This window comes from Rattus norvegicus, chromosome 19 (assembly GCF_036323735.1).
Source record: "Rattus norvegicus strain BN/NHsdMcwi chromosome 19, GRCr8, whole genome shotgun sequence".
NCBI classification, from domain to species: domain Eukaryota; kingdom Metazoa; phylum Chordata; class Mammalia; order Rodentia; family Muridae; genus Rattus; species Rattus norvegicus.
In genome coordinates, this window is record NC_086037.1 from 21,791,222 (window position 1) to 21,863,310 (window position 72,089).

The 72,089-nt window shown below is 42.9% G+C and overlaps 1 protein-coding gene across 2 annotated transcripts; it reads left to right on the top strand.

The window, feature by feature from the left end:
• The first annotated feature begins 33,811 nt into the window (after positions 1-33,811).
• On the top strand, positions 33,812-42,277 carry LOC134483240 (uncharacterized). Of its 2 annotated transcripts, XR_010060083.1 has the most exons (5): positions 33,812-36,517; positions 37,552-37,711; positions 40,113-40,256; positions 40,890-41,876; positions 42,000-42,277. XR_010060083.1 is itself a non-coding variant. In XM_063278529.1 (4 exons), the coding sequence occupies exons 1-4, from the start codon at positions 36,391-36,393 to the stop codon at positions 41,080-41,082; spliced, it is 624 nt and encodes a 207-aa protein (XP_063134599.1). In that variant the 5' UTR covers positions 33,812-36,390; the 3' UTR covers positions 41,083-42,277. The 2 variants fall into 2 exon arrangements, 1 of the variants encoding a protein (XP_063134599.1); XM_063278529.1 differs by having other exon boundaries at positions 40,890-42,277.
• The last annotated feature ends 29,812 nt before the right edge of the window (positions 42,278-72,089 follow it).

Here is a 72,089-nt window from a genome sequence, read left to right on the forward strand (position 1 = left end):
ACTGAGGGGACCCTGATACTCATTTGCTTTGAGCTGTGGATTCTTCACCTGTAAAATGGGGGTGTTTCTGCTGAATTGGGTTGTTGTGGAGATTAACAGAACATACAACCTGCTCAGTGTCTGCCTGGCATGGACCCTGTTGGTTAAATGGAAGCTCTCGATGGTGATGCATTTAAAAGTAGAATCTCGAGCCCGATAGTGTTAGATGTCAGGCGCCATACAGGTGTAAGCATTTTGTGATTCTAAGACAGCCTCACATTAAAACAGAAGACTCTTTTTTAATTTTTTTTAAAAAAGAATCAAGTATAAATTACAACATGAAATGATCACAGTGAGAATTGAGCTACTTCCTGTGACGTCATTTAGTTTTTCATTCTCGGCTTCTATTTTCAAGGCATCTAGAGTAGCTCAGTACGCGATCCTAAGGCCTTCTATTATGGTGCTGCCCATTCATTCCTCTCTCCGTGAGGACTTCTCAGGTGACTTAAGAAAACCTGATTTCCTTTCAGATTGTCCCCAGCTGGTGTGATCTCTCTGTCCATGGCCCTTGCCAAAAGCTGCAGAGCCAATGTGTTGTTTTACAACACAAAATTCCAGACATTAATTTTTACCAATGAAGTTTCAGGAGCCAGATACAGAAGTGAACTCCCAACTGTCCTTCCTAATTCACTGACCTCCCAGAAGAGCATTCTTCTTCCCTCTGCACACTTTCTAAAAATCCTTCAACTCAAAGATTTTCCATTGGTTTAGTCATCTTCATTTCCTTTCAAGTTGTGCCTTGACCATCTCTGAACCTAAATGCAGTTTTAGCTTTGCAATAAAGGTGTGTGGTAGGTTAGCCTTACCAAAGTAAAGTCCATGTTTACATCAAACAAACAACCCTTGTGTTAAATGCCTGTGCCATGGCGATGCTATACCACACAATAGTTTATCAGTAAATAATACATTCTTGGAGATCACAGTGTGATCAAATATTTTGTAACATAATTAGTAATTTTCGGTCTATTATATAAATTAAGTTCTTTGACGAGGATTCTGTTGATATTTGTCATATCTGAGTGCATCATCATAGGAAACCCAAGGAACATCAAACCTGGGCTTTTGAAACTGTTGCACATGGCCAACTGGGAACCAAAACCACCCAGGAGACTACTGATACTTAACACACATAAAATTTTAACCTACCTATTTTCATATAGTTTATGTCAAGAAGTCACCATTCCTGACCATGTCTCATTATCCAACGTTCTACTAAATGTAAGAGTTGGCATCAAGGAGGTCACCAACAAAGCACAAAACACCCATCTCAGATAAACATGTATGGTTTATTGAATCCAAAACATCCATGAATTTCAGGACACAATTAAAAGTCCAAATCTAAGGATAATAAATATAGAACAGAATTAAGATTTCCAGTTCATAGGTCCAGTAAACATCTTCAACAAATCATAGCAGAAAACTTCCATAAGGTAAGGAAGAAAATGCCATAACTGTACAAGAGGCCTACAGAAGGCTAAATGAATTGTACCAGAAAAAACTCTGCCATTCACATAATAATTAAAACACTAAATACGCAGATCAAAGAAAGAACTATAAAAGGGGTTAGGTATAAATAACCAGTAATAAATAATTCAGACCTATCTGAATTACACCAGACTTCTCAACAGAGACACCAAAACCCAGAAAAATTTGGGCAGATGGAATGCAGACCCAGGCTCCTATACCCAGCATAATTCTCAATCACCATAAATGGAGAAACCAAGATATTTCACAACAAAACCAAATTTAAACAATATTTTTCTTTAAGAGAGCACAACAGAGGAAAATACGAGGAAAACCCCAAGAAAATGAGCTAAACTATACAAAAGAAAAACCAAGAAATTAATCAACTCAATAATTTCAAAAAAGGGAAGCAAACAAACATGATTTCACCTATAACCAGAAAAAGAGGAGAAAGCAGCAACCATTTGTCTTTAATATCTAACCAGATCCTCTGTCACCAGTCCCGCAGCACCTAGGAACCAAACTGCCAGCCAAAGTATATGCAAGGATGGCTCTATGGTTCTAGGTAACTGTGTAGAAGAGGACTGACTTAAGTGGCATCATGTGGTGGGAGGCCATTGACTACCCTGAGGCCTGTTGCCCACCGAAAGGAGGTCCAAGAGGTGTGAGGTGGGAATGGATATGTGTGGGTGGGGGAGCACTGTCACATAGGCAAAGCTGAGCAGAAATGGGATATAAGATATGATGAGGAGAGTGTGGAAAGTGGGACAAGGTTTGAAATATACATAAATAAAATAACAAATGATTAAAAATAGCCAAAAATAAAATAAAGTAAAGGGTAAAAGAAAAATTAAAACAAAACAAAGCAAAAGAAATCGATGTGGTGGATTGGCCTAATTCTGCTTGTATTTTAATGCTAATTTGTGGAACTCAGGACTGGTTAACCCCAAATAACTGACCCTGCTCCCAGTTAACTGTGATTATAAAGAAGCCAACAGCCAACAGCTGCACCCCAGAGAGATGGGGGAGGTGAGCTTTGAGGGCTTTGCTAGAGAGGATCATGAGGAGGGAAGAAGGAGGAAGAAGCTGCCAGAGAATAAAGGAAGAACATGTGTGATGGAGAGGAGAGAGGAAGAGGACAGCAGCCATGGTTAAGGGAGAGGAGAGCCTGGTCCTGAGGGCTGTACAAGTGGAACAAAGAGCAGCCAAGATGCTACACAGTCAGTAAGAGCAGCTCTCAGGCGAGCAGAGATCAGCAGAGACCCCAGACCAACAAGCTACGCAAGCATAACTCCATCCAAACTCCCTCTCAATATCCCGTGTCCTCCATGGGTCTGGCCTCAGCGTGTGTCCTGCGTCAGCACATGTGTCTGTCTCAGCTGACATCACTCTGCCCATCAGCCCGAGGCCAAGGAAACAGCGAGAAACCACAGCAGCCCACCAGAAGGGTTTTTGCTGTGGTTCTATGAAGTCCCAACAAATGCAGCTCAACTACAGAATGCAAGGCAGACCAATGCATGTGTGTCCTTAGTGCAGAACCCTTCATCACGTGTCCTTTCACATGCGTGCTCTAGCAGAACATCCTTTTACCTGTGTCTGCCTCAGTGAAACATTCCTTCACACATCTGCCTTAGCCTTTCACCTGTGTCCACTTCAGGGAACTACTCCTTCAGGCGTAGAATTTCTCTAGATTAGCAAACCACATACAGAACATTCAGAACAAAACAAGGTGTGTGGTCAGCATGTCCTTGAGCCAACTCCCTTCTCCTCCTCAGTGACGGCAGGCATGTTACAGCAACAATATGAAATGGCTGGCAGACATGGAACAAAATGGCAAAGCTATTCTGGGGGATGTCAGACCGTACCAGCCAGCAGCTCAACTGAATTTTTAAGTTTTGATGTTACAAGTGAATATACTTGACCGTCAAATGCTGAGAGAGCCCATTATAATATGAACTATATAAACTAGGCCAAGACCACCTCTAGGGCAAAGGCCCTCAGCCTGTGGGTCGTGACCCACACAGGGTCTCCCATCAGATAGTTAACACTACAATAAAGATTCATTACAGTAGCAAATTTACAGTTGTGAAGTAGCGACAAAATAATTTTGTAGTTGGGGTCACCACAGCTTGAGGAACTGTTCTAAAGGGTTGAGGCCATAGGAAGGTTGAGAAACACTGCTCTAGGAAATTATGTTTTCTTTCTCTTTCATATTTTTCAGACAGAATCTCAAACTGTAGCTGAGATTGGCTTGGCTTGGAACACGTGTGTAGTTCATGCTGGCATCAGACTTATGGCAATTCTCCTGCTTCAGCCTCCTACTCAGGAGCCTACCAGGGTGAGATCACAACCACGGGTAATGGGATTGCTGTTCTTGGTTGTCAACTTGAGTGTACCTGGAATTAACTAATGCCAAATGGCTTGATGCCCTGTGAGGGGGATTGATCTCTCTCTCTCTCTCTCTCTCTCTCTCTCTCTCTCTCTCTCTCTCTCCCTCTCTCTCTCCCTCTCTATCTCTCTCCTTCCTTCTTTCTGTTTTCCTCTCTTCAACCCCCTCCTCTTGGTCCTCCTCCTCTTCTTTGTTTTTTTTGAGACAGGGTTTCCCTGTGTAGCTCTGGCTGTCCTGAATTCATTTTGTAGACCAGGCTGGCCTTGAACTCAGAGATCCACCTGCCTCTACCTCCTGGATGCTGAGGCTAAAGGCATAAGCACCATTGGATTTTTTTTCTTCATTAAATTTTCTGAAGCAAGAAGACCTACTTGTAATCCAAATCTTGGAGATCAGAAGATAAATCTTTAATTCAGATCTTTTGAGGTGGAAAGTCCCATCTCTAATCTGGACCACACCTTCTTTTTTCTTTTTTATTTTTTTCATCTTTATTAACTTGAGTATTTCTTATTTACATTTCGATTGTTATTCCCCTTCCCTATTTCCAGGCCAACATCCCTCAACCCTTTCCCCTCCCCTTCTATTTGTGTGTTCCCCTCCCCATCCTTCCCCCATTAGCGCCCTCCCCCCAACAATCATGTTCACTGGGGGTTCAGTCTTGGCAGGACCAAGGGTTTCCCCTTCTGCTGGTGATCTTACTAGGCTATGCATTGCTACGTATGCAGTTGGAGTCCAGGGTCAGTCCATGTATAGTCTTTGGGTAGTGGCTTAGTCCCTGGAAGCTCTGGTTGGTTGGAATTGTTGTTCATATGGGGTCTTAACCCCCTTCAAGCTCTTCCAGTCCTTTCTCTGATTACTTCAACGGAGGCCCCGTTCTCAGTTCAGTGGTTTAATGATGGCAATCGGCTACGTATTTGCCGTATTCTGGCTGTGTCTCTCAGGAGAGATCTACATCCAGTTCCTGTCGGCTTGCACTTCTTTGCTTCATCCATCTTATCTAATATCTGTATAGGTATGGGCCACATGTGGGGCAGGCTCTGAATCAGTGTTCCTTCTGCCTCTGTTCTAAACTTTGCCTCTCTATTCCCTGCCAAGGGTATTCTTGTTCCCCTTTTAAAGAAGGAGTGAAGCATCTGCATTTTGGTCATCCTTCTTGAGTTTCATGTGTTCTGTGCATCTAGGGTAATTCGAGCATTTGGGCTAATATCCACTTATCAATGAGTGCATACCATGTGTGTTTTTCTGTGATTGGGTTAGCTCACTCAGGATGATATTTTCCAGTTCCATCCATTTGCCTATGAATTTCATAAAGTCATTGGTTTTGATAGCTGAGTAATATTCCATTGTGTAGATGTACCACATTTTCTGTATCCATTCCTCTGTTGAAGGGCATCTGGGTTCTTTCCAGCTTCTGGCTATTATAAATAAGGGTGCTATGAACATAGTGGAGCATGTGTCTTTGTTATATGTTGGGGCATCTTTTGGGTATATGCCCAAGAGAGGTATAGCTGGATCCTCAGGTAGTTCAATGTCCAATTTTCTGAGGAATCTCCAGACTGATTTCCAGAATGGTTGTACCAGTCTGCAATCCCACCAACAATGGAGGAGTTTTCCTCTTTCTCTACATCCTTGCCAGGATCTGCTGTCACCTGAGTTTTTGACTTAGCCATTCTGACTGGTGTGAGGTGAAATCTCAGGGTTGTTTTGATTTGCATTTCCCTTGTGACTAAAGATGTTGAGCATTTCTTTCAGTGTTTCTCAGCCATTCGGCATTCCTCAGCTGTGAATTCTTTGTTTAGCTCTTAGCCCCATTTTTTAAATAGTGTTATTTGTCTCCCTGAGGTCTAACTTCTTGAGTTCTTTGTATATTTTGGATATAAGCCCTCTATCTGTTGTAGGATTGGTAAAGATCTTTACCCAATCCGTTGGTTTTGTTTGGACCACACCTTCTGCTGGCTCATATCAAGGACATGGAAAAAGGAAGTTTGCTTTATTAATTTTCCTTCTTCTTCAGGATTCCTGCATGTACTGAAGACCAGCTGAAATATCCAGCCTTATGGACAAAACCGTTGAGGTCCTGGAGTTGCCCCATAAACCACACAAACTCTGACCTCACTTAGACAGGGATGGTTTATTGAATGCCCACCCTAAGACTGATCATCAGAGACGTAGCTGAGAATTTGTCAAGCTAGGACCCTGGATATTTTTCTATGTCAGTTTATAAAGACTAAAATGTGAGCTCATAGGCAGGTGCTGGAAGGGCTCTCTGGTTGTCAGCCCTGACTCAAGCCATTTTAGACAACAAAGGTTCATACTGACTTTTTATCTGTTTAAAGATTTATTTATTTATATATAAGTATACTGTAGCTGTCTGCAGACACACCAGAAGAGGGCATCAGGTCTCATTACAGATGGTTGTGAGCCACCACGTGGTTGCTGGGATTTGAACTTAGGACCTCCGGAAGAGCAGTCAGTGCTCTTAACCATGGAGCCATCTCTGCAGCCCTCATATTGACCTTTAATTTTATTGGTCCTACATGAAGCTTATAATTATGAAATTTAAGATTAAGAAACCTCACAACATAAAGAACTTCCTTCCAGTTGTTCTGGAATGGGTGGGTGGGGGAGCACCCTCGAGGAGGCTGGGGAAGGGGGTGGAATGCAGGGTTATTGTAGGGGAAACTGGAAAGGGGGTTAACATTTGAAATCCAAATAAACAAAATAACCAATAAAAAAAACATCACAAGTTATGTGATCATTCCTGACCCTGCTCTGAGTTAAATTATTTTCAGACAACCATGACAGGCAGACATATTACAGCAAGAATATGAACTATCTGGCAGGCATGGAACAAAATGGCTACAGCTATGCTAGGGGGATTGGCTTCAACAGGGGCAACTACTGCGTTTTAGACCTTCCATTCCTTGTTGAATTAGCTGTACCACAGCCTATAAACCAGTCTAATAAATTTTCTTTCTCTATATACAGTCATTCTAGGAGGGATGATTGGTTATGCATTGTTAAATGCAATACTGATCACGAAACCCCATCACTTCCACAGCAATATGCAAGTGTAAGTAAGTTACTGAACAATTGAACAGAAATTAAAATTTACTGCATTTATTGCATGTGTCAGAAGGCATAGGGAACACCTGGCTGCGTACATCTCTTGGTCTCTATAGAGTAGTGGGTGAACTGAGACCCACTGAGGAGGTCTCTTAAGCGAAGACCAAACTCCTTGCAGTGACACTGGATTCCAGGCTTGTTGTTTAGGCCTCACTGTGGTCTATGTACACTCTATGCATTCTCCCCATGCAGGTTCACATGGACTGAACTCAGAAAGCTGGGGTTGGCAGAAAGATGCATGTTTAAATAGCCCACCAGGTTCACATTGTTCCAATGTGATTTAATCTAAGGACAAAGAAGTGGAGTTTCTCTGATGGCTTTCTTCTAACCCCTTGAAAGGATCACTGGGGTTTGACCTCAGTACTTCATACTTCTTGCTGGGTCAGCAACACTCAGGGAAGTTTGAGATTGCCATAGGCACTGTATTAGGCTAGATATACTGAGTAGATGATACTAAGATGTTCAGATGGTCATACCCATTTGCATGAGTTCTTAATGTGCACCTAAGGAAAGAGAGATCAAGGTCTTCAGAATAGGAAGATCATTTCCAGTTCTTTTCTACAATTCCAGTCTGAAAGACTGGTAGGGAGAGAATGGTAGATAATCAAGAATTCATAGATGATGCTTTGAAGGAAGTGTGAGTTTCTGTGCTGGTTTAGACAGGGTCTCAAGTATCCCATGTTGCCCTCTTCCTACCTGGCCAGGTTCACTTTGAGCTCAGATAAACCTGCTTCTACTTTCCAGTAGACAGTCTTACAAGAGTGGCCTCCAGGGACTGTGAGAACAGCATTAGCCTTTGACAGTTGAGGTGTTTAACCCACAACTATAGTTTTAGCCACTTTGTTCCATGTCTACCAGCTATTTCAGATTGTTGCTGTCTATGCCTGACAATCACGGACACAGAAAAATAACCTGATAGAGAGCAAGGACATGGTGATCACATCCTTTCCTGTTCTGTATGTTCTGGATGAGGCTTGTTAAAATTCCAATATTGCAGAAAGCTTTATATAGGACCCATCACCTTAAGCATCACTGTGCACTGTTCTATCTAAAATGGCCTAATCAGAACTGACCACCAGATCAAAATTCCTGCAATCCTCATATGAGAAGCTTGAGCTTTTTGTTTTGACTTTTTTCTTTCTTTCTTATTTTTTGCTATATAAGTTGAGAGGAAGATATTTGGGGCCATGGATCTGCTCCCAAAATCTGGGGTATGGATCTGATCAATCAGTGTTAGTGTGTGCACTCAATACAGTATCCATTTTTTACTGTGACAGATGCTTTTGTGTTTGTGGGGAAGCCCATGACCCAGAGCACAAGTACTGGGTCCTTGCTCTATCCACGTAGTGATGTGTATAGCCTCGTCCTACACCTTTATGTGCACCCCCTATATCTCTTGACTATTTTATTTTTCTGATAGAAGCTCAGCTTCTGATAGAAGGCCTGTCAGCAGTGCTCCTTTGGCGACATTGGCGCAGAAAGGAGAACCCCACAAGCAGCATGAGGTTCCCTTCATTGGTGGCTCCAATATTGCACTTTTGTCTGCCAACTGGTCTCCACACTGTTCCTAGCACCATAAAGACTTCAAATCTTTCAACTAAGGAATTTTCTGGCAATTGTCAATTGCTAAGCACATGACTTCATGAGTGTTCCCCTAACACACGCCCATGTTGTAACCTACCATGCAGACTATTTCTTGATGTGATATAAAGCACCTGTACAGAATGAGACAAGAGAACTTTTGACTGCATATTCAACCTGGTGTGAAATATCAGGAAGTTTTAATGGCTAACATTGGTGAATGAGGACAATTTGAGTTAGGATGAGACATTTTGGGGCAAGATATGGAAGGAAACATTCATTTAGATGCATAGGAATTACTAAGGTTTTTATAATCAAGCCTTGAGGAAAATTTGGCTTTGGAAGCAGGAGATGCTCAGTGGCTCTGCCCCAGGAAAGTCTCCTGGAAAGGGCACCTCTGCTTATGCTCAGTACAGGGAGAACATTAGCAGGGAGGCAAAGTCTGCTCCCCATGACATCAGCTGTCCCTTCTTGGACATTCTATTGTCTCCTAGAGAGTTCTGGCATCCTCTGTGATGTCACCAGTGTTGTAGTGACAACCAGTGCCCTAGTTTCTCTCAGTCTGAGTCTGGCGGTTACAAGCTAAGACATGTTTTCCCGTCTTCGCAAGCGTTTTGGGAGGGGGAACGTCGATTCTGGAGAGACTAGAGTGAAGGAATCTGGCCTTTCGTCTCAAAGTAATGATGGACAAAGACAGCACTTCTGGGGAATGTTGAGTAAGTTCTGGGCAGTGTATTTTGAGCTTCCTACCGGGGGGCTGCAGGCTTAAGCTGACCAATCTAGCAATGGGCCACAACAACTGGAGCATCTGAAAAGGAATTGAATTTCCATGAATATCACAATTCCTTAAAGTCAAGGATTTCAGAACTTTAGTTTCCCCATCCCCACTGGGAGGATATGGTAAGGCCAATGCTATTATACTGTGAACTTCTGGTCTTTACTTTTCAGTTCATTTGTTCTGTTACATTGATATAATAACACCATCAGTAGTCATGGAGGGTCCACCTTTTCTGAGTTTAGACAGGGCAGCAATGTATTTCACTATCATTGCTTCTTTAAATACAGTGGATATCTGACAGTAGTAACAGGGAGAGATTGTGCTCCAGGCAATAACCTTATGTTCTTAGACCTTCTCTGATTTCTTCTAACTGGCAGGGTCATCGTTTGCTTTATATATTGGAGGTTGTATGTTACAAAAATTTTTTTTCAATACCAAAACTATTTGGAACGTGTAGACCAAGATTCAGCCTGTAACCTATTCACACTTCTGGGGCATTTGGTATTTCACATAGGGACACTGATAAGTCTGTTGAACATATCCTCCCTGGAAATGCGTTTTAAATCCATGTTTCTAAAATACCAAAAGTATTTGGAACATGTGGACCAAGATTCATCCTGTAACCTATTGGAAATTCTCGGGCATTTGGTATTTCAAATAGGGGAACTGATAAGTCTGTTGACCTTGTCCTCCATGGAAATGTGTTTTTAATCCAAAGTTGTTGGCCTAGAGTATCAGGGTAGGACATCTGAGTGTCTCCAATCACTCAAGTCTTGTGGATGGTGAATTTATCATCTGAGTTCGAACCCACAGGGGTGAGGGTCCTGAAACCAAGCTGTACCCTGTTCAGCTGATGATAATCCTGGAGAAGCCATCTCCGTGGTCCATGTAAGCACGTGATATCCGGCATAGGGAACACCTGGATGCTTACATCTCTTGGTCTCTATAGAGTAGTGGGAGAACTGAGATCCACTGAGGAGGCCTCTTAAGCATAGACCAATCGCCTAGCAGTGACACTGGGTTCCAGGCTTGTTTTCCTGTTTAGGCCTAACTGTGGTCTATGTACACTCTATGCATTCTCCCCATGCAGGTTCACTTGTGTTCTTCTACCTACAGACGCTGGGAGAGAAACATCATCCCCTGGCACTGAACTAAGCGAGAATCAGGCCATGAAGGAAAAGGAGAGGCTGATTAAAGAGCTGCAGCTCATTACCGAGGAGAGAAATGACCTGAGAGATCGCCTGAGGTTTCTGACAGAGAGATCCATGAACAACAGGTATGAATCACTCCAAATGTTCTTGTTTCATTCCTGGGTCTGCAAGGTCACCTTCATCTTATCCTATTAAGGTTTTGGGTTCTAGAAAGCTGTGCCTCCCTAACCACCCTGTGCTAAACCTCACCTCCCATATAGAGGAGATTCAGAACCTTGACCCTTCCTGAGGAGCGAGATGGAAAATGGACTCATCTGCTTCCATTTATTGAAAAGCAGATCTTGTGGTCTGAATGAAGAATTCGGGGATAAAGTCAGGGAGAGTGAGTGTCTAGTGTGCATTTGCAAAGCCCTTGACAGATGGTGGCTTTGCAAGATTGTAATTGCAGTGAGTTTATGGTGAGTCTCTGTACTTGCTAGGCAGGGGACTGAGTGCTGGAAGATCCAGGCAGCAGCCTGAGGGTCCTGGTCCCAAACTGTTCATCTCAATGCTTGACTAGAAGTTGTCAGGCTCAGGCCTGTTTGTTATTGTCTGTGTGTCTTGCCCTCTGAGACAGCAATGGTGGATGCATTTCTCCTGGTTTTCACAGTACTCTCTGTTTCCATATTTCTCTTTCTCTTTCTCTGACTCTGTTTTTACATTTCTTTTTTTTTTTTGTAGGTATTTCTCAGTCTGTGAGTCTGTATGTGCATACATCCAAATGCATATGGACAACTTTTATATGTTTATATTTCCCTCCACATTGGAATCTGGGGGTCTATGTCTTGGCCTGAGTATTTACCTGTAACACATGCATGGTGATGTGAATGCTTTGTTCTGGGAGCCCCACTGTCAACAGCACAGTTCTTTGCCTATGTGACCACGATTGTCTGTTTATTTGTATTCCTTGTGCAGATTATAATTTTGTGTTGATATAAGGTCTGTTATCAAAACAGGAGAAAAGAAATCACAGGTTTCTGGCTGTGTTGGGTGGGGGAGCATGGAGAGGTGTGGCCTAGGCTCTTGATAGCTTAACTGGCTTGACTGCAGATTTCCTCTTGATTGAACAAAGGGAGCCAGGGAAGCCTCCATCTGGATGCCGAGATTCTGGTGTCCTGGACACAGAAAAACACGTTTCTGAAGCTGAAGAAGGTCCAATATGTAGAATTCAGAAGGTGTCCTTCCAGGACTGGGGTAGTACAGGACCCACCCTGAGCTCATATATTCCTAAATGCTGATGTTCATTGTATTCTATCATTTGGGGCCAGGCCACACTTCAGGCCAAATCCATATTATGAAGACCTGGAGAGAATGGAGGAGGCGGTCATGTCAATTCTGCACAACTTAGAGATGGAGAACACTGAGATCCATGAGAACAACCATAAGCTGAAGAAGGAGATTACCTTCTCTAGGTAAGTCCTGGTCAGAAATGCTATCACCTGTGGAATGGCCATTTCTGACTTTCTTTGTTCTGGATTGGACGGTCTTCAGCTCTGGTTCTATCTCTTGTGCTGTTTACACATCAGTGTGCCAGGGTCATTAGGACTCAGTTTTCAGTTCCATAAAAGACTGTTCCTCATCCCAGGATTGTCTAGGCATCTTCAGAAGGCTCTAGATAGAACAGCACTGATTGAAGTCAGCAGAAGGTTATTAGGCTGACCTGGACCTATGGTGTCACACCAGGTTTTACAAAATTCAGTGTGTGGACCACATGGTTAGCATGACCTTGTCTTGGTTCTACTGACCTCCTTTGAGGGTGTTGGCCCACTACTAATTGATGTTGCCCCCATGCATTGGGCTTTCATGGATAGTTGTAGATCCATGTTCTTTTTGAGAGATGTGGACACTAATTGGTGCTCGGGCCAAACAAATAATTTATTCTTCCCGGAATTTACTCTTTGTGGTTTGTGCAGCAGCCTTATATGTATCGAAATGAATTCTATTAAGTCTTCATGGGTATCTGGGTCCTGGTGGAGTTAGTGGCACTCGGGAGTGGGAATGGGAGAAAGGGGCAGCATGGTCTTACTATGCAGACTGTATTTCCAGAAACCTGCTAAGCCAGCTCCTGATGGAGAACACATGTAGGAAGAAGTTGTTCCCACTGAAGCAGGAGAGCAAGGAGGTACATCTTGATTGTGCACTGAACCAGAAATATTTGGTTGACTTCAACAAGAAAGATAAAGACCAGCAACGTCCAGACCCAGCATCATCTGGTAGGGTTGAGCAGCTGTGTTAGCTTAAAAATATCTGCTAAAGTTTGCCAATTTGATACATCTTTGCTCTCTCCTACCACCTTTCTAATTTACACTCACAACCACCTAACCACCTCATGTAATGGAATTGTTCATTGCTCTGCCTATGCACAAGTATTCTGGGAAGCCAACCACTTTTCAGAAACTGAATTATTTTGCAAGTATATTTGTCTGCTCTTTTTGAAGCTGCAGTATAGAAATGGTGACAGATTAATAACATACCTCATTATTGCATATCCACGTGATAGATTGGATGCTCTGTAGAGTTTTGAACAAGTTCTTGGTTCTTTGACAAATGACACTCTGTGGTCATGTGACTTCTTGTGTAGGAAGAACCTTTGCGGGATAAGAACAAAGTGCAAATGTCAAATTAGAACTTGTCATTGGTTTTAACCTTGGTGACATATGGACATCTACTTTCTTCCTGCAACCCAATGAGGTTCCTTCCATTGCCCTGTTCTTGGTTTGCACTGGTATAAGTCTGGGTCCCATATTGGCAGCCCACATTACTTTGAGGCTCTCTGGAGATTTTGCCCTTCCCAAAGAGTTAGCAACAATGATATCAGTTAAAAGGTCCATGTTGACTGTCCAATAGAACTGAGGTGGTAGAAGGCAGCCTTCCGACAGCTGCCTTGCATTTCACCACCAAATCAGTGTCTGAAAAACTGCCTTCCTCTCCCAGGTCTCAGAAAGTGCAAGAGAGCTGGAATTGGACACACACCAGTAAGAGAGCTTCCTGAAGAATAAGTTGCTTTCTCAGGAGTCAATACCACAGTGTCAATACCTAAATTATCAAATCAGAAATGAAAAGGGGGATGAAGCAATAGACATGTGAGTGAATTCAACAATCATTAGGGCTTCTTCAGAGTCCTTTACTACAGAAAAGTGAAAAATCTATTTGATATTGGTAATTTTTCTACACAGATAACAAATACCAAGTTAAATCCAAATGTGGGATTTAACTCATAAGATTATTCTCATAAGAAAATAGATAGTATTTAAACGATGCCACTACAAAAATTAAAAAATATATATGAGGGCCACTAGGCTTTAATGCAGCCTTTCTACCAGAAGTTTAATGACAACCTAATAACAATAGTGCTTCAATTATTCCTCTGATTTGAAGGAGAAGGAACATTGTCAAACCCCTTCTCTGAGTTTCTCTTTTTACCTAGAATTCCTGAGTCTGTTGCTTCTTCCATTGTCACCCCATCAATAGAGCTGCAGGGCGAGTCTGTCCCGCCCCAGAGGGTATCTGCCAGCTGACAGGGCTGGGTTTTGCTCTGCTTGCCCCTGCTCCTGCCCCTGCCTCACACCCGCACTCAACAACGCCTCCGACCCATCCCCCCTCCCAGTCCCACCACCGCCCTCGACTCAGACCCGTCCCAACCCCCGCCCCCAGCCTGCCCTCGCCCCTACCCTGCCCCCGCCCCGACCCCCGCACACCGTCCTCTCCTTCACCCCCCCCCCCGGCCTCCGCCCTCGCCGTCCCTGCTTGCGTTGCTACAGTTCCGTCTTCAACTCCCCTGTCGACCCCACCGCCACTGCTGCTACCTTCTCCCACTTCTTCAGCCCAAGACTTTTGAGATCCCGGCTTGCTGCGCTCTGCACTAGGAGGCTAACGGAGGTGAGGAGAGCCTAAGGGACAGACCCCAGGCCTGGCCCCAGAGACTTGTGTCTCCCCCCTCTCCTGAAGTGCTTTCCCGCAGTTCTCCATTCTGGGTTCAGTTTATGGGGACCCCAGCAGGTGCCAGGCTTTGCTGATCCTCAGGTGTGAGTCTGGGACAGTGGTGGGACTTATGGTTGAGGGAAGTCTTTCAGGCAAATGCAGGCTTTTCTCAAACTCTTGGACCATCTGGTGCCCTCCCTGGGGTCACAGGACCTGTGGAAGTTGGGAAGCCACTTTTCACTGTCCTGTGTGACTTTCCCTGCAGAGTGAGCTCTCCTGCAGGAGGTACTCTCACATGCTTCTTTAAAAGCACCTGCTCCTCAGATCCAGATCAGTTGTGAAAACAGGCTTCTTCATGTCAGTGTGCCAGCTCCCCCTCCCAGCTCAGAGCTGCCACACCTAAGGATCCTCCAGCCCCAGTACTGGTTGGGTCTCATGGAGGAGTTAGAGCAAAGCGCCCCTTCTGAGAAGTGACTCAGAACAGAAGGTTCCTACAACCCAATGAGGTCTCTTCCAGTTGCCCTGTTCTTGGTTTGCACTGGTGTAATTCTGAGTCCCAGATTGGCAGCCCACATTGCTGTGAGGGTTGCTGGAGATTTTGCCCTGCCCACAGAACAGAAGGTTCAGAAGAAAGGCCAGTTTGGCATAATGAATTCTTTTGATAGATGGCAACAAAATTATCTTAATCTAAGCAGTTTAGGGAGGAACCTCAAGAGCATCCATAGTGAATGCAGCCTGCAGCTGTGAACACACTTTCTTTTGGAGAGCAGGCCTGTGCAAGCCCAGGACCTAGGTGGGACAGTTCAAGCTGCCCTTTTTCCATGGCCAATCTGTGTTTGTATTGAGAAAGTATTTTTTTTTTCCAGTTGACTGATTTCCAACTTATGGAATGGAACTGACTTACTCAGAGTGGGGTTGACTTAGAGAGTTAAAGTACAGAAGGAATAATCCAGATGTCCACAAAAGCTTGCTGTCACACCAGGGCTTTTAAAAGCTCAGCAGCTAGAGAAGCAATGTAGTATTTGGTTATTCTCATGCTTAGGTCTAGTCATTCATTATAAGCTGACCATGACACAAAAAGAGTCATCTGTGTCACAATAGAAACTAGTTGTAACTAGACTTATACCATATTATCACATTATTACTATATTTGAGGTTCTCAGGTATGATCTTAGAAACTAGAAGAGGCCTGGTTCTTGCTACATATAGTCATATTCTATATCTTCACAACACTGTGTGATTTGTTCTGTTAATGCTACCATTGGCATACAATACCTAGGATATTTTGTGCTGACATCTGTGACATGAGACAATAGTTCATGTCATCCCTTACCTGAATAAGCTGTCCTTAGAGTACAGTGTAGTGGGAGGTGCCTTCTTTTCCTGTGAGATAGCAAAACATTTCCAGTCTTCATACAAGTCTGTCAGCCATTGTCCAGTGCCTGTCTTGAGATGTCCACATTGTCAGCTGAGAGTCTTCATCCAGCCTGCCCTGTAATTCTGTAGAACATTAATAGGGTTCCAGCCCTAGGAATTAATTCAGTGTGACTGTACTTGCCAAATATGCTCAAAACCTAGTTTCCACCCTAGCTCTGTGTGCTATACAGAAAGAAAATAAAGAACCCCATTGCACTTGAAGTTTAGCCTCCAACAGAAGAAGAGCCTGCACAGGGCCTTTAAGTAACTCTAAGCCCCAGCTTCCCCACAACCCCGTCCATCGATTCCTTTATTGGTGTGTTTTCATTAATACTCACTTTCTTCTTTGTGTGGAAAGAATGTGCACCATGTCAGTAAAGTGTGTGTGTGCGTTTGTGTTTGTGCATGTTCATGCATGAACTCACTATAAATTTTCATAAAATCACTCAGAAGTCCCTAGTGAAAACTGTCGAGGTGCAGGCAGACTCATGTTACTACTGTCTCATGGCACCTTGCAGGGAGCACTGAAATCGTGGGCTACTTTAATACAGTCTAAAACGAGGCTGTGCATGGTTTTCAGTGAAATTGTGACGTCATCCCCACTACAGAGAGCAGCAAAAGCTTCATGTATCACATGCTGCTGTTACCAAGGTGAGGCAAAGCCTCATCCCATAGAGAGTCTGGTAGGATTTGATGGCAGGAAATAAACTCAGAACTAAAATCAATCAATTACAAACAAAGAGAATGATACAAAGAGCCAAGCAAAGCAAGAGCTGGCTTTTTTTTTTTTTTTTTTGAGAAGATCCACAAGACAGACAAACCACAGAGCCTTTATCTAAAGTACCAAATCAGAAATGAAAAGGGGGATATAACAAAGGACACTGAGTGAATTCAACAATCATTAGGGCTTACTTCAGAGGCCTTTACTAGAGAAAAGTGAAAAATCTATTTGATACTGGTGATTTTTCTAACAGATAACAAATACCAAGTTAAATACAGATCTGGGAAGGTAATGAATAATTCCCATAAGAAAATAGATACAGTCATTAAAGGCTGCCACTCCAAAAATTAAAAATAATAATAATCAGGGCCACATGGCTTTAATGCATCCTTTCTACCAGACTTTTAATGAAGACCCAATAACAATAGTGCTTCAATTATTCCACTGAATTGAAAGAGAAGGAACATTGCCAAACTCCTTCCCTGAGTTTCTCCTTTTACCTAGAATTCCTGAGTCTGTTGCTTCTTCCATTGTCACCCCATCAATAGAACCATTTAAAATGGGATGTAATCGATGTCTGGAGCCTCATTCTTTCCCTTGACCTCCATGCGGTGTCCAGAAGGCATGCCTGTTCTCATGGACATGGATTCATCTCTTTTTGCTGCAGCAAGAAGAAAGCCAGCAGAGGAGGCAGGAGCTTACAAAGAATCAGTAGGATTTCTAGAAAAGAAGCATCCAGATCTCCATTCTCAGAAAACCCCTGGCTTGCTCTCATGTGACTGGGTCCTCAGACACCAGCAGCCTTAGATGAGACCAAGGAAAGCTGTGCAGAGTCCTGGGTCCCCAGGTTCTTGACCTCCTGAGTGACAGCTGTAGACAAGTCCTCCAGGGAATCCTTACAGCTGGTGACATCTGGACAAGGTGAACCAGATGCCAAAATGAGACATGGGAGAGAAATCCTAGGCTGTTTGGAAGGAATCAGTCTCTGCTTTTGCTTCTTTCTCTGTGTGCCCTGCTGCTATGATGTTCATGGGGAGCTCTCATGCCAGTGGGTCTCCTCCTAATGTGTTTGTTGTTGCAGATGTCCTGGATGTTCTGGACCACATCAGAACTCAGCCCGTGCTCAGTCACAGAGGTCAGCACCTTCCTGTCCATCAGGTCATGAGACCTGAGACAGTTGAGGTAACGGCAGTTGGCCTGGGTGAAGTGCTCACAGACTTGGACTCTCTTGCATGGCTGTGGCTTCAAGCAGATCTGTTTGTGGCTGTCTCCTTTGTAGTAACTTTTGCAGGAGAAAAGCATTCCCCTGTACCAGGAAGAAGGCCGGCTCCTCTTGGTTATGCCCAGAAAGCTCATGATTCTTCAGGACCTGGAAGCTCTGTTCCTAAAAACTTGGTGTGGATATTTGCAGAGGTTTCTCTGGGATTTTGCATAATGACTCTGTCCTAGAAGTTTGAGCTTGCAGAGGCTTGGGCAATCTGTAGCATGGTCCCTGGATGCACTTGAGATTGAAGCCACAGGCTTCAGTAGTAGCCGCCACCTACAGTGTGATCCCTGCCTGATCTCCAGTCTCCAATAGGAATAAGCAGTCTTGCCCAGCAGCTCATAGAGCTCTGCCTCTGGAGCCTGATCCTACTCTGCAGTTCCTTTAAGGTCATGCAGCCCCTGTGGGTCCACAGGATCTTGGTGATGAAACAGTCTGCCCCAGGATCCCCCATGGTGCACTATGGCTGCAGCTGCTCAGGCTTGTGAGCTGGACTCTGCTTCGTGGAGAAAGGAAACTGGAAAAGGGGATAACACATAAAATGGAAATGAAGAAAATAACCAGTAAAAATTAAAAGAATTAAAGTCATCATCTCAGGAGAATGAGTGGGAAGCCAGGTCCTTAAGCAGGCAGGTTCTCCACAACAATGCATGCTGGGTTCAAGACTGGACATGAGGTGCCCTGAGCTTGGGACTGCCAGGCTCCTACTGGGAAGAGAGCTTTCTTCTTCATTTCCGTAAGTCTCTCTAGTTTTCTTTTAAGGCTTTCATCTCATCATTGACTTTCCCAATGACCTTTTATGACAAGCCATTATGGTTAACAAGAATTAAGTAAGGGCTCATTGAGCTGTTGGTAGTTGGAGGTCTGGGGGAAGCCCTGGACAGAGAGATCTTGCCTGCCAGGGGTGGGATGTGCATGGTGGGAGGGACTAGTGGAGTGTCATTGGCCTCAGTATGCACAGGCTTGGGGCTGGTGCCTGGCTGCCTGGTGCACCTCTGTGGCTACTTGGCCTGGGTCCCACCGCAGATGCCCATGGTGGTTGCTGGCCAGTTGTGCTTGCTCTACCTGTCCTCGGGGCTTCTGGCGGGGCTGACCACAGCCTTGAACATGGACAACCGTGGACAAAGTGGGCCGGAAATCAGAGGATCATGGGAGCATCTTCAACTTCCCCCTCCCCAAGCACTGGCAGTTGCAGCTGGAGGACAAGCCACTGTGAGTTTCCCCACATCCAGGCAGGTGTTCTGCACCACCAGGAGAGCAAGGGCAAGCACTGCTGCCACCAGTCCCACATGGGCAAGGCCTATTTGCTGACTGGCAGGGCTTCACTTTGCTCTGCCTGGCTCTGCTTTGCCTTGCTCTGCCTGTGGGCTCTCACTTCTTTGCCCAAAGACTGTTGAGATCCCAGCTTGCCTCACCTTTCAATAGGCACCTCTGTGAAGTGAGGAGAACCAAAGGGACAGAAGGCTGACCTGGCCCTGGAGACTTGTGTCTCCCCCTCCACCAAAGTGCTTTCCTCAGTTCTCCACTCTGGTTTTAGTTTGCAGGGATCACAACAGGTGGCAGGCTTTGCTGAGCCTCCCCTGTGAGAAGGGGACAGTGGTGGGACTTATGGTTGTGGGAAGTCTTTCAGGGAGATGCAGGCTTTCTCAAACTCTCCAACCATCCATCCAGTGCCCTCCCTGGTTCCCATTCCCTGTGTTTGTTGCGAAGTCACTTTTCGCTGTCCTGTGTGACTTTCCCTGCAGACTGGGCTCTCCTGCAGGAGAAGCTCTCACATGCTTCTTTAAAAGCCCCTGTTCCTCAGATCTAGATCAGCTGTGAAAACAGGCTTCTCCATGCCAGGGTGAGAGCTACCCCTCCCAGCTCAGAGCTGCAACACCATAGGATCCTCAGGCCCCAGTGCTGGGTGGGTCCCATGGAAGAGTTAGAGGAAAGCTTCCCTTCTGAGAAGTGACTTAACACAGAAGGTTCACAAGTGACAGTCAACCCCCAAGTATTTCTTCCAGGAGAAAGCACTCAGCTCTCCCCTTTAAACAGTTTAGGCTCCCACATGGCCCAGTTTTGTGATTGGGGAAGATTTTCTGGAGCTTAGTTGGCCAGTCAGAGTGGGGCTACATTCTTTTTTTTTTTTTCTTTATTAACTTGAGTATTTCTTATTTACATTTTGATTGTATTCTCTTTCCCGGTTTCCGGGCCAACATCCTCCTAACCCCCCCTCTTCTATATGGCTGTTCCCCTCCCCATCCTCCCTCCATTACCACCCTCCCCCCAACAATCACGTTCACTGGGGGTTCAGTCTTGGCAGGACCAAGGGCTTCCCCTTCCACTGGTGCTCTTACTAGGATATTCATTGCTACCTATGAGGTCAGAGTCGAGGGTCAGTCTTTGGGTAGTGGCTTAGTCCCTGGAAGCTCTGGTTGGTTGGAATTGTTGTTCATATGCGGTCTTAACCCCCTTGTGCTCTTTCAGTCCTTTCTAAGATTCCTTCAACGGGGGTACCGTTCTCAGTTCAGTGGTTTAATGATGGCATTCGCCTCTGTATTTGCTGTATTCTGGCTGTGTCTCTCAGGAGAGATCTACATCCAGTTCCTGTCAGCCTGCACTTCTTTGCTTCATCCATCTTATCTAATTGGGTGGCTGTATATGTATGGGCCACATGTGTGGCAGGCTCTGAATGGGTGTTCCTTCTGCCTCTGTTTTAATCTTTGCCTCTCTATTCCCTGCCAAGGGTATTCTTGTTCCTCTTTTAAAGAAGGGGTGAAGCATTTGCTTTTTGGTCATCCTTCTTGATTTTCATGTGTTCTGTGCATCTAGGGTAATTCAAGCATTTGGGCTAATAGCCACTTATCAATGAATGCATACCATGTGTGTTTTTCTGTGATTGGGTTACCTCACTCTGGATGATATTTTCCAGTTCTATGCATTTGCCTATGAATTTCATAAACTCATTGTTTTTGATAGCCGAGTAATATTCCATTGTGTAGATGTACCACATTTTCTGTATCCATTCCTCTGTTGGGTTTTTTTCCACCTTCTGGCTATTATAAATAAGGCTGCTATGAACATAGTGGAGCACGTGTCTTTTTTATATGTTGGGGCATCTTTTGGGTATATGCCCAAGAGAGGTATAGCTCAGTCCTCAGGTAGTTCAATGTCCAATTTTCTGAGAAACCTCCAACTGATTTCCAGAATGGTTGTACCAGTCTGCAATCCCACCAACAAAAGAGGAGTGTTCCTCTTTCTCTACATCCTCGCCAGCATTTGCTGTCACCTGAGTTTTTGATCTTAGCCATTCTCACTGGTGTGAGGTGAAATCTCAGGGTTGTTTTGATTTGCATTTCCCTTGTGACTAAAGATGTTGAGCATTTCTTTCGGTGTTTCTCAGCCATTCGGGTGGGATCATCCCAGGCAGGGAGGGGATCTGACTCTGCAGGCCTGGCCACCCTCTGCATTCTCCCAAAAATAATTTTTAGTCAGTTGTAAATCTGAAGTGAAACTTGTTTTTTGTCAACTCAAACGGTTGACATTTCAAGTCTCACACACCGTGTGAGAGACACACATTTATCCACAGGGGATTTGAACTTACTTCTATAGAAATGACTGTGGGCCAACAGAGGGAAAGAATTCTTGCCTTTAGCATTCTGTCTGTATCAGAGACTACATGGACTGGCTTCCTGGACAGACATGTCCAAGCAGACAGACATTGTAATGAGGGAAAACTTAGGCAAGAAATGACCTGGGGACAGTGATTTCAGATTGTGCCTTTAGCCAGGAATCTCTGTTGTCATTAAGGCAAGCAGTCTTGGGCCTGCCAAAACTTGCCAGTATTTCAGGGCTCTTACAACTGCTCCAGGCACTTCTGAGGTGAAAGCCTTTCATTAAAAAAAAAAAGTTTATAGAGCAATATTTCTCAACCTGTGGGTGGCAACTGCTTCACAGAGATTGCATATCAGATACCTTGTACATTATGACTCATAAGAGTAGCAATATTATTTATGAAGTAGCAATGAAATAATTTTATGGAGGGGATCATCACAGTATGAAGAGCTGTATTAAAGGGTTGCAGCAGTAGGACTGTTGAGAACCACTGCCATAGAAGCTGACACATGGGAGCTGACTCCTCAGCTGAGTAGAGAACCACGACAAGGGATACTGTGTCCCACCCTAGAACCCAGAGATAGAATCTATCCCAGGAGTCTGTGCGTCACCTTGTCTTAAATTCTCCCAGGGTCAAGAATAGCATTGATCATCTCAGCAGAATCAGCTTGCACAGCCCACATCAGGCCCATGGCTTCCCTTTACAGAGAAGGATGTGGGTCTGAGTGACAGCCAGTGAGACTGAGGGGACCCTGATACTCATTTGCTTTGAGCTGAGGTTTCTTCACCTGTAAAATGGACGTGTTTCTGCTGAATTGGGTTGTTGTGGAGATTAACAGAACATACAACCTGCTCAGTGTCTGCCTGGCATGGACCCTGCTGGTTAAATGGAAGCTGTCGATGATGACGAGATTAAAAGCAGAATTTCTAGCCAGATAGTGTTAGTTGTGGGGCGCCATACAAGTGTTCTAAGCATTTTCTGATTCTAAGACCGCCTCACCTTACAACCTAAGGCTCTTGCTTTAAATTTTAAAAAAAGAATAAATATAAAATACCAATATGAAAAAATCATAATCAGAAATGAGCTAATTCCTGTGAAGTCATTTAGCTTTACATTTTCTGCTTCTATTTCCAAGGCATCTAGAGTAGCACTATCCGAGATCCTAAAGCCTTCATTTATGGTGCTACCCATTCATTCCTCTCTCCTTGAGGACTTCTCAGGTGACTTACCAGAATCAGATGGCTTTTAAGATTGTTCCCATCAGGTGCGATCTCTTTGTCCATGGGCCTTGCCCAAAGCTGCAGGGCCAACCTGTTGTTTTACAATCCAAAATTCCAGACATTAATTTTACCAATGAAGTTTCAGGAGTCAGATGCTGAAGTCAAGTAAAGCTCCCAACTGTCTTTCCTGATTCACTGACCTCCCAGAAGAAGAGCAGTCCTGTTCCCTCTGAACACTTTCTTAAAAATCCTTTAACTCAAAAACTTTCCATTGGGTTAGTTATCTAGATTTCCTTTCACGTTGTGTCTTGATCTGCTGGACCTAAGTGCACTTTTTACCTTTGCCATAAATGTGTGTGGTAGGTGAGCCATACCGTAATTAAGTCCATGTTTACATGAATAAACAACTCTTGCTTTAAATGTCTGTGCCATGGCCCTGCTATACCACACACTAGTTTTTCAGTAAATAATACATTCTTGGAGATCACAGTGTGATCAAATATTTTGTAACATGACTTAGTAACGTTCCCTCGATTTTATAAATCAATTTCTTTGACGAGGATTCTGGGTGTTGTCTGTCAGGTCTGAGTGCATCATCTTGGGAATCCCAAGGAACATCAAACTTGGGCTTTTGAAACTGTTGCATATGGCCAACCCGGAGCAAAAACCACCCAGGAATCTACTGATACTTGATACACATTAATTCACCTGCCTTTTTCATATAGTTTATGGCAAGAGGTCACCATTCTTGACCTTGTTTCATTATAAAACGTGGTACTAGATGTAAGAGTTGGGGTCAAGGAGATCACCCCACAAATCACAAAATACCCATCTCAGATAACCATGTATGGTTTATTGAATACAAAACATCCATGAATTTCAGGACAGAATTAAAAGTCCAAACCTAAGGATAATAGAATAGAAGAGAATTTAGATTTCCAGTTTACAGGTCCAGTAAGCATATTCAGTAAATCATAGCAGAAAACATCCATAAGGTAAAGAAAGAAAAGACCATGAGGGTACAACAAGCCTACAATATGCCAATTTAATCATACCAGAAACAATTCCTCCATTAACATAATAATTAAAACACTGAATGCACAGATCAAAGAAAGATCATTAGAAGGGGTAAGGTATAAATAACCAGTAACAAATAAGTTCAGACCTATCTGAATTACACCAGACTTCTCAACAGAGACTCCAAAAGCCAGAAAATCTTGGGCAGATGTAATGCGGACCAAGGATCCTATACCCAGCATAATTCTCAATCACCATAAATGGAGAAACCAAAATATTTCATGACAAAACCAAATTTAAACAATATTTTTCTCTAAGAAAGCACAACAGAGGATTGTAGTAGGGAAACTCCAAGACAATGAGCTAAACTATACCCAAGAAAAACCAAGAAATAAATCATCTCTCAATAATTTCAAAAAATGAAGCACACAATCACCATTTCACCCATAACCAGAAAAAGAAGAGAAAGCAGCAACTATTGGTCTTTAATATCTAACCAGACCCTCTGTCACCAATCCCCCAGCTCCTAGGGAATAAACTGCCAGCCAAAGTATATACAGGGTCTATGGTTCTAGGTAACTGTGTAGAAGGGGACTGATTTAAGTGGCACCTATGTGGTGGGAGGCCATTGACTACGCTGAGGCCTGTTGCCCACCAAAAGTAGATGCTGGAGTTGTGAGGTGGGAATGGATATATGTAGGTGGGGGAACACTGTCATATAGGCAAAGCTGAGCAGAAATAGGATGTAAGATATGATGAGGGGAGTGTGGAAAGCAGGACAACAGTTGAAATGTAAATAAATAAAATAACCAATTAATAAAAAAATAGCCAAAAATAAAATAAAAAGTGAAAAGGTAAAAGAAAACTTACACCAAAACAAAACAAAAGAAATCCTTGTAGTGGATTGGCCTAATTCTGCTTGTATTTTAATGCTAATATGTAGAACTCAAGACTGGTTAACCTCCAAAAACTGACCCTGCTCCCAGTTAACTGTGATTATAAAGAAGCCAACAGCCAACAGCTGCACAGCAGAGAGATGTGGGGGGTGGGGGGAGCTTTGAGGGCTTTGCTAGAGAGGATCATGAGGAGGGAAGAAGGAGGAAGAAGCTGACAGAGAATAAAGGAAGAACATGTGTGATGGAGAGGAGAGAGGAAGAGGACAGCAGCCATGGTTAAGGGAGAGGAGAGCCTGGTCCTGAGGGCTGTCCAAGTGCAACAAAGAGCAGCCAAGATGCTACACAGTCAGTAAGAGTTGAGCGTTATTGTTTGGAAAGTAGATCTGATACCATGGAGGGCAGGCAGCTGCCCAGCTACTGTGCTGATTAAGGCATATGATGAATAAATTTACAAAATATGTATAACCAGTAAGGAGCTCTATAGAGGATCCTAAAAGGAATACTTTAGTTTGAAGAGAAGGATAAAATACCAGAGGAAACAGGAAATAATTTAACAAAACTAGAACAGTCAATCAAAAGAAGCCAATAAAACCCACAAAAATTAACAAAATTAAATACATAGGTTTAAATAATATTTGCACGTCACTAAACTCAATTCCCCAGTAAACAGACATACATTTAGCCAGAAACAGGATCACCATCATGAGAGATGTAGAGGATATACTAGGGAAACAGACCTAAGACACAGGTCCCTATAGCAATTCTATGCAGTTTCTCTATCCGGCTGACAGAATAGATTTCAAACCAATCCTGTCCTGAAGATGTAAGGACATTCATTTCATACTTTGCAATTACCAAAAGATACTACAATTCTAAATATATACATATTAAACACAGCAGTCACAAATTTAAATATATAATTATCAGATAGATGTGAAATTACCCATTAGCTATAATAGTGGTTGTGATTGTTTTTAATAGTCTATTCTGACCACTTGGCAGATCACATGCAAATAAACAAAAGAGGAGGAGCAGAATTCAGTGACATCATCAGTCAAATGGACCTAACAAACTACACTGAACTATACATATATTTTCTATCAGCCTGTGGATCTGTCTCCAAAATTGACCACGGATTAGGACACAGAAGAGCCCTCAGGAAAGATAAGAAAGCTGAAGTAGTGTCATGCATTCTATCTGAGCACAAAGGAATCAAACTGGTATCACACAATAGAAAGTGCAGTCAGTACACACTCTCGTGGAAGGTCAGCAGCACAAACAACACACTACTGAAAGGGCCAAGGGAGAAGCACATAAGGAAAAATTAAAATTCCTAGAAATGAGTGACAATGAAAACACAACCACCACAGATCTATGCGATACAACATAGTTTTAGGAATTATGTTGCAGTCAGCAAAGCCAGAGCAGTGGACCCATCTAATCCCTTTGTCATGCATCAGAAGTAGAGAATGTGGAGTGTGCCCTGTTGGGTTAATGCCTTGAACTGGCTCACCACATTCCCAATTTCCCTTTGAAATGACAACATATTTTTGGCATTACACATTGGATGTATGCAATTTGCCTTTTGATTTCATAGGGGAATAATTAAGGGACTTCCTGGAGGGTCGAAAAGCACTGTGGATAAACTGTGTAGAGACTGAAAGACTACAGGGGTTTTGGAAGCTGAGCTAATGTATTTTTATTATGATATGTTTAAGAACCTATGGGGAATTGGGAGTGGAATATGGTGATCTGAATGATAATGGCCCCCATAAACTCACATATATGAATGTTTGTTGCTGGTTAGTGGAAATATTCGGGAAGAATTATAAGATACGGATTTGTTGGAGGAGTGTATGGGATTGGGCTTTGAGGTTTCCAAATTCAACACCATCTATAGTTAACACTAGCTTTCTCTGTCTCTGACTTGCACATATGATGTAAGCTCTCAGCCAGTTCTCTAGAAACATGGTGTCCTACCTCCTGCCGTGTACCCCAGCATAATATTCATAGACTCATGATCCTTGAAACTGTAAGCTGAAATAAACTCTTTCTTCTACAAGTTCCCTTGCTCATGGTGTCTCTTCACAGCATAGAAAAGAAACTAAGATTGGAAGGAACAGTTAAGTGAAAAATTTCTCAATAATATCCTGGAAAATAAAATTCAGACATTTACCAAAAGTGTCAGGTACCGTGATCAAGCTGGCTTGACTGCAGAGGTGCAAGAATGTTTCAACAAATACAAATGAATAAACAATTCACCACAGAAAACCAAGAACAGGAAACACATGATCACTGCAGTAGAGGCAGACAATCTCTTTGGCAAAATCCCACAGTGATTAATGCAAAAGTCCTGGAGAATCCGGGATATGGAGAAGACATACCTTAACATTATAAAGGTGACATGCAAGGCCAACAGCATCCTAACTGGAGGAAATCATAATGGATTTCCACTAAAATCAGGAATAAGTCACAGATGTTCATTCTTTTCATCTAATTCAACTAGTATGTGAAGTCTTATCCAAACAATATGACAATAGAGAGATGGAAAGGCATGTTAATACGAAAGAAAGCAGTCAGAGTATTCTCATTTGACGGCGATATGATCCATATATAAAGACCACGAAACCACTAGCAAACTCCTATGGCTCATGGACACATTCACTAAAATCACAGTAAAATCAATAGAACTCCTGTATACCAACAATAAATATGACGAAAGAAGCCAAGAAAACAAACCCATTCAGAATAAAAATCTTGTAATATCTAAGGAAGTAAAGACTTGTTAAAATGAAATCATTAGGAAAAATAAAAAAAACTGAAGAAACCAGAAAATGAAGAGGCCTCTCATTTTCATGTATCAGTATGATTTATATTATTATATTGTATCCTACCAGAGTCATCTACAGGTTTAAATCCATCCCATTATAATCCCATTACAGATCTTCATGGGAATGAAAAAAAATCTCAGAACTCACATGAAAGCACAACTGAGCAGGGCAGTCAGACACTGCTAACTAATAAGACAGTAAAGCACTGCGGGAGGCATCACCTTTAATGATTTCACCTTCATTTTGGGGAATAGTAAAAAAGAAAAACCAGCATGTTAATATCATGAGAGCAGACACAGTGCCTAATGGAATAAAATTGAAGAGCCTGATATTGGCCTATGTTCTTATCAGCATTTGGGTTTTGAGAAAAAGGAAAACAAACAAACAAAACAAAAAACTCACAACCCCCCCTCCCACCACCACACACAAGTGCAGTTTTCAACCTGTGGGTTGCAAGCCCTTCAGGGAACAACCACATATGAGACATACTTTATACATGCTATTTACATTACAATTCAAAACAGTAGCCACCTTACATTTATGACTTAGCAATGAAATAATTTGGTAGTTGGGGTTGGTTACCACAATGTGAAGAACTGTATTCCTTGAGTTGTTCTTGGTCATAGTATTTTTCTGCAGTAACAGAAATGTGACTGATATATAAACTGGTACCGAAGTGAGTGGAGATGTTTGTGAGGAATCTCTTGATTTTTTGGAGGAGGGTGGGAGACTTTGGATTGGGAAAACTGTTGAATTATTTAAGGAGATCTTAACAGTTCTTTTAGTTTGCCACATGGGAGACATAAGTATTGTGAGTCTGTGCAAAATAGAGCCTCTCTGATGAAACTTCAAAGGATGGCAGGAACTCAATTGGTGACTGGCTTAGAAGCAATTGATATAATTTTGGCAAACAATCTGTCTCTTTACTGCCTGTTTACTAAGAAGTGACCTGAAGATAAATAAAAAGCTAATTGACTAATTGTTTTGAGCAAACTTCAAGGGGTAGATATCCGGTGACCTTCCTCATATGGTAAGAATGTATGTTTGTATTTTTCATTGTTAATGTAGCCAGGACTTCAGTTAATCCCGCCACATTCAGGGTCTGGACGCATAGGAAACTGCAAGATCTCCCAGGATTTGGAAAATGTCCCAATTGTTGTAAGGTCCCCAAAACATGTTGTCACCCCACATACATTGGGAAGCAACTTAAAGGAACATGACCCCCTCATTCTCAAGAGGAAGGGTGGGTGGGTGGTTATTTGTCTGCCGTGGGCTGTAGATGATTATTGTCAGTTAGGGGGTTGGTTGCAAGTTCTTACTGGCCATGGTCAGGGAGGAAACAGTAAAGCAGATTCGAATCAGGAATGTCTTTCTTCCTTTCTCTTTCTCTCCTCAATTCTCTGTCTAATGTTGTGGGAAATCAGGAGAAGGGACTAAAATGACAAAATCATAGATCACTGTATCTCTATTTATACTAGAAAGCAATACCAAGTCTCAAATATTTTAGGATGGCATGGATTCTTGAATGATGATAGAATTTAAAATTGTACTTGCATAAATGATTCAATTCATTTTTAAGATATAAGTATATGCAACTTATTCACAATGTGGTGTAAAATTCTAATTTTATAAAATTACTACTGCACACTGCCGTGGATAATTAAGGAATTCAAGCTAGTACTTTCCAACTATAAATAATCAGTCTTCCAGTCATGTTAGGTACTGCTTTAGTTAGGTACAGAAATAAGCTTTATTTAACTTCCTGTGTATGTTTTTAAAGTTAAGTAGGAAGTAAATCCCTTGGGAAAAAAAGCCACATTTGTCCACTGAGATAGACATTACATACAAAGGTGGTTCTCAAATCCTTTAGAGATCTGAAGAATCTGCCATTTCAGATGTTAAAGGCTTTTCACAGTGGGAGAGACCTCAACTCCTGGTAGTGTCCCCAATCTATTCTGAAAAAGATGATGGGCTCTAAAGAACCATTGGGTGAAATACTACCTACTTACCTCTACTGCTGCCAGAAAGCTGTCCAGACTGTGCAGAAGTTGATCATGGGGAAGTCTGTGTCCCACTTTTTGGAAAAAAAAATAGGATAGTCCTTCAAGTGACCTGCTTCAAAGGATTGTTGTCAGAGCTCCTGGCCCAGTGAGTTGAAGGTGGATGCCACAGTGACACAGGAATATTTGCTGACTGACTCCCAGGGTAGCCAACCATTTCTGTTATTTCTTAGGTTTGGAAGCTGTTTGCTCTGAATTTCCTTTTATTCAGGCAACATTTCTCCTCCTCAGATCTGGGATGGGGTTGAAGATTAGATAGTTTAGTCTTAACCTTTTCTTGTTATGAGAATCAGAAAAACAAACTTGTTCACCATCGTGCAGAAATGTGACAGCCAGGAACCTGGACAGGAACAGGGTGGACATGGGAGGCTCAGAAAGCAGGGCTCTATGGACACTCCACAGCAGTATCAAAACTCCTGTGATAACCGCTCTGGCACCATAAGTCCTGAGAGAGGATGGGGATGCCAGGAGAGTGTGCGTGGTCTGCCCACTGCCTGGGACTTTTAAAAGCTTGTACCGGGGGTTGGGGATTTAGCTCAGTGGTAGAGCGCTTGCCTAGGAAGCGCAAGGCCCTGGGTTCGGTCCCCAGCTCCAAAAAAAAAAACAAAAAAAAACAAAAAAAAATAAAAGCTTGTACCACCCCCGAGCACATAGAAGAGCTTGAGCAGAAAGAGGCCGATGCCCAGAAGCCGCTGCTGTGGTAGGAGGCAGTTATGGCGGTTGGAGGTGGGGGTAGAGGTGGAGGAGGGATGGGAGAAGACCGAGGAGTTTCCCCAAAAGACAAGAACAGACACCATCCTTACTACTCCAGAACCCACGCCAATCCCACACCACCCCTAAAATGCCCAGTCCACTGCCAAACCTCCCCATGCCAAGCATTCACAGCTTCATCCCCACTGTGCTTATTTCTTATTTTTTTTAACTTCTTATTTATTCTCTGTGAACCTCACATCCTGCAGCTCAACTCCATTCATCTGCCCTTCCCTCAGGTCTGCACTTCACCCTTGCATCCTGCTCTAAATCAGAGCAAAAATAATCTTCATGTGGAAGCTGAATAAAGAAAAAGAAAAAGAAAATTTGTATGCAAAAAATGTGTCAAATTTTAAGGATGAAAGACATAAACGCTTAAATTGTTTGGAATTAATGAAAGTACATTTGGTCTCAGAAGACTTATTATGGTTAATAAATGCAAGTTATGATAGATAAGGGATACAAAGCTTAAAAAGTGATAGAAAATGATTTAGGTACAAAATTTTAGACTAATATAATTTAGATAATGAAGTACCTTCTCCAATTTTGCAAAATACGAATGGACAGAATATTGTGACAGTAATTCTTACCTGATGCATCTCATAAGTTTTCTTATTTTATCTAGCTTATTAATGTTAAATTAAAGGTATTTCTTGGAGTAAAAGGGGAAATGCTGAGGTGACCTCCCTTTGTACTAAGGTGTGTCAACTTTCAATTGTTAGTTCTGTACTGGCAGTGAGCTAAGTGCTGGCAGGATTTCTCTTGTCATTTCTATGTCCCATCATCAGCTTTGCTATTTTGTGGATGTTTGTCCTTCTCACCAGCTCAACAGAAGCTAAGAGATGTATCAGGTGTTGTCTCACTGCCGATTGGATGTAATAAAGATCTGATGGCCAAGAGGTGCGTCAGGAAGTATGTGGGCAGAACTTCCGGGCATAGAGAGGGACATAGGCAGAGGCAAGCTGAAGCAGGAGATTCAGAATAGACATGGGCAGGAAGAGATATGGAACAGACCACGGCAGAGGGGTAAAGAGCTAAGCAGCAGGTGGGTCTCAATGGTAGAAAAATGGGGTTAATTTTTAGAGAAGATGAGGGACTGCCCAGTGAAAGGCCTAAGATTCAAACTATGTTCGAATTCTCCATGTCCCATTTACATCTCAGGCAGCTCTGTGAAAATAGTACACAATACAGTATTAACATGGCTTTGAGCCTGTGGTTTGGTTACTTTTGGTCACTGTTCCTCAAGACTGCAGGAGAAGGAACAACACACAGGGCAAACACATGAAAACCATGTGCAGCTTAGAGTGGAAAAGATCACTAAGAAGTTTAATGTCACAGCAAAGTCATGTGCTGAAGAGGAGGGTGACATAGTTAAGGAGATGAATGTTATTAACGATAAGCCTCCTGCCTCTGTGCTGGAGAGAAGTGGAAGGTGTCCTCAAGGCAAGACTCTTACCAATTAAAGTTCCAACTTGGAAAAGGGAGCTCAATAGATTTCGTGCTCCTACAAAGCAAGTGCATAGGGAAGCTGCTGCAGTTGTCATCCAAGCAGGCAGCTGACAGGTCAGTGCACCTCATGTGGCACAGAATTTGGAGGAAAAAAGATTTTAAGATTCAGGATGACATGAACAGGACCAGGCGACTCTCGCATTTATGTTTTTATTATTTGAGGCTTGAATTAGAATGATACTCATAGTCTCATGTTTTTTAGTTTTCTTTCATTATTTTATCTACATTTCCAATTTATCTCCCACTCCATGTTCCTCTACATGACCCCCTCTTCTGTCCCCCCACACCCTCTCCCTATGAGATTGCTCCTCCACCCGCCAATTCACTCCCACCTCAGAGGCCTAAGTTCCAATATCATGGTTCATGAAGCTTCCTCAGAAACAAGGTTCTCCGGTCCCAGTGATCCCAGATAAGCTAGTCCTCTGCTACATATCTACCTGGAGACATGGGCACACCCTGATTCTTTTATTAGTTACCTTAGTTAAGGTGTCTCTTCACAGCAATAGAGCAGTGACTGACAGGCTTAAATTCACTTTGCATCCCAATTGCTGTCCTTTCTCTTGTTACTTCTCTCCCATAGTTCCTCCCCAATGTCCTCACACCATCTCCTCTGAGAGAGTAGAGGAATATCCCTCAGAGTGTGCCTCCACCAAGACACATCAAGTTTTTGTAGGGCTGGTGCACCTTCTCCCACTGAGGCCAGGGAAGACACCTGAGTTAGGGTATCAGATTTCACAGACAGGCAAACCTTTGGGGATAGCCTCGGCTCCAGTTACTTACAACAGTGTATGTAATACTGTATTAAACTTAGTAAGGTTTATTTACCTTCACCTAGCAACTCATCCTGAGAAACAGTGCTCTGGCCTGATGCTTTTGTGTTCAGCCCTATCTTCCTCTTTCTTCTGTGCTTACCACTGTAACACAGGAGAAGCTTCTAATATTAATGTTGCCAGATCTTTCCGGTCTTGGGGGATAATTCTATTCTGAGTTGTATATGGATGTAATATCTTCTTTACGTATGATGAATATATACTTCAGGAAAGGACTGCTTCCTTGTTTCTATTAAGATCTAATATGACTAAAGGATTCTGATTAATATTCCAGAATCGTAGGCCACCAGGTTGGTATGTCATCACTCACTGAAGTGAGGTGAATTTTATAACACCTTTTGGCCACCCACTTTCAATGTCATTATGTGGTATTGCCTTAGGCTCTTTTCTACATTCCCCTGCCTTTGGCTGAGTATATGTTTGAGGTCTCTCTGTGACTGTGCAAAGAAGTAAGAGCTAGGGCTGGGCCACAAAATAAGAAAGTACTTGTTCATCCAAAAACAAAAACAAAAAACAAACAACCAACCAAAAAAAGCTCTAGGGTAAAATATCGGTGCTAGTGCTGAACTGAACTGTCAGAGGTAATTTTTTAAAGTAAATAACACTATCTTGGGGCTGATAATATGAATCAAATATCCTGCAACATAAGTTTGCAATGTTGCCTGCATTTTATAAATCAAGTCTGACCACCGTTTTGGTTCTTTCCAATCATGTCTGAGTGCATCATCACGGGAACCCCAAAGAAAATCAGAAATGGGTCCTTGAAGCTGATGCACAGGGCCAGTATAGACCTGAATATTACAGAGGACACCTTGATTCTTAACACAAGGGATCATTTCTCCATCCCTCTTGTCACATAATTTATGACAAGATGTCACCTTTCCTAACCTTAGCTTCTTTTCCTAAGTGCTGCTGAAGGGAAGATTTGGTGTCAAGAGGTCTGGACTCAGACCACAGGAACACTGAATTCATTTAAATAGGTGTAGTTTATTGAATGCACACACCAATACATTTCAACCAGAGCAACAGCTCACAACTGTGTACTGGACATTGCTAGGCCCAGCTCATTGCAAAATCCACATGGGCTAAAGCACAAGTGCTGGAAATGCTGCTGTCTATGGGCCCTGACTCGGGTCATTTTACACATAATTGTTCCTATTTTCCTTGAATCTAATGGGTCCTATGTGAAGCTCATAGTTGGGGAACTTGTTAAGATTAACAAACCTCGTAACATACAGAATATAACAGGGTATGTGACCAGCACCACACAGTTCAATAGGTTTTTTTGTTTTTTATTAGTTTGTTTGTTGGCATCCATGATGTGGAGGCGTATTACAGAACAATAGGAAAGAGCTGGCTGCTGTGTAACAAATTTGCTGCTATTAAGGTAGGTACGGGGGCAAGACCTCAGCAACAGCCCTTAAGATGGAAAGGAGATGATGTGTTTGATACATGAAAGGAGCTGCCTCAGCTGTGTTTCTCTGCCTGCTCAGTGCCCATTCACCATCACTCTGTCCCTGAAGAGGACCTCAAGGTCTGCCCCCTGCTGCCTGTGAGCCAGGACTAGGCACAGAAAGGCAAGGCCACAGCACTGGTTTCCAATTCCTCAGTAATGCTGGATTTCCAATAATGTACTTGTATACACAAATACAGTGTGGTAAGTTACAATATATACTAATCATTTCTTACATAGGACAACAGTTGATTGACTAAAACTAATTCTATTTTAAAAAAAGAAAAGAATCCTGGCTCTTGTGGAAATATACAAAGAAATATCTACGATGGTGGGCAATGAATTCTGCCATGGACTGAACTCAGAAAGGTGGGGTTGTGAGAAAGATGCATGGTCAAATAGCCCACCAGGTTCACATTGTGTCAACTTGATTTAATCTAATGACAAAGAAGTGGAGTATCTCTGATGGCTTCCTTCTAATCCCTTGAAAGGATCCCTGGGGATTGGCCTCAGTACATCACACTTCTTGATGGGGCAACAACACTCAAGGAAGCTTGAGATTGTCATAGGCACAGTATTATGCTACATATACAAAGTAGATAATACTACGATGTTCAGATGATGATATCCATTTGTATGCACTCTTAAGGTGAACCTAAGGAAAGAGAGATCAAGGTCCTTAGAATGGAAAGATCAGTCCCAGTTTTTTTTTTTTTTCTACCATTCCAAACTGAACGACTGGTAGGGAGAGAATGGTAGATAATCGAGAATTGGTGGATGATGCTTTGAATGCAGGGTGGGTTTCTGTGCTGGTTTTAGACAGGGTCTCAAGTATCCCATGTTGCCCTCTCCCTGGATGGCCAGGTTCACTTTGAGCTCAGATAAACCTCCTTCCACTTTCCAATAGATAGGCTTACAAGAGTGGCTTCCAAGGACTGTGAGGACAGCATTAGCCTTTGACAGTTGAGGTGTGTAACCCACAACTATAGTTTTAGCCACGTTTTCCCATGTCTACCAGCTATTTCAGATTGTTGCTGTTCTATGCCTGACAATCGGGGACACAGAAAAAAAAACTGATAGAGAGCAAGGACATGGTGATCACATCCTTACCTCTTCTGTACGTTCTGGATGAGGTTTGTTAAAATTCCAATATTGCAAAAAGCTTTATATAGGGCCCATCTCATCAAGGGTCACTGTGTACTGTTCTATCTAAAATGTCTAATCAGAACTGACTACCATATAACACTTCCTGCAGTCCTCATATGAGAAACTTGGGATTTTGTTTTGACTTTTTCTTTTCTCTGTCTCTCTTATTTTTTGCTATATAAGTTGAGAGAAAGATAGTTAGGGCCATGAATTTGCCCCCAAAATTTGAACTATGGATATGATCAATCAATGTTAGTGTGTGCATTCTGTAAAGTATTCATTTTTCACTATGATAGATGCTTTTGTGTTTGGTGTGGTGGCCATTTCCCAGTGTACAGGTGCTGGGACCTTGCTCTATCCACTTAATGATGTTTATAGCCTCATTTTAGACCTTTCTGTGCACCCCCTATATCTCTTGACTATTTTATTTTTTTGATAGAAGCTCATGGTATATCTTACTCAGGCCTGTGAGCAGTGCTCCTTTGGCGACATTGGTGCAGAGAGGAGAACCCCACCACCAGCATGAGGTTCCCTTCACTGCTGGCTCCAATATTGCACTTTCCTCTGCCAACTGGTCTCCACACTTTTCCTAGCATTTAAAGACTTCAACTCTTTCTCCTAAGGAATTTTCTGGCAATTGTCGATTGCTAAGCACATGACTTCATGAGTGTTCCCCTAACACACACCCATGTTGTAACCTACCATGCAGACTATTTCTTGATGTGATATAAAACACCTGTACATAATGAGACAGGAGAACTTTTGACTGCATATTCAAGCTGGTGTGAAATCTCAGGAAGCTTTAATGGCTAACATTGGTGAATGAGGACAATTTGAGTTAGGATGAGACATTTTGGGGCAAGATATAGAAGGAAACATTCATTTAGATGCATAGGAATTACTAAGGTTTTTTTATAATCAAGCCTTGAAGAAAATTTGGCTTTGGAAGCAGGAGATGCTCAGTGGCTCTCCCCAGGAAAGTCTCCTGGAAAGGGCACCTCAGCTTATGCTCAGTACAGGGAGAACATTAGCAGGGAGGCAAAGTCTGCTCCCCATGACATCAGCTGTCCCTTCTTGGACATTCTATTGTCTCCTAGAGAGTTCTGGCATCCTCTGTGATGTCACCAGACATCAGTGACAACCAGTGCCCTAGTTTCTCTCAGTCTGAGTCTGGCAGTTACAAGCTAAGACATGTTTTCCCGTCTTCGCAAGCGTTTTGGGAGGGGGAACGTCGATTGTGGAGAGACTAAAGTGAAGGAGTTTGGCCTTTCGTCTCAAAGTAATGATGGAGAAAGACAGCACTTCTGGGGAATGTTTAGTAAGTTCTGGGCAATATATTTTGAGCTCCCTGTCAGGGGGTCTGCAGGCTTAAGCTGACCTTTCTAGCAATGGGCCACAACAACTGGAGCATCTGAAAAGGAATTGAATTTCCACGAATATCACAATTCCTTAAAGTCAAGATTTCAGAACATTAGATTCTCCATCCCCACTGGGAGGATATGGTAAGGCCAATGCTATTATACTGTGAACTTCTGGCCTTTACTTTTACAGTGAATTTGTTAGGTTACATTGATATAATAACACGATCAGGAGTCATGGAGGGTCCACCTTTTCTGAGTTTAGACAGGGCAGCAATGTATTTCACTCTCATTGCTTCTTTAAATACAGTGGATATCTGACAATAGTAACAGGGAGAAAATTGTGCTCCAGGCAATAAGCTTATGTTCTTAGACGACCTCTGATTTCTTCTAACTGGCAGGGTCATCATTAGCTTTATATATTAGAGGTTGTGTGTTACAAACATTTTTCTAAAATACCAAAAATGTTTGGAACATGTGGACCAAGATTCAGCCTGTAACCTATTGGAACTTCTGGGGCATTTGTTATTTCATATAGGGGAATTGATAAGTCTATTGAACATGTCCTTCCTGGAAATGTGTTTTAAATCCAAAGTTGTTGGCCTAGAGTATCAGGGTAGGACATCTGAGTGTCTCCAATCAGTCAAGTTTAGTGGATGGTGAATTTATCATCTGAGTTCTGAAACCACAGGGGTGAGGGTCCTGAAATAAAGCTGTACCCTGTTCAGTTTATGATAATCCTGGAGAAGCCATCTCCATGGTACATGTAAGCACGTGATTTCCGGCATAGGGAACACCTGGCTGCTTACATCTCTTGGTCTCTATAGAGTAGTGGGAGAACTGAGATCCACTGAGGACGCCTCTTAAGGATAGACCAATCGCCTAGCAGTGACACTGGGTTCCAGGCTTGTTCTCCTGTTTAGGCCTAACTGTGGTCTATGTACACTCTATGCATTCTCCCCATGCAGGTTCACTTGTGTTCTTCTACCTACAGACACTGGGAGAGAAACATCATCCCCTGGCACTGAACTAAGCGAGAATCAGGCCAAGAAGGAAAAGGAGAGGCTGATTAAAGAGCTGCAGCTCATTACCGAGGAGAGAAATGACCTGAGAGATCGCCTGAGGTTTCTGACAGAGAGATCCATGAAGAACAGGTATGAATCGCTCCAAATGCTCTTGTTTCATTCCTGGGTCTGCAAGGTCACCTTCATCTTATCCTATTAAGGTTTTGGGTTCTAGAAAGCTGTGCCTCCCTAACCACCCTGTGCTAAACCTCACCTCCCATATAGAGGAGATTCAGAACCTTGACCCTTCCTGAGGAGCGAGATGGAAAATGGACTCATCTGCTTCCATTTATTGAAAAGCAGAACTTGTGGTCTGAATGAAGAATTCGGGGATAAAGTCAGGGAGAGTGAGTGTCTAGTGTGCATTTGCAAAGCCCTTGACAGCTGGTGGCTTTGCAAGATTGTAATTGCAGTGAGTTTATGGTGAGTCTCTGTACTTGCTAGGCAGGGACTGAGTGCTGGAAGATCCAGGCAGCAACCTGAGGGGCCTGGTCCCAAACAGTTCATCTCAATGCTTGACTAGAAGTTGTCAGGCTCAGGCCTGTTTGTTATTGTCTGTGTGTCTGTGGGAGCCCCTCGGACACAGCAATGGTGCATGCATTTCTCCTGGTTCTCACAGTGCTCTCTGTTTCCATATTTGCTTTTCTCTTTCTCTGACTCTGTTTACATTTCTCTTTGTTTTGTGGGTGTGTCTCAGTCTGTGAGTCTGTGTGTGCATACATCCAAATGCATATGCACAACTGTTATATGTTTATATTTCCCTCCACACCCGGAATATAGGAGTCTATGTCTTGGCCTAAGTATTTTTTTTTTATTCTACTCAAAAATATTCTTTTTCTTTCTTTTTTTTTCTTTTTTTTTTTTTTATTAACTTGAGTATTTCTTATATACATTTCAAGTGTTATTCCCTTTCCCGGTTTCCGGATAAACATCACCCTCCCCCCTCCCCTTCCTTATGGGTGTTCCCCTCCCAAACCTCCCCCCATTGCCACCCTCCCCGCATAGTCTAGTTCACTGGGGGTTCAGTCTTAGCAGGACCCAGGGCTTCCCCTTCCACTGGTGCTCTTACTAGGATATTCATTGCTACCTATGGGGACAGAGTCCAGGGTCAGTCCATGTATAGTCTTTAGGTAGTGGCTTAGTCCCTGGAAGCTCTGGTTGCTTGACATTGTTGTACTTTTGGGGTTTCGAGCACCCTCAAGCTCTTCCAGTTCTTTCTCTGATTCCTTCAACGGGGGACCTATTCTCAGTTCAGTGGTTTGCTGCTGGCATTCGCCTCTGTATTTGCTGTATTCTGGCTGTGTCTCTCAGGAGCGATCTACATCCGGCTCCTGTCGGTCTGCACTTATTTGCTTCATCCATCTTGTCTAATTGGGTGGCTGTATATGTATGGGGCACCTGTGGGGCAGGCTCTGAATGGGTGTTCCTTCAGTCTCTGTTTTAATCTTTGCCTCTCCCTTCCCTGCCAAGGGTATTCTTTTTCCTCATTTAAAGAAGGAGTGAAGCATTCACATTTTGATCATCCGTCTTGAGTTTCCTTTGTTCTAGGGATCTAGGGTAATTCAAGCATTTGGGCTAATAGCCACTTATCAATGAGTGCATACCATGTATGTCTTTCTGTGAGTGGGTTAGCTCACTCAGGATGATATTTTCCAGTTCCAACCATTTGCCTACGAATTTCATAAACTCGTTGTTTTTGATAGCTGAGTAATATTCCATTGTGTAGATGTACCACATTTTCTGTATCCATTCCTCTGTTGAAGGGCATCTGGGTTCTTTCCAGTTTCTGGCTATTATAAATAAGGCTGCGATGAACATAGTGGAGCACGTGTCTCTTTTATATGTTGAGGCATCTTTTGGGTATATGCCCAAGAGAGGTATGGCTGGATCCTCAGGCAGTTCAATGTCCAATTTTCTGAGGAACCTCCAGACTGATTTCCAGAATGGTTTTACCAGTCTGCAATCCCACCAACAAAGGAGGAGTGTTCCTCTTTCTCCACATCCTCTTGGCCTAAGTATTTACCTGTAACACTTTCATGGTGATGTGAATGCTTTGTTCTGGGAGCCCCTAGGTCAACAGCACAGTTCTTTGCTTATGTGGCCACGTTTGCCTGTATATTTGTATTCGTTGTGCAGATTATAATTTTGGGATGATATATGGTCTGTTATCAGGACAGGAAAAAGTAAATCACAGGATTCTGGGTGCATTGGGGGTGGGGGAGCATGGAGAGGTGTGGCCTAGGCTCTTGATAGCTGAACTGGCTGGACTGCAGATTTCCTCTTGATTGAATAAAGGGAGCCAGGGAACCCTCCATCTGGATGCCGAGATTCTGCTGTCCTGGACGCAGAAAAACATGTTTCTGAAGCTGAAGAAGGTCCAATATGTAGAATTCAGAAGGTGTCCTTCCAGGACTGGTGTAGTACAGGACCCACCCTGAGTTCATATCTTCCTAAATGCTGATGTTCATTGTATTCTATCATTTGGGGCCAGGCCACACTTCAGGCCAAATCCATATTATGAAGACCTGGAGAGAATGGAGGAGGCGGTCATGTCAATTCTGCACAACTTAGAGATGGAGAACACTGAGATCCATGAGAACAACCGTAAGCTGAAGAAGGAGATTACCTTCTCTAGGTAAGTCCTGGTCAGAAAGGCTGTCACCTGTGGAATGGCTATTTCTGATTTCTTTGTTCTGGATTGGACGGTCTTCAGCTCTGGTTCTATCTCTTGTGCTGTTTACACATCAGTGTGCCAGGGTCATCAGGACTCAGTTTTCAGTTCCATAAAAGACTGTTACTCATCCCAGGATTGTCTAGGCATCTGCAGAAGGCTCTAGATAGAACAGCACTGATTGACGTCAGCAGAACGTTATTAGGCTGACCTGGGCCTCTGGGGTCATACCAGGTTTTACAACACTCAGTGCGTGGACCACATGGTTAGCATGACCTTCTCTTGGTTCTACTGACCTCTTTTGCGGGTGTTTGCCAACTACTAATTGATGTTGGCCCCATGCATTGGGCTTTCATGGATAGTTATAGATCCATGTTCTTTTTGAGAGATGTGGACACTAATTGGTACTCAGGCCAAGCAAACAATTTATTCTTCCCCGAATTAACTCTTTGTGGTTTGTGCAGCAGCATTATGTGTATCGAGATGTATTTTATTAAGTCTTCATGGGTATCTGGGACCTGGTAGAGTTAGTGGGACTTGGGAGTAGGAATGGGAGAAAGGGGCAGCATGATCTTACTATGCAGACTGTATTTCCAGAAACCTGCTCAGCCAGCTCCTGATGGAGAACACATGTAGGAAGAAGTTGCTCCCACTGAAGCAGGAGAGCAAGGAGGGACATCTTGAGTGTGCAATGAACCAGAAATATTTGGTTGACTTCAACAAGAAAGATAAAGACCAGCAACCTCCAGACCCAGCATCATCAGGTACGGAGGGGCAGCTGTTAGCTTAACAATATCTGATAAAATTTGCCAATTTGATACATCTTTGCTCTCTCCTACCACCTTTCTAATTTACACACACAACCTGCCAACCACCTCATGTAATGGAATTTTTCATTTCTCTGCCTATGCACAAGTATTCTGGGAAGTCAACCACTTTTCAGAAACTGAATTATTTTGCAAGTATATTTTGCTGCCACTTTTGAAGCTGCATTATAGAAATGGTGACAGATCAATAACATATCACATTATTGCACATGCACATGATAGATTGGATGCTATGTAGAGTTTTGAACATGTTCTTGGTTCTTGAGAAATGACAAGTGGTCATGTGACTTCTTGTGTAGGAAGCACCTTTCCGGGATAAGAACCAAGTGCAAATGTCAAATTAGTACTTGTCATTGGCTTTAACCTTGGTGACATATGGACATCTCCTTTCTTCCTGCAACCCAATGAGGTCCCTTCCATTGCCCTGTTCTTGGTTTGCACTGGTATAAGTCTGGGTCCCATATTGGCAGCCCACATTACTGTGAGGGTTTCTGGAGATTTTCCCTGCCCACAGAGTTAGCAACAATGATATCAGTTAAAAGGTCCATGTTGACTGTCCAATAGAACTGAGGTGGTAGAAGGCAGCATTCTGACAGCTGGCTTGCTTTTCAACACCAAATCAGTGTCTGAAAAACTGCCTTCCTCTCCCAGGTCTCAGAAAGTGCAAGAGAGCTGGAATTGGACACACAGCAGTAAGAGAGCTTCCTGAAGAATAAGTTGCTTTCTCACGAGTCCCTGATGACAAACATCCTGAACGGTAACAACATTTTTTGGATGAGTATTCTTCCTCAGAGTTAATTTGTCATTTCTTAGAGACCCTAAATTTATATAAAACTAAGCCAGCCTGACTGATTGAGGTCTTACTCACTTTCTTCTTCAGAAAACATCACTTGAGAGACAACTTGGGGGACCGCCTTTCATTATGTGTGCTAGAGGAGAAACAGCAATACATCTGTGCTTCTAAATGTTCGTTAAGAATATGCTGTTTAGAAATATTTTTGTTATGATTTTAATTGAAGTTTTCTTTTTGTTGTTTCATATTTATATGTTCTTGTTACTATTTTTACTTTCAAATATTTTTAAATATTTTTATTCATTCATTTTAATCCTGTTTTGTTGTAAAAATGTATTCAATATGAATAAATATTGATTTCTATCTCTTGACTGTTAAGACCATCATTCTTATTCAAGGGTTCTGTCCCCTCCTGAGGGCTTAGAACTGACAGCTAGAGATGGATCTCTGCATGTTCCATGGAGCCTGGGCTAATAAGTGAATTCAGAGTCACCAAGGGGTACTCAGTGTGACAGTGTCTTTTGTGTGGATATTGTGGCTTTTTCTCAGCACACACTTTATGATATAATCACTGACATGCTTTACCCAATTGTTAGGGTCCATGTGGTTCTTCTAAGAGAGCAGCAGATGCTCTATCCTGTGAGTCATCACCACAGCTCCTGCAGGTGGCTTCTGTTATTCCACATGAGGTCCTGTATTAGGTGGACAGCATCACCTCCAATTAAATAGAGAGATCTCAGGAGATGTGTGTTCACAGGGAACTTACTGAGCCGTGCGTGCTCAACGTGTTAGGTTGCCAGGCATCCGTACAGGGCTCTGGTGTTCCCACTGCTCATTGTGGGTCAGGATCATCCTCCAGCATCACTTAGTTTCCATATTAGAGCAGATCTTTCAACTGTTATCAATGATGACCATATGTATTGTGCACAACTGATAAAATACAGAAAAGAAGCTAGCTTCTTCTAGGCCAGCTTGGCATAATCAGTTTTTTGATTGTTAGCAAGAAAATTATTTTAATCTGAGCCATTTAGGGAGGAACCTCAAGAGCATCCATAGTGAATGTAGCCTGCAGCTGTGAACACAGCTTTCTTCTGGAGAGCAGGCCTGTGCAAGCCCAGAACCTAGGTGGGACAGTTCAAGGTACCCTTTTTCCATGGCCAATCTGAGATCGTATTGAGAATGTATTTTTTCCAGTGACTGATTTCGAATTCATGGAATTGAACTAACTTACTGAGAGTGGAGGTGACTCAGAGAGTTAAAGTACAGAAGGAATAATCCAGAATGTCCACAAAAGCTTGCTGTCACCCCAGGGCTTTTAAAAGCTCAGCAGCTAGAGAAGCAATGTAGTATTTGGTTATTCTCATGCTTAGGTATAGTCATTCATTTTAAGCTGACCATGACACAAAAAGTGTCCTCTGTGACATGATAGAAAGTAGTTGTAACTAGATTCACACCACACTATCACATCACTACCGTATTTGAGGTTCTCAGTTACTATCTAAGAACCTGGAAGAGGCCTGGGTCTTGCTACACAAACTCATGATTTATGTCTTCATGACACTGTGTGCTTTGTTCTGTTAATGCTACCTTTGGCATACAACACCTTGGATACTTTGTACTGACATCTGTGACATGAGACAATAGTTCATGTCATGCCTAACCTAATAAACTGTCCTTAGAGTACAGTGTAGACAGAGGGGCCTTCTTTTCCTATGAGATAGCAAACCATTTCCAGTCTTCAGTCAAGACTGACAGCCATTGTCCAGTGCCTGCCTTGAGATGTCCACATTTTCACCTGAGAATCTTCATCCAGGCTGCTCTGTAATCTTGTAGAAGATTCATTGTGTTCCATCCCTAGGATTTAATTCAGTGTCCCTGTACTTACCCGACATGCTCAAATCTGTAGGTCCTACCCTAACCCTGTGTTCCTTAGAGAGAAAGAAAATAAAGAACCACATTGCACTTGAAGTTTCTCCTCCAACAAAAGTTGAGCCTGCATAGGGCCTTTAAGTAACTCTAAGCCCCAGCTTCCCCACAACTCCCTCCATTGATTCCATTATTGATGTGTTTCATATATGCTCACTTTATTTTTGGTGTGTAAAGAATGTGCACCATGTCAGTAAAGGCGGTGTGTGTTTGTGTGTGTGTGTGTGTGTGTGTGTGTGTGTGTGTGTGTGTGTGTGTAGTCCCTAGTGAAAACTGTCTAGGTGCAGGCAGACTCATGTTACTACTGTCTCATGGCACGCAGGGAGCACTGAAATCGTGGGCTACTTTAATACAGCCTAAACCGCGCTGTGCATGGTTTGCAGTGAGATTGTGATGTCATCCCCACTACAGAGAACAGCATAAGCTTCATTTATTACATGTTGCTCTTACCAAGGTGAGGCAAAGCCTCATCTTATAGAGTGTGTGGTAGGATTTGATGGCAGGAAATTAATTCAAGGCTCAAATCAAATCAATCAATTACAAACAAGGAGAAAAATACAAAGAGTCAAGGGAACCACGAGCTGTTTGTAGGGTTTTTGTTTCTTTGTTGGTTTGTTTGCTTGCTTTTTTTTTGTTTCCTTTTTCATTTCTTTTTTTTTTTTTTGTTGTTGTTGAGAATATCCACCAGACACACAACCTGTTCCTGAAACAAACTGCACACCAGAGAGACAATACCAAAACTGACAAAATTAGAAATGAAAAGGGGGATATAACAATAGACAATGAATAAATTCAACAATCCTCCCTGGTTTGAGTGCCCTGGGGAAGTTGGGAAGCCACTTTTCCCTGTCCTGTGTGACTTTCCCTGCATAGTGAGCTCTCCTGCAGGAGATGCTTTCACATGCTTCTTTAAAAGCACCTGTTCCTCAGATCTAGCTCAGCTGTGAAAACAGGTTGGGGGGAGGGCGGCAATGGGGGAGGGTTGGGAGGGGAACACCCATAAGGAAGGGGAGGGGGGAGGGGGATGTTTGCCCGGAAACCAAAGAATTATTATTAAGTATTAAATAAACTTAGAAAAAAAAGAAAGAAATGTCCTGGGGACAATGATTTCAGATTGTGCCTTCAGCCAGGAATCTCTGTTGCCATTAAGGCAAGCAGCCTTGGGCCTGCTAACTTGTCACTACTTCAGGGTGTCTCTGCTCTCACACCTGCATCAGGTCCTCCTCAGATGAAGGCTTCTCAAAAAAACAGTATATAAAGCAATGTTTCTCAACCTGTGGGGAGCAACCACTCAAAAAGATTGTATATAAGATACCTTGCACATTATAACTTATAAGAGTAGCAATATTAGTTATGAAGTAGCAATGGAATAATTTTGTGATGGGAGTCACCACAGCATGAAGAGCTGCATTAAAGGGTTACATCATTAGGAGGGATTTGAACCACTGCCATAGAAGTTGACACATGGGAGCAGACTCCTCATGTGAGTAGAGACCCATGGCAAGGAATACCATGTCACACCCTAGAACCCAGAGGCAGAATCTACCCCAGGAGTCTGTGGGTCACCTTGTCTTAAATTCTTCCAGGGTCAAGAATAGCATTGATCATCTCAGGGGAGTCAGCTTGCACAGCTCACATCAGGCCCATGGCTTCCCTGTACAGAGAAGGATGTGGGTCTAAGTGACAGCCAGTGAGACTGAGGGGACCCTGATACTCATTTACTTTGAGCTGTGGTTTCTTCAGGTGTAAATTGGAGGTGTTTCTGCTGAATTGGGTTGTAGTGGAGATTAACAGAACATACAACCTGCTCAGTGTCTGCCTGGCATGGACACTGGTTAAATGGAAGCTGTTGATGGTGACGAAGGTAAAAATAGAATATCTAGCCCAGTAGTGTTAGATGCCGGGCGCCAGGCAGGGTTTGTAAGGATTTTGTGATGCTAAGACAGCCTAGTATTAAAACAGAAGGCTCTTATGTTAAATTTTTAAAAAATGAATCCAGTATAAATTACCAATATGAAATAATCATACTCAGAATTGAGCTAATTCCTGTGAAGTCATTTAGTTTTTCATTTTCTGCTTCTATTTTCAAGGCATATAGAGTAGCACTATACGAAATCCTAAAGCCTTCTCTTATGGTGCTACCCATTCATTCCTCTCTCCTTGAGGACTTCTCAGGTGACTTAAGAAAACCTGATTTCCTTTCAGATTGTTCCGAGCTGGTGTGATCTCTCAGTTCATGGGCCTTGCCAAAAGCTGCAGAGCCAATGTGTTGTTTTACAACACAAATTTCCAGACATCAATTTTACCAATGAAGTCTCAGGAGTCAGATGCTGAATTCAAGTAAAGCTCCCAACCGTCCTTCCTAATTCACTGTTCCCCCAGAAGAAGAGCATTGTAGCTCCCTCTGCACGCTTTCTTAAAAATCCTACCACTGAAAGACTTTCCATTGCCCTAGTCATCTTCATTTCCTATCAAGTTGTGCCTTGATCTGCTCTAGACCTAAGTGCCCTTTAGCTTTGCAGTAAAGGTGTGAGGTAGGTGAGCTGAACAGTAATAAAGTCCATGTTCACAGTAAACAAAGAGCTCTTGCATTAAATGTCTGTGCCCTGGCGATGCTATACCACACATAGTTTTTCATGAAATAATACATTCATGAAGATCAGAGTGTGATCAAATATTTTGTAACATAACTTAGTAATGTTCTCTCTATTACATAAGTCAAGTACTATCCTGTGTATTCTGGCCTTTTTCTGTCATGTCTGTGTGCATCACCATGGGAATCCCAAAGAACATCAATCCTGGGCTTTTGAAACTGTTGCATACAGCCAACCGGGGACCAAAACTACCCAGAAGACTACTGATACTTGACGCACATAAAGTCACCTCCCTATTTTCATATAATTTATGGCAAGAAGTCACCATTGCTGACCATGTCTCATTATCCAACATGCTACTAAATGGAAGAGTTGGGGTAAAGGAGGTCACCAACAAAGCACAAAATTAAGCTCATCTCAGATAAACATGTATGGTTTATAGAATCCAAACATCCGTGGATTTCAGGACACAATTAAAAGTCCAAACACAAGGATAAGAGATATAGAAGAGAATTGAGATTTCCAGTTCATAGGTCCAGTAAACATCTTCAACATATCATAGCAGAAAACTTCCATAAGGTAAAGAAATTAAAGGCCATAAAGGTACAGGAAGCCTACAGAACGCAAATTAATTTAACCAGAAAAATTTCACCATTCACATAATAATTAAAACACTAAATACACAGATAAAAGAAAGAATATTATACAGGGTAAGGTATAAATATCTAGTAAGAAATGAATTCAGACCTATCTGAATTACACCAGACTGCTCAACGGAGACTGAAAGAGCCAAAAAATCCTGGACAGATGTAATGCAGACCCAGGTTCTTATACGCAGCATAATTCGCAATCACCATGAATGGAGAAACCAAGATATTTTATGACAAATACAAATTTAAACTCAGAAGCATAACCGAGGATAATAGGAGGAAAACTCCAAGACAATGAGCTAAACTATACCCAAGAAAAAACAAGAAATTAATCACCTCACAATAATTTCAAAAATAAGAAGAGAAGCACCCAAACATAATTTCACCTACAACCAGAAAAAGAAGACACAGCAGCAACCATTGGTCTTTAATATCTAACCAGACCCTCTGTCACCAATCCCCCAGTTCCTAGGGACAAAACTGCCAGCAAAAGTGTATACAAGGATGGGTCTATGGTTCTAGGTAACTGTGTAGAAGAGGAGTGACTTAAGAGGCATCCATGTGGGGAGAGGCCATTGACTACACAGAGGCCTGTTGCCCCACCAAAAGGAGATCCTGGAGTTGTGAGGTGGGAATGGATATGTGTGGGTGGGGGAGCACTGTGATATGGGCAAAGCTGAGCAGAAATGGGATTTAAGATTTGATGAGGGCAGTCTGGAAAGCAGGAAAACATTTGAAATATAAATAAATAAAATGGGGCTGGGGATTTAGCTCAGTGGTAGAGCGCTTACCTAGGAAGCGCAAGGCCCTGGGTTCGGTCCCCAGCTCCGAAAAAAAGAACCAAAAAAAAAAAAAATAAATAAATAAAATAACCAATTAATAAAAAAATAGCCTAAAATAAAGTAGAAAGTGAAAAGATAAAAGAAAACTTACACCAAAACAAAACTAAAGAAATCCCTGTAGTGTATTAGTCTAATTCTGCTTTTATTTAATGCTAATTTGTAGAACTCAAGACTGGTTAACCCCCAAACGCTGACCCTGCTCCCAGTTAACTGTGATTATAAAGAAGCCAACAGCCAACAGCCGCAGAGCAGAGAGATGGGGGAGGTGAGCCTTGAGGGCTTTGCTAGAGAGGATCTTGAGGAGGGAAGAAGGAGGAAGAAGCTGCCAGAGAATAAAGGAAGAACGTGTGTGATGGAGAGGAGAGAGGAAGAGGACAGAAGCCATGGTTAAGGGAGAGGAGAGCCTGGTCCTGAGGGCTGTCCAAGGGGAACAAAGAGCAGCCAAGATGCTACACAGTCAGTAAGAGTTGAGCGTTAGTGTTTGGAAAGTAGATCTGATACCATGGAGGGCAGGCAGCTGCCCAGCTACTGTGCTGACTAATGCACACTAAAAATAAATTTAACACAATATGTATAACCAGTAAGACAGCTCTGTAGAGGATCCTAAAAGGAATACTTTAGCTTGACGGGAAGCATAAACTATTAGAGAAAACAGGAAATGATTTAATAAAACTACGACAGTCAATCAAAAGAATCCAATAAAAACCACAAAAATTAACAAAATGACAACATTTAATACATAGGTTTAAATAATATTTGCACGTCACTAAACTCATTTCCCCAGTAAACACACATACATTTAGCCAGAAACATGATCACCATCATGATAGATATAGAGGATATACTAGGGAAACAGACCTAAGACACAGGTCCTTATGGCGATTCTATGCAATTTCTCTATCAATAAAAACCACCAAGCTCTAGAGGTAAATGTCTGTGTTAGTGCTGACCTACACCACCAGACGTACATTTTTTTAAGTAAATAACAAATCTTGGGGCTTACAATGTAATCAAATATCCTGAAACATGAGTTTGCAGTGTTCCCTACATTTTTTAAATGAAGCACTTTGACTACCATTTTGGTTGTTTCCAATCCTGACTGAGTGCATCATCAAGGGAATCCCAAGGGAAATCAGAAATGGGTTCTTGAAGCTGTTGCACAGGACCAGTATAGACCTAAGTACCACAGAGGAAACCTTGATTCTTATCACAAGGGATCATTTCACCATCCCTCTTGTCACATAACTTATGGCAAGATGTCACCTCTCCTGACCTTAGCTTCTTCTCCTAAATGCTGCCAAAGGGAAGATTTGGTGTCAAGGGGTCTGGATTCAAACCACACCAACACTGAATTCATTTAAATAGGTGTAGTTCATTGAATGCACACACCAATACAGTTCAACCAGAACAACAGCTCACAACTGTGTCCTGGACATTGAGGGCCAGCTCATTGCAAGATCCACGTGGGCTCACGCCCAAGTGCTGGATGCTGCTGTCTATGTCCCTGACTCAGGCCATTTTCCTCATAATTGTTCCTATTTTCCTTGAATCTCATGGGTCCTATGTGAAGCTTATAGTTGGGGAATTTGTTAATAATAACAAACCTCATAACATAGAGAACAAAACAGGGTATGTGACCAGCACCACACAGTTCAGTGTCAGGTTTTTTTTGTTTTTCTTTTGTTAGTTTGTTTCTTGGCATCCATGATGTGGAGGCATATTACAGCACAATAGGAAAGAGTGGCTGCTGTGTAACAAATTCGCTGCTGTTAAGGTAGCTATGGGGGCAAGACCTCAGCAGTAGCCCTTAAGATGGGAAGGAGATGATGTGTTTGATAACTGAAAGGAGCTGCCTCAACTGTGTTGCTCTGCCTGCTCAGAGCCCTTTCAACATCACTCTGTCCCTGAAGAGGAACTCAAGGTCTGCCCCCTGCTGCCTGTGAGCCAGGACTAGGCACAGAAAGGCAAGGCCAAAGCGCTGGTTTCCAATTCCTCAATAATGCTGGATTGCCAATAACGTACTTGTATACACAAATACAGTGTGGTAAGTTACAATAGATACTAATCATTTCTTACATGCGGCAGCAGTTGATTGACTACAACTAATTCCAATTAAAAAAGAAAAGAAAGAAACCTGGCTCTAGTGGAAATATACCAAGAAATATCTAGGATGGTGGGGAACGAATTCTGCCATGGACTGAACTCAGAAAAGAGGGATTGGGAGAAAGATGCATGGTTAAATAGCCCACCAGGTTCACATTGTGTCAACTTGATTTAATCTAAGGACAAAGAAGTGGAGTATCTCTGATGGCTTTCTTCTAATCCCTCGAAAGGATCCCTGAGGATTGGCCTCAGTTCTTCACACTTCTTGATGGGGCAACAACACTCAAGGAATCTTGAGACTGTCATAGGCACAGTATTATGCTACGTATACAGAGTAGATAATACTAAGATGTTCAGATGGTGATATCCATTTGTATGCACTCTTAATGTGGACCTAAGGAAATAGAGATCAATGTCCTTAGAATAGAAAGATCAGTTCCAGTTTTTTTCTACCATTCAAAACTGAAAAACTGGTAGGGAGAGAATGGTAAATAATCGAGAATTCGTAGATGATGCTTGGAAAGAAGTGTGGGTTTCTGTGCTGGTTTTAGACGGGTCTCAAGTATCACAAGTTGCCCTCTACCTAGCTGGCCAGATGCACTTTAAGCTCAGATAAACCTCTTTCCACTTTTCAATACATAGGCTTACAAGAGTGTCCTCCAAGGACTGTGAGTACAGCATTGGCCTTTGACAGTTGAGGTGTGTAACCCACAACTATAGTTTCACCCACGATTCTCAGTGTCTACCAGCTATTTCAGATTGTTGCTGTTATATGCTTGACAATCAAGGACGCAGAAAAATACCCTGATAGAGAGCAAGGACATGGTGATCACATCCTTGCCTCTTCTGTATGTTCTGGATGAGGTTTGGTAAAATTCCAGTATTGCAAAAATCTTTATATAGGGCCCAGCACATTAAGGGTCACTATGCACTGTTCTATCTAAAATGGTCTAATCAAAACTGACTCCCATATAACACTTCCTGCAATCCTCATATGAGAAGCTTGAGCTTTTTGTTTTGACTTTTTCTTTTCTCTTTCTTAATTATTTTTTGCTATATAAGTTGAGAGAAAGATAGTTAGGGCCATGAATTTGCCCCCAAAATTTGAACTAAGGAGGAGATCAATCAGTGTTAGTGTGTGCATTCTATAAAGTATTCATTTTTTACTATGATAGATGCTTTTGTGTTTGGTGGGGTGGCCATTTCCCAGTGTACAGGTGCTGGGACCTTGCTCTATCCACTTAATCATGTTTATAGCCTCATTTTAGACGTTTATGTGCACCCCCTATATCTCTTGACTATTTTATTTTTCTGATAGAAGCTCATGGTATATCTTACTCAGGCCTGTGAGCAGTGCTCCTTTGGCGACATTGGTGCAGAGACAAGAACCCCACAAGCAGCATGAGCCCTATCTCTTTTCTCAACTTATATAGCAAAACATAAGAAAGAAAAAGAAAAAGTCAGTCAAAAATCTCAAGCTTCTCATATGAAGATTGTAGGAAGTGTTATATGGCAGTCAGTTCTGATTAGCATGAGGTTCCCTTCACTGGTGGCTCCAATATTGCACTTTCCTCTGCCAACTGGTCTCCACACTTTTCCTAGCACCATAAAGATTTCAACTCTTTCTCCTAAGGAATATTCTGGCAATTGTGGATTGTTAAGCACATGACTTCATGAGTGTTCCCCTAACACACACCCATGTTGTAACCTACCATGCAGACTATTTCTTGATGTGATTTAAAGCACCAGAACATAATGAGACAAGAGAACTTTTGACTGCATATTCAAGCTGGTATGAAATCTCAGGAAGTTTTAATGGCTAACATTGGTGAATGAGGACAATTTGAGTTATGATGAGACATTTTTGTGTAAGATATGGAAGGAAACATTCATTTAGGTGCATAGGAATTACTAAGGTTTTTTATAATCAAGCCTTGAGGAAAATTTGGCTTTGGAAGCAGGAGATGCTCAGTGGCTGTGCCCTGGGAAAGACTCCTGGAAAGGGCACCTCTGCTTATGCTCAGTACAGGGAGAACATTAGCAGGAGGCAAAGTCTGCTCCCCATGACATCAGCTGTCCCTTCTTGGACATTCTATTGTCTCCTAGAGAGTTCTGGCATCCTCTGTGATGTCACCAGTGTTGTAGTGACAACCAGGGCCCTAGTTTCTCTCAGTCTGAGTCTGGTGGTTACACCCTAAGACATGTTTTCCCGTCTTAGCAAGCATTTTGGGAGGGGGAACGTCGATTGTGGAGAGACTAGAGTGAAGGAGTCTGGCCTTTCGTCTCAAAGTAATGATGGACAAAGACAGCACTTCTGGGGAATGTGGAGTAAGTTCTGAGCAGTATATATTGAGCTTCCTGTCAGGGGGGCTGGAGGCTTACGCTGACCATTCTAGCAATGGGCCACAACAACTGGAGCATCTGAAAAGGAATTGAATTTCCACGAATATCACAATTCCTTAAAGTCAAGATTTCAGAACATTAGATTCTCCATCCCCACTGGGAGGATATGGTAAGGCAAATGCTATTATACTGTGAACTTCTGGTCTTTACTTTTACAGTGCATTTGTTATGTTACATTGATATAAAAACCCCATCAGGAGTCATGGAGGGTCCACCTTTTCTGAGTTTAGACAGGGCATCAATGTACTTCACTATCATTGCTTCTTTAAATACAGTGTATATCTGACAGTAGGAAAAGGGGGAGAATTGTGCTCCAGGCAATAACCTTATGTTTTAGACCTTCTCTGATTTCTTCTAACTAGCAAAATTTTTGATCACACTGTGATCTTCATGAATGTATTATTTAATGAAAAACTATTGTGTGGTATAGCATCGCCAGGGCACAGACATTTAATGCAAGAGCTCTTTGTTTACTGTGAACATGGACTTTATTACTGTTCAGCTCACCTACCTCACACCTTTACTGCAAAGCTAAAGGGCACTTAGGTCTAGAGCAACTCAAGGCACAACTTGATAGGAAATGAAGATGACTAGGGCAATGGAAAGTCTTTCAGTTGTAGGATTTTTAAGAAAGTGTGCAGAGAGAGCTACAATGCTCTTCTTCTGGGGGAACAGTGAATTAGGAAGGACAGTTGGGAGCTTTACTTAAATACAGCATCTGACTCCTGAGACTTTATTGGTAAATTAATGTCTGGAATTTTGTGTTGTAAAACAATGCATTGCCTTTGCAGCTTTTGGCAAGGGCCATCGACAGAGAGATCACACCAGCTGGGGACAATCTGAAAAGAAATCAGGTTTTCTTAAGTCACCTGAGAAGTCCTCAAGGAGAGAGGAATGAATGGGTAGCACCATAATAGAAGGCCTTAGGATCTCAGATAGTGCTACTCTAGATGCCTTGAAAATAGAAGCAGAAAATGAAAAACTAAATGACTTCACAGGAATTAGCTCAATTCTGATTATGATTATTTCATGTTGGTATTTTATACTTGATTCATTTTTTAAAAGTTTTAAAATAAGAGTCTTCGGTTTTAATTTGAGGCTGTCTTAGAATCATGAAATGCTTACACTCTGGGCAACTAAACTCCAGGAAATCTTCTCCAGTCATACAGCTGGGTCATATGTGAGGCAACAACTGTTTAAAAGGGAGAGCTGGTTGCTTTCTCCTGGAAGAAGCACTTGGGGGTTGACTGTCACTTCTGAGCCTTCTGTTCTGAGTCACTTCGCAGAAGGGGCACTTTGCTCTAACTCCTCCATGGGACCCATCCAGCACTGGGGCTGGAGGCTCCTATGGTGTTGCAGCTCTGAGCTGGGAGGGGTAGCTCTCACCCTGACTTGAAGAAGCCTGTTTTCACAGCTGATCTAGATGTGAGGAACAGGTGCTTTTAAAGAAGCATGTGAAAGTATCTCCTGCAGGAGAGCTCACTATGCAGGGAAAGTCACACAGGACAGGGAAAAGTGGCTTCCCAACTTCCACGGGGCGAGCGAACCAGCGAGGGCACAGGATGGTTGAGGAGTTTATGAAAGGCCTGCATCTCCCTGAAAGTCTTCCAGCAACTCTACATCCCACCACTATCCCAGGCTCACAGGTGAGGATCAGCAAAGCCTGCCACCTACTGGGGTCCCTGCAAAGTAAACCTGGAGTGGTGAACTGGGGAAAACACTTCAGGGGAGGGGGAGACACCAGTCCCCAGGGCCAAGCCTGGCATCTGTTCATTTGGCTCTGGCTTCTAGGTGTTGCCTAGTGCAGGGCTTGGTGAGCCCAGATCTCAAAAGTCTTTGGCCAAAGAAGTGAGAGCCCACAGGGCAATGCAAACCACGGCAGGGCAGGGCAGAGCAAAGCCGCACTCCAGCAGACAGTGTATAAGCTATGGGCTCGAGGGACTGGCAGGAGCAGGGCTAACCCTTGCTCTTTGGGCAGGGCAGGGCGGGGCGGGGCGGGGCGGGGCGGGCAGGGCAGGGCAGGGCAGGGCAGGGCAGGGCAGGGCAGGGTGTTCCGCACTCCAGCAGACATTGTATAAGCTATGGGCATGCGGGACTGGCTCATTATAAGGCAGGGGAGTAACACACTCCTTCTAAACAAAGAATGACTGTACTAATAATCTAACCTTAATATTTTGAATTTCTTGTCCCATATAAAGAACTGCCTCTTCTAGAGCATTCGCCCTGTCTTCAAACCCTCCATGTATCTTTCCTTGAATCAATAAAGCAATACTAACATTCTTAGATAACTTAGATGAGCAGTGTGGACCTCTCTAACCAAAGAAGTAGTAGATAAGGCAAAAGGAGACATTGCACCAATCAGAGCAGTAAGACCCAGAATTAAGGCAACCACAAAACGCCTACCTCTACGAAGTACAGAGGAGGCATGATGAATGGCCTCTATGCCAGGATCAAAAAACCATGTCCCATTAACATAGACAGGCAAAAGTACATAAGGAGGTTGTCGTACTATGACAAAAACATTTTTCCTTGTAACAGTAAGACAATTAGATAATTGACAATTTATGCAAGTAACATGATAAACACCATGACCATCCTGACAAGGGAAAAACCGCCATGCTCTTCAGAGGAAAGAAAGGAGAAAGGAGCAGCCACACAGGCTAAAACGGAAGCAGAAACTCTCTTAACCTCAGAACGAGGTCTAATAAGGGTTACTTTATGAGGAGCAGCCAAAAGACGCTATAGATCAGGCTGAACAGGAAGCAAGTGGGAATTAAAAATTGGGGGAAAGGTAGGGGAAGCCCATCCAGGGGCGAACCAGGCATTAGCAGGGGAGGTCGGTAAGGAAGCATCTCCTTTGGTAAACCTATACTGTTTCAATTGCATAGATAATCATGTTCTGGACTACTAACAGACCAATCTAAAAGTTTAAAAGTTTGAGCTGTAGGGCTAAAGGGAGTAAAGTACGCAGCTTTGGAGAGAAAACCGCAAGACCACCATTTAGGGTAGCCATTAATAGCAATATTCTCCCAAACAGAGATCAGCTCCTCGCCATTCTAACAAGCAAACAAAAGGGAAGGCAAAGGACCTGAAGAAGATGGAGGAGAATAATGAAAGCCTCCTTTAAAAGGTAAAAATAATTTTAGAAACTGAATGTCTTGCTGACTGGTGGAATCGTCACTACAAGCATATTTTCGAGGAGTTGGAGACTCTGAAATTAACTCTCTCTCCTCTAAAGAGAAACACCCTTTAATGTCATTTTTAACAGTAAAGCATGTGGGAAGGGAGTCAGCGATTCCAGAATAGTTGTAGCAAGTCAAAGTTCGTTCTTTGAAATAAGAACTACTTTCTCCTCACCTTGACAAGGCCAAATTCCCAAGGGGCCACATGAAACAAGGGAGGATCAGGTAAATAAGCCCAGTAGGAGTCTTGGGCAGCAGCATAGAGAAAAATAATTACCTGGGTGAAGAGAAGTGAAAGCATAGCAGGAGAAGATTGGAGGGAGTAACTGGGAGTCGGAGAGGAAGCACGCTATCTCTTGCAGCAGAGACCAATTCTTGAAGCTGATCCCAAGTTGGCAACAGCGTGGTAGATGAGCGACCATGCAGCTGAAGCCTGGTGAAAGCAGAAGTGAGGCGCTGCTCAGAGCTGTCTGGCGTCATCAGGAGTGAGGCACGCTCCGCTCTCATCTTTCGCTGTCGGTTGTTGAGGGGAGACTTTCTGCTTTTCTGCCCTGGGATTGTATGATGTGATGAGGCGGTCCGGAATCCAGACTGGTGACTCGGCATCCTGTGGAAAGACACATGCATGCCCCCTTGCGGAGGAGAGAAGAACATCTGGTCCCTTCCACGTAGATGAAACAGCTTTCTGCAAATCTAAGGGATGGTGATGTTCCCTAGGATCACAATGGTGCTGTTGCAGATCTACCTTGAGAATCCTTTTTTCCCTTTTCTTCTTTTTCTTCCATCTAAATTAAATTGGGTTTTTCTCATTTACATTTCAAAGGTTATTCCCATTCTCATTTCCAGGCCAACATTCCCCTAACCCCTGCCCCTCCCCTTCTATATGGCTGTTCCCCTCCCCATCCTCCCCCCATTACCGCCCTCCCCCGAGGAATCCAGTTCACTGGCGCTCCAACCTTGACAGGACCAAGGGCTTCCCTTCCACTGGTGCTCTTACTAGGCTATTCATTGCTACCTATGCGGTTGGAGCCCAGGGTCAGTCCATGTATAGTCTTTGGGTAGTGGCTTAGTCCCTGGAAGCTCTGGTTGGTTGACACTGTTGTTCATATGGGGTCTCAAGCCCCTCCAACTCTTTCGGTCCTTTCTCTGATTCCTTCAAACGGGGTCCCATTCTCAGGTCAGTGGTTTGCTGCTGGCATTCGCCTGTGTATTTGCTGTATTCTGGCTGTGTCTCTCAGGAGAGATGTACATCTGGTTATTCAAATAATTACTTACAAAAAGAGCATGATAATAAGTGAGTGGGGGAGACATATTTTAATTCTCCTCCCTGTACCTTAGCCATTTGTGTCTTTAATATTTGGTTAGATCTCTCAATAATTGCCCGCCCTTGAGGATCATATGGAATGCCTGTAGTGTGTCTAATAACAAATTTAATACAAAAGTTTGCAAAGGCTTTAGATTGATAAGCAGGACCATTATCAGTTTTCAGATGCAGCAGGATGGCAATAAATGCAAAAGAAGCAAACAAATGCTGCTGTACATCCTTGAATGCTTCTCCCGTCCTGGCTGTGGCCAAAATAACTCCAGAAAGGTATCAACAGTAACTTGAACAAAGGAAAAATTTCCAAAACATGAAACATGAATTACATCCATCTGCCGTAGGATTCCAGGCTTGAGTCCTTGAGGGTTAACTCCAGGCAGAGAAGCTGGAAGTGTTGTAGGACAAGCAGAACAATGTTTTACAATCTGACGAGCTGCCTCTCTAGTCAAAGAAAATTGATATCTCAGTGCCTGAGCATTTTGGTGGTGAATACCATGGGAGGCGATTGCTCTACTAACATCATCTAAAAGCGAACCCTGAGTCAATAAATTTGCATATGAGTTTCCTGTGACTAAAGGCCCAGGAAGACTATTGTGAGCCCGAGTATGTCCCACAAAATAAGGAATCAAATGTTGACGCACCAATTGTTATAATTTTTGTAATAAGGTATTAATTGTTGTTTTGTCTGTGTTGATCACAGCTATCTCAATAACAGGGAAGAGTCTATACACATTTTGAGAGTCAGGATAGAGGTTAAAATGAATCGAGGAATAATGAGAAAAAACTTCAATAACTGCATATAACTCTGTCTTTTGAGCTGAGGTAAAGGAGGTCCTGGTGTCAGTTTCAGAAACAATAACGAATGGCTTTTCCATTTGAAGAACCATTGGTAAAGAATATTTTTCCTTGATCTACAGGCTCCATAGAGAAGGCAGAAGGAAATATAACTTGTTGTCAATTCAGAAAATGTAACAGAGGATTTTTTGGAAGATGATATAACACTTGCCCCTTAAAGGAGACAAAAGCTAATGCAAAGGAACCAGAAAAATTTAGCAACCACTCAACCTGAGTGTTGGTGCAGGGTATTCTAATCAATTCAAAATCTTTACCCAATATCCCCTAATCCTTCTCTACCCTCCATAATGAGCTGAGCTACTAAATCATAATAAGGAATCAAAACGTGGGGAGGGAGCAGGCAAATGGATCCATTCTAAAGGTCCTTGTTCTTGCCAGATAACCCCAGTGGGAGTTAGGGAAGTATGTAGGATAACAAATTCACAGGCCTCATATAAATCAATTCTGACAGTGAGTTGTGCCTGGATGGCCTCCTCAAACACCTGCAGAGCCTTTTGTCCCTCTTGAGTTAACACTCAGAGATATTTGGGACAATGATCTCTCTTTAAAATATCAAAAAGTGGCTTTAATTGGCCAATGGAAATTTTTACATAAGGTCTAATCCAGTTGATTTCTCCTAGCAGTTTTTGCAAATCATTTAAGGTTTTCAACTTATCCATCCTAAATCTTAAGACTGCATGTGAAATAGGATCAGAATAAAGAATTCTCCCCAAATAATTGTATGGGGGATCCTTTTGAAATTTTTCAGGAGCCACTATTAGCCCATACTTACGCACACTTTGTATAAGGTTATCCAAAGCTTGATTCAGCAAAGTCAGGGAAGAATGAGCAATCAAAATATCATCCATAGAATGAAAAATCAACAACTCAGGAAACTGTTGACTAGTGGGAGACAAAGCCATATCCACAAATGTTTGACACAAAGTGGGACTATTTTTCATTCCCTGTGGGAGCACTTTCCATTGAAACCTCTGGTAAGGCCTTTGTAAATTTGTTGAGGGTAAACTTAAGGCAAAGGCTTCCTGTCATCTGGATGCAAAGGGATAGTAAAGAAACATCTTGCAATCTATAACACACGCAGAGCATCCTTCGGGAATCTCTGTGGGAGAGGGCAGTCCTGGTTGCAGAGCCCCTTAGCCTCCATGGCTGCATTCCCCTTCCTTACATCCTGTAACGATCTCCATTTGCCAGATTTTTTCTTAATCACAAAGATAGGTGTATTCCAAGGCCTGGTGGAGGGTTAAATATGACCGTTATCCAGTTGTTCTTGTACAAGCTGAGTAGCTGCCTGGATCTTTTCTTGACAAAGGGACCACAGATCCACCTAGACACTTTGATCAGTGGCCCAGACTGTCTTATCCCCAGTTAAGTCAATTACCCCAGAGATACTTTTCCACCTAAAAGAAGTCTAACCTCATCCTCATAATTAGCTTTAAATAAGAGAAATTGTCCCTCTGTGAGACAGGACCTGGCCAGGATAAATCAGTCTGCAGGAGTGAGCCAAATGCCTACCAGATTTTCCACAAGGGAGAGGACATAAGGTGAAGTAGGGCCATATTTAGAAGTATTTTCTTTTCATTCCTTAACAAGTTTAAAGGAGATGAGTTCCCATTTCTGGATCTCCATGCTTACTGTTAGAAATAGCATCAAATGTTCTCCTTGTTCCCTGGCCTTCTACACTGCTTGCAGAATACGGGACTGAGGGGGGCTTCTTTTCTTACTCCTTTTCTTAGGCGTAAGAGGGCCCAGTCAGGATTATGATATTTAGCTGCCTCATCCTCTCTCAGATTCATCTCCAGGATCTAAAGGCTCTCCCTCCTCGTCCTCCTCAGGGTCTGAGGAAGTCTCTAGTAAATCTACAATACACTGTGAAGGCGGTGGTTTTGATGACTTAGCAGTTTGTTTCTTATCGGTTTGTTTGGACAGTAGAGGCACTCCTTCCTTCACAGCACTGTTTGTACTACAAACAGACCCTGCTGATGAGCTGGGCAGGTCTGTTATCTCAGCCTGGGAAAGTGCCTGTTTCACCACAAACCAGAACATAAGCGCTTTCTCTGGAACCTGTCCTTCGTCTTCCTCATCCTTATGTTCCAGAATCCAGGTTTTTATATCCTTTCCTATGCTTTCTCATGCTGCTTCATCCAAGGTCCCTTTATCAGGTAACCAAAAGCTCACAGAACAAATGAAGAGGAGACAATCAGAGAGCTACTGTTTTTCAAAGTGAATTCTCTTTTTAAGCAATACCTTATGAAGAATCTTTTCATACATAGATCTCTCACTGGATTCAGTTTGCCCATAATAAAACTATAAAACTATCACATTATCACTTCATACCTATTCTTTCTCAGCACTCCTCTTTGGCCGAGGGGACTGTGGCTCCCACATATCGTCCTTTCCAGATCGAAAACATCAGGAAAGGGGTTTGGGGCTTACACAATTCTTCCAATTCTGAGTCCCACGAGTTGGGCGCAACTTACTGCCGGGGTCTAGCCTTGACACAGGATCCGGGTTCTCAACTGAAGGCAGGGATATCTGGAAGGTGCTTAATAAATATACAGACTACTCTTTGGGTACAAACTGACAGGCAATTTCAAGGCTTGAACTCTCTCTCTCTCTCTCTCTCTCTCTCTCTCTCTCTCTCTCTCTCTCAGCTTGGGGCTGCACAGACTGCATTCTCTTGTGCACTCTGCTTTTTCTATTGTAGTTTTCTTTTCTCGAACTCCCACACTCATGTACATCTTTGTTTTATTACCCTTTCATTCTCACACACACTCTTCATACACACCTCACACATATCTCACACACCACACGCACTCTCCTTTCACTCACACACACAGTCTTCATACACACCTCACACATATCTCACACACACCACATGCACTCTCCTTTCACTCATACACACAGTCTTCATACACACCTCACATTCTCTCTTCACTCACTCTTCACATTCTCTCTCCTCATGCTCTCCAGCCTTTCTCTTGCTTCAGTCTTTTATTAATAATCCAAAAGTAGGTAGAAAAAAGACATTGTATAATCATTGCCAAATCAAATTCAAAAGAATAACCACATCCCACAAAGAACTAAGAATTACAATTGTTGCCCAAAGTTTCAAGCTTCCCCTATTGCCAGGCCTGTGGCCAAAATGATGATTGTAAACTTATTATTATTTAAACTTTAACTTTTAACTTATTATACTTCAGAGCTCAAAGCTCCGAGGTCAGCTACTTGCATTTTCCTGGGAAGCTCTAATGACAAATGACATAAGCAAAGATGCCAGGCGGTGACCAGAAAGTATCAAGTTAACCCTTAACTCAATGGTTCCGTTAGCTTTCTGTTCCTTGCACACAATGACTCTCGTGAGAGTCCCAGTATTTTGACTAGTATATAATTTTATATATTCTATACTTTCTTATCCAGGAACCACTCTCAAATGTTATATAAAACTTAATTCCTAATGCAATAACTTTTTCCTTTCTTAGGGTCCTAATGCTGGCTCTAATTCATTTTCTAATAATTACTTTAAAGTTTCTTTGCAAGTCAAGCATTAATCTGGAATCTATTGTGCAGTTATTACATTGTTTCCAAAACAAGAACACACAGCATGCACCTGGGCCATCGGGGCTGTGCTGTGCTGTGCTCCTATGTCTCAATTTCCAATTGTTTAAGAATCATAACATCAAGCAACATCTAGTTTCACAGAATTCACCAGAGCAGAAGGAGAAGGAAGTAGGAAAGTCAGATATAATAGAATAATTGTGCACACCAAGGCCATCTGAAAGGCAGCCACACAGAAATGAAATCTATACAGCCGTTGTCCAGGGCTAAGGTTAGGAGAATGGGAACAACCAGTCTTTACAAAGAGCTGCTGTGGGCTGCTGAGATGTCTCCATCCTGGCCTGCTGCTGGGAGTCCCTGTCATCTATGTTGTCCCCAGCAATTATTGACCCTATGCACCACATATTGAGTAATATACAGAAAAATTGCCGCAGAAAATTGACAACATTCACAATGGAATACAGAAGTCATCCTAATGGAGAACCATGTGCTTCAGCTTTTCTTGCAATACAGCATCAATATTAACCCCAGAGATACTGACCTTCAAAGTCTTGTTGGGAAATAGGTTTTGACAGATGCTCTTGTCCTTGACCAGAAGTATGCTGTGTTTTTATTGATGTAGATTAGACTTAGTTTTATCATTTGTGTCAATGGGTCTTTTTTTCTATTATATGTCTGTGGCCTGTCCTGGGTGAATTTCCCTCATAGTCCAAAGGAAGGAATCCCATTCCCCGTTGTATATTATTGTTAGGGACCACGTGGTTCCTCTGAGAGAACAGCCGATGCTCTACCCTGTGAGTCGTCACCACAGCTTCTTCAGGTGGCTTTTGTTATTCCACATGAGGTGCTGTGTTAGATGGACAGGATCACATACAATTAAATAGAGAGATCTCAGGAGATGTGTGTTCACAGGGAACTTACTGAGCTGTGCGTGCTCAACGTGTTAGGTTGTCAGGCATCCCTACAGGGCTCTGGTGTCCCCACTGCTCAGTGTGGGTCAGGATCATCCTCCAGCATCTTACTTATTTTTATGTCTTTCTAGTTTTCTTCTAAGGCTTTCATCTTATCAATACACTTTCCCAATGAGACTTCATAACTAGCCATTATGGTTAACAAGAATAAAGAGGGTCATTGAGTGGTTGCTAGCTGTGTTTGTGAGAGAGCTCCTGACAGAGAGTGCAAGCCTGCCAGGTGGTGTCGCTCATGGCAGGAGGGACTAGCAGAACTGCTGTGGCCTGGGTGCCCATGGGCTAGGGGCTGGAGCCAGGCTGCCTGGTGCCCCTCTGTGGCCACTTGACCTGGGTCCCAACATGTGTCCATGGAGGTCTTAGGCCAGTTGTGCTTGCTCTACTTGTCCAGTGGCCTTGTGGCAAGGCTGAGCACAGCCTTCAACCTGGATACCCGTGAGGAATATGATATCCGGAAATCAGGAGATCCCTGGAGTCTCTTTGGCTTCTTGCTAGCCAAGCACTGGCAGTTGCAGCTGGAGGACAAGCAGCTGTGAGTTCCCCAACTTTTCCCATCCCACCTTGGTTACTTGCCCCACCAGAGAGAACAAGGGCACTCTCTACCGCAGCACTTCTTCATTCCCATAGCCTATCAGCCTGCTGGCAGGGGCTTGAATTTGTTATGCCTGACTCTGCCTGACCCTGACCCTGACCCTGACATCTCCTACTTCTTCAGCCCAAGACATTTGAGATCTGGAGTAGCCATTCCCTGCACCTGCCCTGCCATTGGAGTCTAAAGGCAGTGAGGACAGGCCCAGCTGACACTTGTGTCTCCCCATCCCCAGATGTGTTTTGCACAGTTCTACACTCTCTGCTTAGTTTGAGGCACCCCAGCAGGTGGCAGGCTTTGCTGACCCTCAGGTGTGCACCTGGGGCAGTGGGGGGACTTATGATTGAGGGAGGACATTCAGAGAGATGCAGGCCTTTCTCAAACTCTCTGATCATCCATCCAATACCCTCCCTGGTTCTTGCCCAGTAGAAGTTGGGAAGCCACTTTTCGCTCTCCTGTGTGACTTTCCCTGCATAGTGAGCTCTCCTGCAGGAGATGCTTTCACATCCTTCTTTAAAAGCACCTGCTCCTCAGATCTAGATCAGCTGTGAAAACAGGCTTCTCCATGTCAGTGTGCTAGCTCCTCCTCCCAGCTCAGAACTGCAACACCAGAGGATCCTCTGGCCCCAGTGCTGTGTGAGTCCCATGGAGAAGTCAGAGCAAAGTGCCCCTTCTGAGAAGTGACTTAGAACAGAAGGTTCAGAAGTGACAGTCAACCCCCAAGTGCTTCTTCCAGGAGAAAGCAACCAGCTCTCCCTTTGAAACAGTGAAGGCTCCCACATGACCCAGGTCTGTGATTGGGGAAGATTTTCTGGAGCTTAATTGTCCAGAGTGGGGCTACATCCTTGATCCATGCTCATTTCCACAACAAAAGGTCTTCCTCCACAACCCAGGCCTTGAGGTGAACCCAGGTCTTTCCAGGACCAACAGACCTGAGAGAACAGAGGGCAGTCCAGGGGAGAGAAGAGACCAGAATGATTTTAAACTGGAGAAAACTCCCATACTAGCCATTTAACAACTTTTGTCCAGACCATGGACTGCAGAATCTTAAGGTAACACTTTTCTGATAACAGCTGATAAGTGAAGCTGAAGTCTAACCTGGGTGGGATCATCCCAGGCAGGGAGGGGATCTGACTCTGTAGGTCTGGCGAGCTTCTGTGTTCTCGTGAAAATAATTGTTGGTCAGATGTAAATCTGAAGTGAGAGTTGGTTTTTGTCAACTCAAACGGATGACATTTCAAGTCTCACACACTATGTGAGACACATATTTACACTCCAGGATTTGAACTTACTACTGTAGAAGTGACTGTGCCAACAGAGGGAAAGCATTCTTGCCCTTAGCATTCTGTCTGTATCAGACACTACAGGGACTGGCTGCCTGGACAGACATGTCCAAGGAGATAGACATTGTAATGGAGGAAAACTGAGGTAAGAAATATCCTGGGGAGAGTGATTTGTGGTGGTGCCTTTAGCCAGGAATATCTGTTGTCATTAAGGCAAGCAGCCTTGAGCCTGCTAAAACTTGTCACTACCACAGGGCATCTCTGCTCTTATAACTGCTCCAGGTCCTTCTGAGATGAAGGCCTCTCTTTAAAAAAGAAAAAGAAAAAGTTTATTGAGTAATGTTGCTCAACCTGTGTGTTGTGACCCCTTCTAGGAGAGTGTATGTCAGATACATTGCATATCAGATACTTAGCATGCTATGACATAAAAGAGTAGCAATATTAGTTATGAAGTAGCAATGAAATAATTTTGTGATGGGGGTCACCACAGCATGAAGATCTGTATTAAAGGGTTACATCATTAGGAGGGATTTGAACCACTGCCATAGAAGCTGACAGATGGGAACAGACTCCTCAGCTGAGTAGAGACCCATGCAAGTGATACTGTGTCCCACCCTAGAACCCAGAGATAGAATCTATCCCAGGAGTCTGTGGGTCACCTTGTCTTAAATTCTTCCAGGGTCAAGAATAGCATTGATCATCTCAGCAGAGTCAGCTTGCACAGCCACATCAGGCCCATGGCTTCCCTGTACAGAGAAGGATGTGGGTCTAAGTGACAGTCAGTGAGACTGAGGGGACCCTGATACTCATTTTCTTTGAGCTGTGGTTTCTTCACCTGTAAAATGGGGGTGTTTCTGCTGAATTGGGTTGTTGTGGAGATTAACAGAACATACAACCTGCTCAGTGTCTGCCTGGCATGGACCCTGCTGGTTAAATGGAAGCTGTCGATGGTGACGCATTTAAAAGTAGAATCTCTAGCCCGATACTGTTAGATGCCGGGCGCCATACAGGTGTAAGCATTTTGTGATTCTAAGACAGCCTCACATTGAAACAGAAGACTCTTTTTTAATTTTTTTAAAAAGAATCCAGTATAAATCACAACATGAAATGATCACAGTGAGGATTGAGCTACTTCCTGTGACGTCATTTAGTTTTTCATTCTCGGCTTCTATTTTCAAGGCATCTAGAGTAGCTCAGTACGCGATCCTAAGGCCTTCTATTATGGTGCTGCCCATTCATTCCTCTCTCCGTGAGGACTTCTCAGGTGACTTAAGAAAACCTGATTTCCTTTCACATTGTCCCCAGCTGCTGTGACCTCTCTGTCCATGGCCCTTGCCAAAAGCTGCAGAGCCAATGTGTTGTTTTACAACACAAAATTCCAGACATTAATTTTTACCAATGAAGTCTCAGGAGCCAGATACAGAAGTGAACTCCCAACTGTCCTTCCTAATTCACTGACCTCCCAGAAGAGCATTCTTCTTCCCTCTGCACACTTTCTAAAAATGCTTCAACTCAAAGACTTTCCATTGGTTTAGTCATCTTCATTTCCTTTCAAGTTGTGCCTTGACCATCTCTGAACCTAAATGCAGTTTTATCTTTGCAATAAAGGTGTGTGGTAGGCTAGCCTTACCAAAGTAAAGTCCATGTTTACATCAAACAAACAACCCTTGTGTTAAATGCCTGTGCCATGGCGATGCTATACCACACAATAGTTTATCAGTAAATAATACATTCTTGGAGATCACAGTGTGATCAAATATTTTGTAACATAATTAGTAATTTTCGGTCTATTATATAAATTAAGTTCTTTGACGAGGATTCTGTTGATATTTGTCATATCTGAGTGCATCATCATAGGAAACCCAAGGAACATCAAGCCTGGGCTTTTGAAACGGTTGCACATGGCCAACTGGGAACCAAAACCACCCAGGAGACTACTGATACTTAACACACATAAAATTTTAACCTACCTATTTTCATATAGTTTATGTCAAGAAGTCACCATTCCTGACCATGTCTCATTATCCAACGTTCTACTAAATGGAAGAGTTGGCATCAAGGAGGTCACCAACAAAGCACAAAACACCCATCTCAGATAAACATGTATGGTTTATTGAATCCAAAACATCCATGAATTTCAGGACACAATTAAAAGTCCAAATCTAAGGATAATAAATATAGAACAGAATTAAGATTTCCAGTTCATAGGTCCAGTAAACATCCTCAACAAATTATAGCAGAAAACTTCCATAAGGTAAGGAAGAAAATGCCATAACTGTACAAGAGGCCTACAGAAGGCTAAATGAATTGTACCAGAAAAAACTCTGCCATTCACATAATAATTAAAACACTAAATACGCAGATCAAAGAAAGAACTTTAAAAGGGGTAAGGTATAAATAACCAGTAATAAATAATTCAGACCTATCTGAATTACACCAGACTTCTCAACAGAGACACCAAAAGCCAGAAAAATTTGGGCAGATGGAATGCAGACCCAGGCTCCTATACCCAGCATAATTCTCAATCACCATAAATGGAGAAACCAAGATATTTCACAACAAAACCAAATTTAAACAATATTTTTCTTTAAGAGAGCACAACAGAGGAAAATACGAGGAAAACCCCAAGAAAATGAGCTAAACTATGCACAAGAAAAACCAAGAAATTAATCAACTCAATAATTTCAAAAAAGGGAAGCAAACAAACATGATTTCACCTATAACCAGAAATAGAGTAGAAAGCAGCAACCATTTGTCTTTAATATCTAACCAGATCCTCTGTCACCAGTCCCGCAGCACCTAGGAACCAAACTGCCAGCCAAAGTATATGCAAGGATGGCTCTATGGTTCTAGGTAACTGTGTAGAAGAGGACTGACTTAAGTGGCATCATGTGGTGGGAGGCCATTGACTACCCTGAGGCCTGTTGCCCACCGAAAGGAGGTCTGAGAGGTGTGAGGTGGGAATGGATATGTGTGGGTGGGGGAGCACTGTCACATAGGCAAAGCTGAGCAGAAATGGGATATAAGATATGATGAGGAGAGTGTGGAAAGTGGGACAAGGTTTGAAATATACATAAATAAAATAACAAATGATTAAAAATAGCCAAAAATAAAATAAAGTAAAGGGTAAAAGAAAAATTAAAACAAAACAAAGCAAAAGAAATCGATGTGGTGGATTGGCCGAATTCTGCTTGTATTTTAATGCTAATTTGTGGAACTCAGGACTGGTTAACCCCAAATAACTGACCCTGCTCCCAGTTAACTGTGATTATAAAGAAGCCAACAGCCAACAGCTGCACCCCAGAGAGATGGGGGAGGTGAGCTTTGAGGGCTTTGCTAGAGAGGATCATGAGGAGGGAAGAAGGAGGAAGAAGCTGCCAGAGAATAAAGGAAGAACACGTGTGATGGAGAGGAGAGAGGAAGAGGACAGCAGCCATGGTTAAGGGAGAGGAGAGCCTGGTCCTGAGGGCTGTACAAGTGGAACAAAGAGCAGCCAAGATGCTACACAGTCAGTAAGAGCAGCTCTCAGGCGAGCAGAGATCAGCAGAGAACCCAGACCAACAAGCTACGCAAGCATAACTCCATCCAAACTCCCTCTCAATATCCCGTGTCCTCCATGGGTCTGGCCTCAGCATGTGTCCTGCGTCAGCACATGTGTCTGTCTCAGCTGACATCACTCTGCCCATCAGCCCGAGGCCAAGGAAACAGCGAGAAACCACAGCAGCCCACCAGAAGGGTTTTTGCTGTGGTTCTATGAAGTCCCAACAAATGCAGCTCAACTACAGAATGCAAGGCAGACCAATGCATGTGTGTCCTTACTGCAGAACCCTTCATCACGTGTCCTTTCACATGCGTGCTTTAGCAGAACATCCTTTTACCTGTGTCTGCCTCAGTGAAACATTCCTTCACACATCTGCCTTAGCCTTTCACCTGTGTCCACTTCAGGGAACTACTCCTTCAGGTGTAAAATTTCTCTAGATTAGCAAACCACATACAGAACATTCAGAACAAAACAAGGTGTGTGGTCAGCATGTCCTTGAGCCAACTCCCTTCTCCTCCTCAGTGACGGCAGGCGTGTTACAGCAACAATATGAAATGGCTGGCAGACATGGAACAAAATGGCAAAGCTATTCTGGGGGATGTCAGACCGTACCAGCCAGCAGCTCAACTGAATTTTTAAGTTTTGATGTTACAAGTGAATATACTTGACCGTCAAATGCTGAGAGAGCCCATTATAATATGAACTATATAAACTAGGCCAAGACCACCTCTAGGGCAAAGGCCCTCAGCCTGTGGGTCGTGACCCACACAGGGTCTCCCATCAGATAGTTAACACTACAATAAAGATTCATTATAGTAGCAAATTTACAGTTGTGAAGTAGCGACAAAATAATTTTGTAGTTGGGGTCACCACAGCTTGAGGAACTGTTCTAAAGGGTTGAGGCCATAGGAAGGTTGAGAAACACTGCTCTAGGAAATTATGTTTTCTTTCTCTTTCATATTTTTCAGACAGAATCTCAAACTGTAGCTGAGATTGGCTTGGCTTGGAACACGTGTGTAGTTCATGCTGGCATCAGACTTATGGCAATTCTCCTGCTTCAGCCTCCTACTCAGGAGCCTACCAGGGTGAGATCACAACCACGGGTAATGGGATTGCTGTTCTTGGTTGTCAACTTGAGTGTACCTGGAATTAACTAATGCCAAATGGCTTGATGCCCTGTGAGGGGGATTGATCTCTCTCTCTCTCTCTCTCTCTCTCTCTCTCTCTCTCTCTCTCTCTCTCTCTCTCTCCCTCTCTCTCTCTCCTTCCTTCTTTCTGTTTTCCTCTCTTCAACCCCCTCCTCTTGGTCCTCCTCCTCTTCTTTGTTTTTTTTTGAGACAGGGTTTCCCTGTGTAGCTCTGGCTGTCCTGAATTCATTTTGTAGACCAGGCTGGCCTTGAACTCAGAGATCCACCTGCCTCTACCTCCTGGATGCTGAGGCTAAAGGCATAAGCACCATTGGATTTTTTTTCTTCATTAAATTTTCTGAAGCAAGAAGACCTACTTGTAATCCAAATCTTGGAGATCAGAAGATAAATCTTTAATTCAGATCTTATGCGATGGAAAGTCCCATCTCTAATCTGGACCACACCTTCTTTTTTCTTTTTTATTTTTTTCATCTTTATTAACATGAGTATTTCTTATTTACATTTCGATTGTTATTCCCCTTCCCTATTTCCAGGCCAACATCCCTCAACCCTTTCCCCTCCCCTTCTATTTGTGTGTTCCCCTCCCCATCCTTCCCCCACTAGCGCCCTCCCCCCAACAATCATGTTCACTGGGGGTTCAGTCTTGGCAGGACCAAGGGTTTCCCCTTCTGCTGGTGCTCTTACTAGGCTATGCATTGCTACGTATGCAGTTGGAGTCCAGGGTCAGTCCATGTATAGTCTTTGGGTAGTGGCTTAGTCCCTGGAAGCTCTGGTTGGTTGGAATTGTTGTTCATATGGGGTCTTAACCCCCTTCAAGCTCTTCCAGTCCTTTCTCTGATTACTTCAACGGAGGCCCCTTTCTCAGTTCAGTGGTTTAATGATGGCATTCGGCTACGTATTTGCCATATTCTGGCTGTGTCTCTCAGGAGAGATCTACATCCAGTTCCTGTCAGCTTGCACTTCTTTGCTTCATCCATCTTATCTAATATCTGTATAGGTATGGGCCACATGTGGGGCAGGCTCTGAATCTGTGTTCCTTCTGCCTCTGTTCTAAACTTTGCCTCCCTATTCCCTGCCAAGGGTATTCTTGTTCCCCTTTTAAAGAAGGAGTGAAGCATCTGCATTTTGGTCATCCTTCTTGAGTTTCATGTGTTCTGTGCATCTAGGGTAATTCGAGCATTTGGGCTAATATCCACTTATCAATGAGTGCATACCATGTGTGTTTTTCTGTGATTGGGTTACCTCACTTGGGATGATATTTTCCAGTTCCATCCATTTGCCTATGAATTTCATAACGTCATTGGTTTTGATAGCTGAGTAATATTCCATTGTGTAGATGTACCACATTTTCTGTATCCATTCCTCTGTTGAAGGGCATCTGGGTTCTTTCCAGCTTCTGGCTATTATAAATAAGGGTGCTATGAACATAGTGGAGCATGTGTCTTTGTTATATGTTGGGGCATCTTTTGGGTATATGCCCAAGAGTGGTATAGCTGGATCCTCAGGTAGTTCAATGTCCAATTTTCTGAGGAATCTCCAGACTGATTTCCAGAATGGTTGTACCAGTCTGCAATCCCACCAACAATGGAGGAGTTTTCCTCTTTCTCTACATCCTTGCCAGGATCTGCTGTCACCTGAGTTTTTGATCTTAGCCATTCTGACTGGTGTGAGGTGAAATCTCAGGGTTGTTTTGATTTGCATTTCCCTTGTGACTAAAGATGTTGAGCATTTCTTTCGGTGTTTCTCAGCCATTCGGCATTCCTCAGCTGTGAATTCTTTGTTTAGCTCTTAGCCCCATTTTTTAAATAGTGTTATTTGTCTCCCTGAGGTCTAACTTCTTGAGTTCTTTGTATATTTTGGATATAAGCCCTCTATCTGTTGTAGGATTGGTAAAGATCTTTACCCAATCCGTTGGTTTTGTTTGGACCACACCTTCTGCTGGCTCATATCAAGGACATGGAAAAAGGAAGTTTGCTTTATTAATTTTCCTTCTTCTTCAGGATTCCTGCATGTACTGAAGACCAGCTGAAATATCCAGCCTTATGGACAAAACCGTTGAGGTCCTGGAGTTGCCCCATAAACCACACAAACTCTGACCTCACTTAGACAGGGATGGTTTATTGAATGCCCACCCTAAGACTGATCATCAGAGACGTAGCTGAGAATTTGTCACGCTAGGACCCTGGATATTTTTCTATGTCAGTTTATAAAGACTAAAATGTGAGCTCATAGGCAGGTGCTGGAAGGGCTCTCTGGTTGTCAGCCCTGACTCAAGCCATTTTAGACAACAAAGGTTCATACTGACTTTTTATCTGTTTAAAGATTTATTTATTTATATATAAGTATACTGTAGCTGTCTGCAGACACACCAGAAGAGGGCATCAGGCCTCATTACAGATGGTTGTGAGCCACCACGTGGTTGCTGGGATTTGAACTTAGGACCTCCGGAAGAGCAGTCAGTGCTCTTAACCATGGAGCCATCTCTGCAGCCCTCATATTGACCTTTAATTTTATTGGTCCTACATGAAGCTTATAATTATGAAATTTAAGATTAAGAAACCTCACAACATAAAGAACTTCCTTCCAGTTGTTCCGGAATGGGTGGGTGGGGGAGCACCCTCGAGGAGGCTGGGGAAGGGGGTGGAATGCAGGGTTATTGTAGGGGAAACTGGAAAGGGGGTTAACATTTGAAATCCAAATAAACAAAATAACCAATAAAAAAAACATACACAAGTTATGTGATCATTCCTGACCCTGCTCTGAGTTAAATTATTTTCAGACAACCATGACAGGCAGACATATTACAGCAAGAATATGAACTATCTGGCAGGCATGGAACAAAATGGCTACAGCTATGCTAGGGGGATTGGCTTCAACAGGGGCAACTACTGCGTTTTAGACCTTCCATTCCTTGTTGAATTAGCTGTACCACAGCCTATAAACCATTCTAATAAATTTTCTTTCTCTATATATACAGTCATTCTAGGAGGGATGATTGGTTATGCATTGTTAAATGCAATACTGATCACGAAACCCCATCACTTTCACAGCAATATGCAAGTGTAAGTAAGTTACTGAACAATTGAACAGAAATTAAAATTTACTGCATTTATTGCATGTGTCAGAAGGCATAGGGAACACCTGGCTGCGTACATCTCTTGGTCTCTATAGAGTAGTGGGTGAACTGAGACCCACTGAGGAGGTCTCTTAAGCGAAG

What these genes read in the sequence shown, in the direction of transcription:
- LOC134483240 (XM_063278529.1), top strand. Translation starts at nt 36,391, where the DNA reads ATGTTTTCCCGTCTTCGCAAGCGTTTTGGGAGGGGGAACGTCGATTGT. An exon ending in GCACTTCTGGGGAATGTTTA is followed by an intron (nt 36,518 to 37,551) that starts GTAAGTTCTGGG and finishes TTCTACCTACAG; the next exon opens with ACACTGGGAGAGAAACATCA. An exon ending in GAGAGATCCATGAAGAACAG is followed by an intron (nt 37,712 to 40,112) that starts GTATGAATCGCT and finishes ATTTGGGGCCAG; the next exon opens with GCCACACTTCAGGCCAAATC.